At 46.1% G+C, this 72089-nt stretch overlaps 2 pseudogenes; both read left to right on the forward strand.

Moving 5' to 3' along the window:
- The first annotated feature begins 11603 nt into the window (after positions 1-11603).
- Positions 11604-39194, forward strand: LOC136525938 (desmethyl-deoxy-podophyllotoxin synthase-like; annotated as a pseudogene).
- Positions 39195-42101: 2907 nt separating this feature from the next.
- On the forward strand, positions 42102-44705 carry LOC136529691 (G-type lectin S-receptor-like serine/threonine-protein kinase At2g19130; annotated as a pseudogene).
- The last annotated feature ends 27384 nt before the right edge of the window (positions 44706-72089 follow it).

Below are 72089 nucleotides of genomic sequence, written 5' to 3' on the forward strand. Positions count from 1 at the left end.
ATACTCGCTGAAGAACTCACCGAGATCTACTCTACTCCTACTCCTAAGGGGTGGCTGGAGCCAAAAAAAAAGTAATTCTAGAAGCCTGTGAGTTCCCGCGCTCTTCTCCCAAATTTTGGTGTAAACACTAACCCTAACTTCGATCCTCATCCCAAATCGGTTGAATCCAAGCACCAAAAGAGAACCAAATCCAAAGGGGAAAGGGTGGCCTACCTTGCCGCTGCGCAGCGATACTGCCTCGTCGGTGTGCGGGGAAAAGAACGCTGAGCTAGGGCGCTGCTCGCCAGGCTCGGCCAAAGGGGCGTCGTGGCCAGGCTGCTCGACAGCGGCGCGCTCACCCGCTGGGAGCGCGCATGTCGGTGAGGGGGCTAGCGACGGTGCCATGGCTGCCCGCTCGCTCGCTGCATCTGCTCGGTCGCCGCTCGCCTCGCTATGGTGAGGAGAGAAGAGAGAGCGGTGAAGAAAGAGAGAGGTGAAAGCCGAATGGCGCTAGGGTTCAAGGGCGTCGTGGCGGTCGCTAGTTTTGATCCTGCGATGGGCGTGGACGACCGTCAGATCAGCGTGGACGACCAAGATTGATCGGGCCATTTCACAGCCCAGGCGGGCCCGCACGGCAGCACGACTTTGCCAGCCTAGGCCCAAGTTGCGGCCTAGGTGCGGCCTGCGCGCGTGGAGCTATGGGCCGAGCCGGCTTTTTTGCCGGTTTTGGGCCGAAACAGTAAAGAATGAGCCCGGTTTCACATTTTCTTTTTCTAGAAAATTGAAAAATAGAAATTGGCTCAAAAGAAAATAGAAAAAGTATTTTTCCCTGTGGGTAAAATTCAAGAAAATAAGTTCATTTATTCTGCTGCGTATTTAAAGATGTTATTTTCATTATTAAATTCGAACCAACGGGAGAATTTAATTTTGAAAAATTGATATGTTTTAATTGATCATAATATTGTTATTATTCTGACCAATGTTGATTAATGGCAATATTATGATGCATTGTCATGCATTAATTCTATTTCTGCCCAACGGTGATGTAAAATTAGTGTAGAGAACAATTATATATTTTAATTTTGACCAACGTTGAAACTAAGGCATGCAATTATTATTATTTATGTTCTCACACTATTTGAATTGTGTTTTTAGGCGGATACAACTTGATGAGTTGTATCAAAGAGATCCCCACTCTCAAAGGTGATAACTACATTGAGTGGAAGAAAAAGATCGATCTAGCATTCATCTTGGCTGAGGTGGACTGGGTAGTCACCACACCGTGTCCCACAGAGCCTGTGGCACCGGTGAGGAAGATAAATGAGGCTAATGCCGCTTAGGCAACTAGAGAGAGGGATTTTGCATCCCAAAGAATGTCCTATGACCTTGAACATAGGAAGTGGGTCACTGCCAACAAGAAGTGTTTGGCTGTGATAAAGAACACGATTGAGCCTGCAATTGTGGGATTAATCCCAGAATGTGACACCGTTGTCGAGTATCTCGAAAGAATAAAGAGTCAGTTCACTGGCTCTTCAAAGACATATGCTACCCAGCTGATAAAGCAGCTGGTGATAGAGAGGTACTCAGGTAATGGTGGTATAAGAGAGCACATACTAAGGATGAGCAATTTGACATCCAAGCTAAAACCAATGGATCTGGCTCTCAAGGATGAGTTCCTTATCCATCTGTTTTTTGCTTCCTTGCCAAAAGAGTTTGATACTTTTGTTGTCAACTACAACATACAGCCCGAGAAGTGGGACATGGAGAGGCTCATGGCTATGTGTGTTCAAGAGGAGGAGAGAATGAAAGCTGCCAATGGTGGCTCTATTAATTATTTAAAAGACAATAAAAAAAAGAATAATAATGCTAACTCCTCAAAGTCAAAGGGAAAGGGTCCCATGCTGTATCAGCCTCAGCAAAACAAGTTCACAGTAGAGAAAGATCAATGTCTCTACTGCAAGAAGATGGGACATTATAAGAAAGATTGTCCTAATTACCTAAAGATGATCATGGCAAAGAAAGGTGAGAACATTATTACATTCATAAATGAATCCCTATATGTACAGTATTCGAAATCTACTTAGTGGATTGACTCAGGTGCAACTATTCATGTTGCTAATTCTTTACAGGGATTCCATTCGACGAGGACTACGCAAAGAAGCGAAAGATATGTTAAAGTAGCAAATGGAGTCCAAGCAGAAGTTGAAGCCATTGGCGATCTTTCTCTAGAGCTTGCTGATGGTTTCAAACTTATACTTAGATATGTTCTTTATGTTCCCTCGTTACAGAGAAACTTAATTAGTGTTTCATGCTTGGACAATGATGGATATGATTGCCATTTTGGAAATGACAAATGTAAGATAACATTTAATAATGCACGTGTTGGTCATGCTATCTTACAAAATGAGCTTTATTTGTTATCACTACGTGATGATGTGAATGTTGTATGCGATAATGGGAACGTTGCGTGCGACAATGTGAATGTATCCTCGTTTGCGTATGTAAACAGAAAACGAAAGAGAGCTCACGATGCATTGTCGAAATTATGGCACTGTCGTTTAGGTCATATTTTGAGGGGGAGAATAGAAAGACTAGTTAAGAATGATATTCTTCCTCCATTAGAGCTCTTAGATTTAGAACAATGCAGAGAATGCATTAAAGGAAAGTATGTAAGGAAAATTAAGAAAGATGCTAAATGAAGTGCAGGAATTCTACAGATTATTCACACAGACATCTGTGGTCCGTTTCCTGTAAAGAGTGTGGATGGTTATGATTCATTCATAATATTCATAGATGATTACTCCCATTATGGCTATATTTATCCAATCAAAGAAAGAACAGAAGCATTGGATAAATTTAAGATATTTAAGGCAGAAGTTGAAAACCAACATAATTTAAAGATTAAGATAGTCAGGTCCGACTATGGGGGGGAGTACTACGGTCGGCATACCCCATATGGCCAAGTTCCTGGACCTTTTTCAAGGTTCTTATAGGAGAATGGCATGGTAGCCTAGTATTCTACACCGAGCGAACCTCAGCAGAATGGAGTAACTGAAAGGCGCAATCGTACCCTGATGGATATGGTGCCCAATATGATAAGTTACTCCACCTTACCGATGAGCTTGTGGATGGAGGCGTTAAAAACCACCATTCATATTCTTAATAGAGTACCAAGGAAGTCGGTGCCCAAAACACCATATGAGTTGTGGACAGGAAGAGTACCCTCACTAAACCACTTACGTGTGTGGGGGAGTCCTACTGAGGCTAAAGTATTTAACCCAAACATTGGGAAGCTAGATCCCAAAATAGTGAGTTGTCATTTCATTGGTTACCTAGAAAAGTCAAAAGGTTTTTGTTTCTACTGTCCAGACAGACATACAAAGTTTATGGAAATGTGACACGCTGTCTTCATAGAGGATGAAATGATGAGGGGAAGCATAGTAGCTCGAGAAATTGACCTTGAAGAGAAGCGGGTGTATGCGCCCACTCTGATGATTCATGAGTCATTTTTCTCACTACCTGCTGTCGTTGCACCGACAGTACAAGATACTGTGGTGCCAGCACCTGTTGTTATTCCGCCAGTGGCAACAATGAATAACGATGAGGAATCTATTCTTCAGGATCCTATAGAACCAATTGCCACACATGAGGGGGAGCAACAACAGCCTCAAACAAAAGATGTGCCAAATGTGGAGGCCCCTAGAAGGTCTCAAAGAGTTAGAAAATCAACTATTCCTGCTGACTGTGAAGTGTACAACACTGAGGAATTTCAAATGGAGGATGATCCCACCTCATTTGAAGAAGCCATGAGAAGTGATCATTCATCAAAGTGGTTTGAGGCCATGGAAGATGAAATGAGATCTATGAATGCCAATAAAGTTTGGGATTTAGAAATAATTCCTAAAGGAGCCAAAACACTAGGCTATAAATGAGTCTACAAAATAAAACTTGACTCTCAAGGGAATATAGAGAGATATAAATGGTGACTTGTGGCAAAAGGCTTTACGCAAAGAGAATGGATTGATTACAATGAGACATTTTCTCCAGTCCCATGTAAGGATTCCTTTAGAATCATAATGGCATTAGTGACACATTACGCTTTAGAATTACATCAGATGGATGTAAAGACGGCATTTCTCAACGGGGACTTGGAGGAAAATGTTTACATGGCACAACCAAAAGGTTTTGTCATAAAAAGAAAAGAACGAATGGGATGCCGTCTAAAGAAATCCATTTATTGATTAAAACAAGCTTTAAGACAATGGTACTTGAAGTTTGATCAGACAATAAGAAATTTTGGGTTTAAAGAGAATGTAGGGGACAATTATGTCTATACAAATTTTAAGAATGGGAAGTTCATCTTCCTTGTCCTGTATGTGGATGATATCTTACTTGCTAGTAGTGATGTCAGTCTATTACTGGAGACAAAGAAGTTTTTATCCTCAAAATTTGATATGAAAGATCTTGGTGAAGCTTCGTTCGTTCTAGGGATCGAGATTCACTGAGATAGAAGTAAAGATGTATTAGGACTGTCACAAAAGGCATACATAGAGAAAATTTTAAAGAAATTCAGTATGCACAAATGTAGTCCCTCACCTGCTCCTATAGTCAAGGGCGACAGATATGGAGATTTTTAATGCCCTAGGAACCAATATGAGATCGATCAAATGCGGTTCCATATGCTTCAGCTATCGGAAGCTTGCAATATGCTCAAGTATGCACGCGCCCTGACTTGGCATTTGTTACTGGGTTACTTGGCAGATTCCAGAGCAATCCTGGAATAGAACACTGGAAATTAGTAAAGAAAGTCTTGTGTTGTTTGCAAGGAACGAAAGGCCTCATGATGACGTATAGAAGATCTGATTCACTCCATATAGTGGGGTATTCAGATTCTGATTATGCGGGAGATAGATAGAAAATCCACGTCTGGATATGTATTCACTCTCGCAGGGGGAACTATTTCATGAAAAAGCTCAAAACAAACTGTCACTACATCGTCCACAATGTATGCCGAGTTTGTAGCGTGTTATGAGGCAACGGGGCATGTGAACTGGCTAAAGAAGTTCATACCTGGTTTGAAGGTGGTTGACTGACATCTATAGACCACTAAAGTTATACTGCGACAATAATCCGGCAGTACAGTATGCTCACAACAATAAGTCAAATGGTGCTGCCAAACACATTGACAGAAAGTATTATGTTGTGAAAGATAAAGTCCGGGATCAAGTCATAAGTCTTGAGCATATAAGTACAGTAAAAATGCTCGTGGATCCGCTTACAAAAGGCTTACCACCCAACGTGTTTCGAGAACATGTAGCTGGCGTGGGTTTAAGGGAAAGCCTATAATTCATTAAGAAAAGAAGGCACAAAGACAATTATCTATTTCAGAACAGAGTAGTGTGTTGTAGCTATTAAATCTATCGGCAATGGACTGTGACGATGAGACATGCTCTATGCGCTAATCTGTAATGGAATGAACAAAAGTAAATGATATGAAAGTGAAAGATGGAAAGAGATCAAGGGAGAGATTGTTAGATTGATCTCTAACCTAACTGGACCCAACGGCCCAGTTGGGCCTTTGATTCGCGCCCTGATCGGGGGCGTCCAGCCCACCATGGCTGGAGGGCCCTTGTCATCCTGCGCTATAAAAAGAGGGGGGGGGGGGGGGCGACGGCTCTTATCACGAGGTTTGCCTGAGCCGAGCTCCCCACCCACAAACCCTAAACCCGATCTAAGTGAGGGGCGCAGCCAGTGACGGGAGGTACCCCACCACAGCACTGCGCCGTCATCGATCTTCACCGCGGGCACCGCATCTCCGACACGTCTTCCCCGACCGTCGCTGCCCGTGCGCAGACTTCACCAACGAACCCGATGAAGGCCTCTGGATCTACCCCCTCCGCGGTGTCAGGTTCGTCAGACCTCATCCACCTCTCTCTGTCTCACTATCGTTGCACTAGAACGTGTTCTAGGTCTTTGTTTCATCAAGAACCCCGGCTATCTATGGTCCTAGCGATTCAACAGTTTTAACAGTACCCTGTTCTGGAGAGATACTTGGATCTATGACAAACCCCTCAGCTCTCTGTTTCCTGATCTATTTAAGATTTGTGAGCAACCAGACATATCTTTATATCATGTGAAACTTGATCCCAACCATGTAGCTTTTACCAGATGGTTGATAGATGATCTCTGGCGGAGAACATTCAGAAAGAAATTGCTAACATACCGTTGACAGATGGAAAAGACTGTGTTCTGGCGCTTTGGCAGTAATGGTCATTTCAGTGTTAAATCTACATATAAAGCCATGACTAGTAGTGACGCTGGGCCTTATCATAAGAAGATTTGGAAGGTGAGGGAAAGTTCCCTCCAAAATTAAAATCTTTTTATGGCTCATTATGCAAAGATAACTTGATCAAAAGAAGATGGTCTGGAACCCCCACCTGTTATTTCTGTAACAGTGATGAGAACATACAACATTTGTTTTTCAGTGTAGTACAGCGAAATCTATATGGGCAATTGTTGCCCATGCTATTGGTGCCAGAAATATCCCTAAATCATTTAATCAGTGTTGGAATTGGTGTGAGCTTTGGCTTCCTGCTGGTACAAAATTTCATACGCTGGGCATTGCATCTATTTGCTGGGCTATTTGGAAAACTTGTAACGCCATCTGCTTTGAAGGCAAATCTGTTACAAACCCTGCTGCGATTATTTGCTATGCATGTTCGCTCATGGGTTACTGGGCAAATCTTTTTCTGGAGAGTGACAAAGAAAGCTTGCTGGAGGGTGTAAACACTATGCTGGAGATTGCGATGAAGTTGGTGGTTGGTGGCCAAGAAGAAGAAACAAGGACATCTCCTGCTGAAGGACGGTCAAGATGAAGCCCAAGACTGATGGTTCAACCTGCTTGAAGTGCACTGATTCAGAATTGGCTATGCTTCTGTTACCAGTGCGATGGCCTCTTTTGCAAAGACTGTCTTTCCTTTTGCCTAGCTTTCTGTCTCTCATATGTCAGGTCCTCAAACTTATTTCTGTAAGTCTTCTGATGCAGACGAGTCGTGGGGGCAGGTTACGGTAGTTTTCTTAATCGCTCTTAACTGCTTTCTGTAAACTCTTGAATGCTGTATTTCCGTTGAATGCAATGGGAATGGGGAAGGTTCCTCACGTAAAAAAAAAATAATGTGAAAAACAACTCATTTAAATCTGTTAGGTTCTCAACTCCAGGAGTAAACGGAACAACTAAACCAAGGCAAGCTGTGCATATAAGAAATTTAGTAAATAACAACTAACTATTTACTAGTTTCTTATTCTATCGTCGGAGTTTGGGAAAAGAACATAATAGAACTTAGCCTGGCAGCCAGTTCTTGAAATTGCAATAAGCAGCAAAGTTGCTCAAAGTAGGGAATCTGGTGTTGGTTTCTTAGAGACAGGGTATCACCAATGGGGAAATCATGATTTTTTTTTTTTTTTGAGATTAGAAATCATGATGATTTAACGAGCACATATCACCTACAGAGATTCAACTGTAAAACTTGGCTATTGGCTAAAACTCTTTTTCCTTGTCTCTATCCATTCTTTTGATATCTTACATGCAGTTGGCATGTCAATTCCCTAATGCGGATGCCACAGAGTAGCATGGGTAGTAGTCCTAAGATTAGCAGATCACTAGGGAATGATTCCATGGCGTGGTGACAAGGCCTCCCATAAGCTATTTGAAGCAGAAGTGGCTCCAACAGATATGAGAAGCATTGTGAACCACAAACCCACCATAGAATGCACATGATCATTCAAAATTTAAATTAAGAAGAGGGCCAAGGAACTAAACAATTTCTGGAAGACTTACAATTGTTTTATGGAGTTATGGAGCACACAAAAAGGAAACTAAATGCTACATTGATTTAGCATCTAAAAAAAATTATAGCCAGTTGACAGGAGTAGGAAAAAAAGAAAGATGATAATAGCTTTAAGCCAAAGGATTGATTAGCGATAGCTATATAGAGTTTGTGTCTATGGCTGCAATGGAGTTGCATAGAGAAAGGACCGATGTAATCGAACAAAGAAACAATGCTACCAATAAAAATATTTTCATGTAAAAAATCTAAATGTTGTAATGAAAGCGGCTAACTATCCGAACTATTTGCACATGCCACCTTGTTAGTTTTCTTGTTACAAAACTACTATAACTTCTTTGTCCAGTGTTATATGATTTAATCTTATATTCACTAAGAGTACCAATAGATTTTTCCCATCTTAAGAGCAATATTCTACTGATATGATGTCCCTCCTAGTTTATCTTATACATGAATTTCGATCTAAATAATAAATTTTGCATACATAATAAACTTTTGGTGATTCTTAAATGCCTAATTAACTGAGATTATGGACTCTGAATGGTACACATAAGCTTATTGTTTTGCGGGAAAGCATTACATGGAATAAACTCAAAGATAAGTCTCTTGTTAAAAGTGTCCTACCAATGTGAACTATAAATGACAGACAACAACCGAACAATTTTTTTAACTTTTAAAAAGGATTTGTTGTGTACCTTAGTCTAGCGTATGGATTCTATGATAAATTATATAACGAATCTGTAAGAAAGTTATTTTTTTCTTTTGAGAATTTTCCAACAGGTGCGGACGCCGCCACAATCTCCTGCTGCCGCATCTTGGCTTTGCTTCAACAACATGGCTTTTGGCATCAATTTTTTTTAAGCGCATTGTAAGAAAGTTGTAAAAAAAATTTATGTTTACAACTACTGCGGGTGCCACCACAATCTCCTGCTGCCGCATCTTGGCTTCGGCTTCAACAACGTGGCTTTTGGCATCAAGTTTTTTAAGCATACTGTAAGAAAGTTGTCACTAATTTTTATATTTATTACAGCTGCGGGGGCAGCCTCTCTCTCCTGCTGCGGCATCTTGGCATGGGCTTCAACTACGTGGCTTTCGGCATCAAATTTACTTAAGCATAGTGACGCAATGTAACGTATCTAGCATCATTTATATCCTAATTATATCTTCTCATGCATTGTTGCATTCCTCAGAAGGTTAATTTTGGATAAAAAAGGGTCTATTTAATTCAGCTATGAGTTGTGAAAAAGTTTTTATGAGAAATGAAAAAAATATTGTGAGTTATGTGCTGTGAAAAAAACTTGTAGATTGTTTGGTAAAAACAACCATGAGACATAACCTCTCTTTTATCTCCCTCGAAAAAACGGTCATAAAATGTCTCATTATTTCCCCCATTTGAGATACACAGAAAGCTAAAAGTCAAAAGCAGAATTCAGATTCAAATGTCGGCCCTAAATTTGGCAGGTTGTCATTAGGTCCCCAGACTCTAAAATGCACATCCAAATCCTTGAATTTGGTACATGGTACGTTACAATCCTGTATCCGTATTTACCTTAGTGTCAATGTGGATATTCTTATTTGTATTAATATTCGATTTTATCTGGATACTAAGTGGATGTGTCCGTGTATGATTTCTTAATTTTTCTCTAGTAGATTCCACATTCATATTCCAAAAAATGTCAAATACCCAACATTATCCGTATCCGCAAATAATAAAGTAACCTGTAAAGTCATCTAAAACTTATATCTACAATTAATTAGTGTTGCGGGTTCAGAACCGCGGCAAGCATTGGTGTTCGAGTCGGTGTCATAGTATGTGTCTCCAGTGGCTCGGGTGGACTCAAGAACACAAGAATCACAGAGAGGACGCAATAGTTTATCCTGGTTCGGGCCAATCAATGCTCTACGTTCAACAACTGATGATCCTTATACTCAAGAGCACCCAAAATTGAGGGTTACAAGAGAGTGTATAGGAGGTAAAGAGAGATTTGGTAGGGGGTTAGCTCGGTGCTAATCCCGAGATTGCCTCGCCACCGGTGGAGCCATCCCCTCGTCGGAGAGGAGGAAGACGACGGGTGCGGTGGAGGAGCTCTCGGTTCTCCTCTCTAGGTTGCTCTGCTCTCGGTGCCGAGTAGTATCGGATCGATAAGGAATAGAATGATCTGTCTGGGATCGTCCTCCCTTCTCCCCTCTAGGATCAGGCCTCATCTCTTATATATCGAAATAGGTCAGGTACTTGACGGTTTATGGGTTGAGCCTATGGTCTACATGCACCGGAGTCTAGGAGGGTCTTGCAGCGGCGCTCTATGGACCGTGACGGTGTCGTGGAGCCGAAGAAGCCCTAGACGTCATCTGACTGGCCTGTTCTAACACGCTAAGTATCAGGCTATGTCGACTTGGACCGGCCTCCCTAGGCACACCTTCTAGAGTCTTCTTGGTTGCGAGGGAGGTCGGCTCGAGGGGCTGACGTGCGGGCCCAGAAGTCCCCGACCCCTAGAGGCCATGGAGAGCTTGTCTTCTTGTGTCACGCCCCGTGCACAACCCTATCGAGGGAGCGGCTGGCAGCGCCGTGCCCAAAGTGCAGCATCGGGGTGCCCTGAGCCTCGATGGCTCGAGGAGTGCCTTGTAGTGCCCGGGCAATGGCTGGCGTCGTAGGCCGGGCAGGAGCCAAAGATCGGGCTTAGGCTCCCCGTCGATCGGGAGCCTGAGGCTCGGGCGTGCCCCTAAGCCCTAAGCAGAGGCCACGGCGAGCTCGGGCTCGGCCGGGTTCCTTGGTCTGAGGGTGTGTGCAAGCATACCCGATGGGTATAGCTCCCGAGCCCCCGGGTGATCCTGGAGGGGTCAATCGGGAAGTCCCTTCAGTCAAGAACCATTGATCCCGAGGCTTAACATACCCATATGTTACGATCTTGTAAATAATATCAACTTCAATGTAACAAAAAAATATGCATCATTCAAACTATTTAAAACTTATCTCTTTATTATTAATGATATATAAAGTTTAGTTTTAATATGGCTAATCATATTAGTTTTATGTATTTTAAACCATCTATTGATAAATATTATTTGTAGTTTTATTGATTTTTGATATATTTAGTTATTGAATGTTTATTATACATGTTATTTTTTATATATTTTAAACTATATATCTTGATGTGTATTTTGAAAGTACAAGTTTAGGGACCTAGATAACACACTCTGCCAAGTTTAGAGGTTGATCTGGCATCGGTGCCAGCGTGGACCGCCATGTCAGTAAATGGGTCTAGTCCATGTGCCAAGTTCAAGGACTCGGCACTACTACGGAAAACTTTACCGAGCTGGGCAGATTCGATTTACCGAGGTGGGCATCGCTACCACTTCGGACGAAAGGTCACGGTAAATGGACCTTTTTCGAGGCAGTTCGATGCCCACCTCGGTAAATCGAAAAAAGGAAAAGACCGCAACCCAACCAGGCCTGGATCTGGGCCTCGCCGTCGACTCCCCTGCTTGTCGCCGCCATTAGGGGAGCTCAATTCGGAGGAGCCACTGCTGTGGATCCACGCAACTGCCACTGTCCAAGGCGGCCCCACACGTGCCCCATCGCTGGAGACCCACGCTGGCCGGATCCGCCACCGCCGGGATCAGATCTGGCTAGGGAAGGAGGGGAGTGCCTCGGATCTGGCCTGGGAAGGAGTGTCGTCGGGCCGAGGAGGGAGCGCCACCGTAGGAGAGCCCCACACGTCCATGGACACCGTCGGGAAATGACGCCCACCGCTAGGGCTGGACCAGTGCCCGCACGCTCGCATGCCGGGGCCGTCGTCGGGAGGGGAGGAGCACCGATGGGAGGGAAGAGTTGGAGGGCCGCCGGGCTGGGAGAGGAGGTGCGCCGATGGGAGGGGAGAGGTGGAGGGCTGCCGAGCTGGGAAAGGGAGTGGGAGGGGAGGGGAGGAGAGTGGTGGGGCGCCACCGGGGAGAGGTGGAGGGCCACTGAGCTAGGAGAGGGAGTGGGAGGGGAGGGGAGGAGAGATCATGTGGGCACTACCGAGGAGAGGGAAGCACGCCACATCGGGAGGAGAGGGGCGCTGCGCTGGGGCGCTGTGAAAGAGAGAGCTAGATTGAAGTGAAACCCTAAGTCCTCGTATTTATAGGAGCCCAAGAAGAACCCGATTTGGGCTTTTTCTGGGCCTCTAGAATATTAACCGAGGCGGGCCTTATTAGATGTCTGCTTCTAAAAATGGAGGCATTTTTGGAGGCCATTAATAGAGTTTAGGAGGCGGTTGCGTTAGGGCAACCGTTTCGGTTAATGTACGTTAGGTTGTCCGCCTCGGTTAATGATTTGAGGCTGTTGCTAGGCCGGCTACCTTGCCATGAATAACCGAGGCGGTCAACCGGCCTAACCGCCTCGGAGCCTATTTTGGAAATGGCTTGTAAAATTTTTTTGTGTAGTAGTGTGGATATGCATTTTAGGAGTTCGGAGTTTGGGGATCTAGATGATACCCTCTGCCAAGTTTACGGGCCACTAGTGCATTTTACTCCTGGATTTATGGTGCGGTGAAAATTATTTTGCATCAAGAATCCTAGACTATTTCCAAATCACCCTAACCACTTTTATACTTTCTTTCTCTCTTGTATATTTGCATTGAGAGTCCTATCCTCTTTATTTTTCACCAGATCCTTCCACCTCCAGATTGGTCTATAGATATGCGTGCGTATATTTCTACGTGATTAGGTTGATTTTTCCAAGTGCGGAAAGATTGGGAGTTAAGTAGAGAGTTGTTGGAGAGCACTTTTTCAATCTTGCCAAAAAATTAAGACTGGGAGTGGTTTTTTGAAACTCTTGGAAATGCTCTCTCACAACGCACGTATCCATCAGGCAATCCGAAGGTGAAAGGATATTAGGAAGAATAAGGAGTAGGGTAGGTTTGTAAAGTAAATGTACCAGAGATAAAGAAAGTATAAAAATCGTTAAAGTGATTTAGAAATAGCTCGTGATTCTTGATGCAAAGTTATCTTATTAGGGGTGAGATTTTAAAAACAGTTCCAATTATTTTTAGTCATTTGAAAAACTCATTAACTTACAGTGATTTATTTTAGAAACTATTGGAGACGCCCTTAGACACAGCATCTATTTCCTCCCGGTGTTACAACTCTATCCATAAATATACAGCCTGAGGCTGAATTTACACGTTCATTATATTAGCCCAGTTCCTCGTCTTGTTTACATCATTAACATCATAGTGGAGCAAAGCCATGGAGCTGTGCATATATATGATTATTAGCTCTAGTACTCCTCGATCTGCATTGTCTACCTTCTGCGCCAGGGACAAAGTTGCCGCCGGGACCGTGGCAGCTCCCAGTAATTGGCACACTCCATCACCTAATGACCATGGAAAATCCACGCCTCGTGCACCGTGCCTTGGCCGTCCTCGCCCGCCGCTGGGACGCCCCCGTCATGTACATCCGGCTAGGCGAGCTGCACGCCGTCGTCGTCTCGTCGGCCAACGCCGCACGCGAAGTCATCAGGGAGAACGACACCAACTTTGCCACCCGGACCATGACCGCGACCATCAGAACCACCATCGGAGACAAGGTGGGGCTCGTCCTGTCGCCCCACGGCGCCATGTGGCGGAGGCTCCGCAGGATCTGCACGACGGAGCTTCTGAGCGCAAGGCGCGTTCGATCCTTCCGCTCCATCCGGGAGGATGAGGCCGCGCACCTCGCCCGCGCCATCGCCACAGACGTGCGCTCCGGCGAGCGTCATCAGTCGTTGGTCAACGTCAGCGAGCTGGTATCCCTGTACGTGTCCGACACCGTTCTGCGCGCCATCATGGGCGAGCGGTTCAGGTGGCGGGACGAGTTCATGGCCACGCTGGCCTAAGGCCATGACGTGGGGCCCGAGGACCTGTTCCCGTCGTCGAGGCTCCTGCGAACCATTAACGACACGGTTGGGAATCGGAAGAACAGAATACAGATCGAAGAGCACAGCAAGTTCAGACGAAGTTCATAGAACAGAGGAGTGCTTAACAATATTACAAGTATTCTGCTGTTTGATGATGTCTCCCCTTCTCTCTCGGCTACTTAAGCTACTCTCTCACTCCAGCTTCAGCTGGGCTGGTCACGCCCACTCTGGGCCTTGGGTTCGAACACTTTGCTTCTTCATACGCATACCATGCCTTGGGCCCAGGATGACATATTCAGTTTGGGCGACGTCGCGTTCACGCTCCTGTGCGACATCGCTTGTCTTGCCGCCATGTTCAGAAGCTGAGGTAGAAGTGCCGCTGACATCCCCTCCCTGATAGGAAACAGCTTACCCCCAAGCTGGTGCGAGCGGAAAGCGTTGACGAAGGGCTTCAACATCCTCCCATGTTGCCAGTGCAGCGGGTAGCCCCGACCACTGAATCAAAGCTTGGAGATCAACACCTGAATTTGTGCTGGCGACTCGCTTCTGAAGAATACGCTCAGGAACCTGCAGGCCAGTGAATGAAACTGGTAATGGAGACTTGGAGAGGCAGGTAGAGCAACTAGGACATCACCTTTCAGCTGTGAAACATGAAACACCGGATGAATGGTGGATTCTCCGGGTAAAAGCAACTTGTAGGCGACAGAACCAATACGGTCCATAATCTGGTACGGCCCGAAGAAACGGTAAGCCAGCTTTTGGTTAGCGCGAGGCGCCACTGATGTTTGGACATAGGGCTGGAGCTTAGCATAGACCCAATAACCCACATTGAAGGACCGTTCTGTTCGTTTCTTGTCCGCCTGACTTTTCATGCGATTCTTGGCCCGAGCAAGGTGTTGCTGGATCAATGCTTGCATAGCAGACTTCTGCTGCATCACCTCAGCTAAAGAGTCCGGAGCACATGCAGCAGATGCATCAATACCCAACTGTCTAAGAGACTATCCATAGAGTGCCTGAAATGGTGACTGCTGTAAAGAGGAATGCCATGTGGTCTTGTACCAAAATTCTGCCAAATGTAGCCAGTCAAACCATTTAGAGGGTACTGCGTTTGCAAAACACCGGAGGAAGGTTCCATGCATTGGTTCACACGCTCAGTCTGTTCATCGGACTGAGGATGATATGTTGAACTCATTCTCAGCTCCACCCCGGAGAGACTGAACAGCTCACGCCACAGATGACTGGGGAAGATGCGGTCACGATCTGAGACGATCGCAGTTGGAAGACCATGGAGCCGGTAAATGTGAATCATGAAGAGCTTGGCCACCGAAAGGGCACTGAAGGGATGTTTCATGGCAACGAAATGGCTATATTTGGAGAAAAAGGTCAACAACTACTAGAATGCAGTTGAAGCCATGTGACTGGGGCAACCCTTCAACGAAGTCAAGTGATATCACCTGCTAGGCTGCTGAAGGTGTCTGGAGTGGCTGTAAGAGGCCTGGGTATTGAACTCGCTCAGGCTTGGCTTGCTAGCATGTAGGGCAGCTCTTCACAAAGTCATGAACATGTTTCTTGAGACTGGGCCAGGCAAAGAGGGCCTGCAGCCGCTTGACAGTGGCTGGAATTCCCGAATGACCGCCAATAGGAGAGCTATGTATCTGCGCAACAACTGTTGTTGCCCACCCACGGTCTGTCTTTATAATGTATGAGGCCATCCACCAAAGAGAAATTAGGAACTGAGTCGGCCTTCGCTGCCAATTTGGTCAGAGGAGTAGTGGCTTGATCATCAGACTGATAACCTTGGCGAATATCAGAGCACCATGCAGGTGTCACCACTGACAGAGCAAAAACAGGTTGGGAGTGGGTGCTGTCGCCTGGAAAGTGCATCGGCCGCACTGTTGTCAGACCCTTCTTTGTAAACGATCTTGTAACGAAGACCCAAAGGCTTTGTGAAAACCTTTTGCTGCCATACAGTGTGAAGCCTATGGTCGTTGAGGTGTACCAGTGCTTGTTGGTCAGTATGAATTTCAAATTCCGCGAGCTGCAAATAGGAACGCCATTTCTCCACTGCAACTAAAATGGCAAGATATTCCTTTTCATATGTGGATAGACCCTGAGTTTTGAGACCGAGCAGTTTGCTGACATAGGCCAAGGGATGCCCAGCTTGCAATAGAACAGCCCCAACACCATTGTGACAAGCATCAGTTTCAATTGCGAACAGTTTTGTGAAATCCGGAATAGCCAAAGCCGGGGCTGTACACAAAGCCTGCTGTAGTGCCTGAAATGTCGTCAGTCCAGACAAACAGAACAGGCTTCTTGAGTAAGTTTGTAAGAGGTCGAGCCAGAATTGCAAAGTGACGGACAAATTTGTGATAGAATCCTGCTAGCCCCAAAAACTCACGCAACTCCTTCACATTTGTCGGTTGAGGCCAATGTAAAACAGTAGCAACTTTATCTGGATCTGTATGGACTCCTTTAGCACTCAAGATGTGGCCCAAGTAGTGAATCTCTTGCTGAGCAAAGTGACACTTTTTGAGTTTAACGATCCATTAATCTTTGGCCAAAAGAATCAACACTGCTCTAAGATGACTGATGTGCTCCTCATAAGTATTACTATATACCAAGATATCGTCAAAAAATACTACAACACACTTTCGGAGAGTGGCCAGGTTGAGTTCATTGCTCCCTGAAACGTTCCCGGGGCGCCAGACAAGTCAAAGGGAACAACTATGAATTCATAGTGGCCTGCATGTGTGGAGAATGCCGCCTTGAACTCCTCACCAGACTGAAGGCGAATCTGGTGATACCCTGAGTGCAAATCCAGTATAGAGAACCACGAGGCTGAGCCCAACTCATCGACAAGCTGATCAAACACTAGTATGGGGTACACAGATTTGACAGTCAAGGCGTTCAGATATCGATAATTCACACAGAAACGCCAGGAGCCATCCTTTTTCCTCACCAAAAGCACCGGAGAAGAGAATGGAGATGAACTTGGTTGAATGAACCCCTTATCAAGCATGTCTCACTACTTGCCGCTCAATTTCATCCTTCGGTGTTGGTGGTATCAGTATGCTCGGATATTGACAGGTGAAGCTCCAATGACCAAAGGAATTGCATGATCACAAAACCTGACAGGAGGTAATGAAGATGGGGCAGTGAACACTGACGGAAACTCCTCCAGCAAGGCTACAATCTCTGGGGGCAATTGGAGAGAAGTGTCAGACGATTCAGGAGAGTCCTCCGAAATGAGCTGAAACACCATATCTCAGTTGCAGTAGACGTAGTGAAGCCTTGTAATAGAATTGTAGACCCTTGATAAGGCAATGAGATCCATTTGGACTTCCAATGAATATTCATGGGACTGTTGAAAGCCCTGGTTTGGTTTTGGATAGTTGATGAAACCTAAGCATGTCATGAGTGATGATATGACACTAGTAGAGAACAGACCTTTGATCCTCGGCCAAAATGGACTCTAGTCTTTTGGAATTTTTTTCCCCCGGGACTAGAAATACCTTTAGTCCCGGTTGGTGGCTCCAACCGGGACTAAAGGTCCCTACCCAACGGCTACTGCGCCAGACAGAGGTGGCAGGGACCTTTAGTCCCGATTGGAGCCACCAACCGGGACTAAAGGTATACTTTTACTCCCGGTTGGTGGATCCAACCGGGAGTAAAAGTCTACTCCCGGGCCGTGGCTGCGCCCGGGGTTGGAAAGTTACCTTTAGTCCCGGTATAAATCCACCAACCGGGACTAAATGTTCTCCCTTTATAAATCGGCCGTCTCCTTCTTCCTCCACGAGCCCGAGCTCAGCACATTTTTAAAGCTCACTGCACTAGTGTTCTTTCTTCCTCCCTCCCTCCATTGTTCCTCCATCCATTCTTTGATTTCTCCGTCGATTTCTTCGATTCCTCTGTCGATTCTTCAGTTGTAAAGGTTACCAATCTCATACTCTCATTTTTCACCATTTTCTTATGCCATTTTGTTCACTATATATATTTATGGTTCTTTATTGTGGTTTTTTTCATTTGTAAGCAATTTGAGCTCAAAATCACTTCAAGCTTGCATATTTACATGAAAGAAGGTTAAAGTATATATAAATATAAACTTAGAAAATAGTTAGAAAATTATAGCAAATCCGTACTAGTTGAACTTGCGGACCATGTTCAGCTCGGCGAGCATATTCTCTGCCGAGCGGTAACGGACGTCAAGGAGGAGCTTTGATTCTACGAGGGAGAGCGACAACGGTCGTGGAAGACCGTGTTCCCTTCCTCGTAGAATCGGAGCTCTTCCTTGACCAAGTACGGTGCCGTCCGGTGGAGAAATGCTCGCCGAGATGATCACGTAAGCAAGGTCAACTAGTACGGATGGTTATTTATTCACATGTCCCGATATCGTCGCAGTAGTCTGTCAATCACCGTACCTAAACGTAGTATATATAAATATAAACTTAGAAAATAGTTAGAAAATTATAGAAAATCCGTATTAGTTGAATTTGCGGACCGTGTTCATCTCGGCGATCATGTTCTCTGCCGAGCGGTAACGGATATCAAGGAGGAGCTTTGATTTTACGAGGGAGAGCGACAATGGTCGTGGAAGACCGTGTTCCCTTCCTCGTAGAATCGGAGCTCTTCCTTGACCAAGTACGGTGCCGTCCGGTGGAGAAATGCTCGCCAAGATGATCACGTAAGCAAGATCAACTAGTACGGATGGTTATTTATTAAAACATGTTTTTGAGCTATAATGTATTAAAAATGAGTATAGAGATATAGATAATTTTATAGTTTCTTAATTTTATTTGTTTATAAAAGGAGAAATTTATAGTGTATTAAAAAATGAGTATAGAGAGTAGATGGTAACTGCTTCCGGGTCCTCGGCCTCTCATAGGTTTCCAAAGCGACTTAGGCCGGGCCTTCCTCTCATTCCATGCGGCAAGTGTCGTGATGAGACGAAGATTGTGATGGAGTACCGAGTGAAGAAGGAGGGTCCCAGCAAGGATCGTATCTTCTACAAGTGTCCGGATCGTAATTTGAGTTATTTTATCGTATTTAATGATTATGGTTAGTTTATACCTATTTTTATGATGGTTGTGATTAAAGTTCTAATTTTTTGTTTTAATTTCAGTGGGATGGCAGTGGACGATGTTCAGGCTTCTACTGGGAGGAAGAGTATGTTGAACTCGTGCAAAAATATCTTGCACAACAGGCAGATACGGCGGCTAATGAGGCAGTGATCCAGCCGAAGAAGCCCAAAGATGTTGCACAATCGGGGGATCTGTCTGTTTTAGTTGAGATTGGTCGCGAAATCCTTGTGCTCCTGAAATGTATTTTAGCTTTAGTTCTTTTAGTGGTAGTTGGGATTGTCTACATTGTAGCGATGCTTTCATAAATTTGTATCTTTTATGGTGGCACGCATGTTGTATAAATAATTAATTATGATCTAGGTTTTAATATGATATTTATGTCATATAATGCAGATGAGCCGTCATTGGATGTATAATGCTGATCGTCGCTCCCAAGAGTTCATTGACGGCGTGCATTCTTTGTTACGTGCGACCGAGGCAAACAAATGCGACGGTTTCATGTGCTGCCCATGTGCCATATGTAAGAATACGGTGGAATATCCTTGCTCAAGGACTCTTCATTCACACTTGTTCAAGTCGGGTTTCATGCCAAACTATATTTGTTGGACAAAGCACGGAGAAACCGTTGTTGTAATGGAAGAAGGTGAAGAAGAACAATGGGACGACAATGATATTATTCCTGATGGTGCGTGCTTCAATGATACTGCAATAGGAGAAGCTGAAGAAGAGGTAGCCGCAGAAGATGAGCCAGCTGATGATCTTTCTCAGGTCATTCGTGACGCACAAAGAGAATGTGAAAGTGAAAAGGATAAGATCAAGTTTGAGCGGATGCTAGAAGATCATAAGAAATTGTTGTACCCAACTTGTGATGCAGGGCAGAAAAAGTTGGGAACCACACTAGAATTGCTGCAATGGAAGGCAAAGAATGGTGTATTTGACAAGGGATTTGGAGAGTTACTAAAAATCCAAAAGAAGATGCTTCCAAAGTACAATGAATTGCCCGCCACTACCTACAAAGCAAAACAAGTTGTCTGTCCTATGGGGCTAGAAATAGAGAAGATACATGCATGTCCTAATGACTGCATCCTGTACCATGGCAAAGAGTATGAGAAATTGGATGCATGCCCGGTATGCCATGCGTCGCGGTATAAGATCAGGCGAGATGACCCTAGTGATGTTGAGGGCGAACGTCCGCGTAAGAAAATCCCTGCCAAGGTTATGTGGTATGCTCCTATAATACCACGCTTGAAACGTCTGTTCAGAAACAAAGAACATGCAAAATTGTTACGATAGCACAAAGAAGACCGTAAGGTAGACAATATGTTGAGACACCCTGCTGATGAGTCCCAGTGGAGAGCAATCGACAGAGAATTCCCGGAGTTTGCAAATGACGCAAGAAACTTAAGGTTTGCTTTAAGTACAGATGGTATCAATCCTTTTGGAGAGCAGAACAGTAGTCATAGCACTTGGCCTATTACTCTAAGTATCTACAACATTCCTCCTTGGTTATGCATGAAGCGGAAGTTCATTATGATGCATGTGCTCATCCAAGGCCTGAAGCAACCTGGCAATGACATCGATGTGTACCTGAGACCACTTATTGACGAACTTCTCATTTTGTGGAATAAAGAAGGTGTACGTGTGTGGGATGAGTACAAATAGGAACACTTTGATCTGCGAGCATTGTTGTTCGTAACAATCAATGATTGGCCTGCTCTAAGTAATCTTTCAGGACAGTCAAACAAGGGATATAATGCATGCACACACTGCTTCGGTGATATTAGAGGTGTATTCTTGAAAAAATGTCGAAAGGTCATGTACCTTGGCCATCGTCGATTTCTTCCTGCAAATCACCCCGTAAGAAAGAAAGGCAAGCATTTTAAAGGGAAGGCAGACCACCTGACCAAGCCTCGCAACCGAACCGGTGAGGATGTACTCGATATGGTCAATGATGTGAAAGTCGTCTTTGGAAAAGGACATGGAAGCCAACCTATTCCAAAAGACGCTAACGGTCACGCACCCATGTGGAAGAAGAAGTCCATATTTTGGGACCTACCCTATTGGCAAGTCCTGGAGGTCCGTAGCTCGATCGATGTGATGCACCTGACGAAGAACCTTTGTGTAAACCTGCTAGGCTTTATGAGTGTGTATGGAAAGCCTAAGGACATATTTGAAGCACGACAGGACCTGCGTTGTTTGAGAGAAAGAGACAACCTGCATCCAGAGAAGACAGATGATGGACGCTATTACTTACGTCCTGCTAGCTACACTCTAAGCAAAGAGGAGAAGGAAATCATGTTTGAATGCTTAAACAACATCAAGGTACCATCTGGATTCTCCTCGAATATAAAGGGTATTATAAATGTGCCAGAGAAGAAATTTTGTAACTTAAAGTCCCATGACTGTCACGTTCTCATGACGCAATTACTTCCAGTTGCATTAAGAGGAATTCTACCTCCAAATGTACGTCTAGCCACCGTGAAGCTATGTGCATTCCTCAATGCAATTTCTCAGAAGGCAATTGATCCAACTGATCTAGCTAAACTACAGAATGATGTGGTTCAATGTCTCATCAGCTTTGAGTTGGTGTTCCCTCCTTCCTTCTTTGATATTATGACACACCTCCTAGTTCACCTAGTCAAGGAGATTTTCACTCTCGGTCCTATGTTCCTACACAACATGTTCCCCTTAGAGAGATTCATGGGAGTCCTGAAGAAATATGTTCGCAACCGTGCTCGCCCAGAAGGAAGCATCGCCAAGGGCTATGGAACAGAAGAGGTCATTGAGTTCTGTGTTGACTTTATTCCCGACCTTGACTCGATTGGTGTTCCTGAATCGAGACATGAGGGGAGACTAAGCGGAAAGGGGACACTAGGGAGGAAAACATATATTGGTACGGATGATGATGATTTCAATAAAGCGCACTACACAGTTCTACAGAACTCCTCTTTGGTAGATCCGTATATTGAGACACACAAGGATCTCTTATGATCCGAGTTTCCAGGGAAGACTAAAGCTTGGATTACACATAAGCACATGGAAACTTTCGGCGGTTGGTTGCGAAAAAAATGTCAAGGTGATGAGAGCATCCATGAGCAACTGTATTTATTGGCTATGCAACCATCATGGCATATCGTCACATACAAAGGGTATGAGATAAATGGGAACATATTCTACACAGTAGCCCAAGATAAAAGGAGTACCAACCAAAACAGTGGTGTCCGCATAGATGCCACAGACCCGAATAGGAATAAGCAGACATATTATGGACGCATAGATGAAATATGGGAACTAGAATATGCACCTACTTTGAAGATCCCATTGTTCAAGTGCCAATGGGTCAAGGTGACCGGAGGCGGGGTAACAGTAGACAATGAGTATGGAATGACAACAGTAGACCTTAGTAATATTGGGTACAAAGACGAACCATTCGTCCTTGCCAAGGATGTGAATCAGGTGTTCTATGTCAATGATATGTCTACCAAACCAAAAGGAGGGAAAAATGATAATGACTCAACCAAAGAGCTAAAGCGCCACATAGTTCTTTCAGGGAAAAGAGTCATCGTGGGAATTGAGGACAAGTCGGACATGTCAGAAGAATATGAAAAGGATGACCGAATTTCGCCCTTCAAAGTGAACAAAGACCCTAGCATCTTGGTAAATGATGAGGACACTCCATGGTTACGAAGCGATCATAACCAAGGGACATACGTAAAGAAGAAGTTCACTGCTGTGCCCACTTGATGATATAGTGATTTAATATAGTGTGTGTTTGAGATATTATGTAATAATTGTGAATTCAGATGTTTATTATGTCATGTTTCAAATTAAATCAATGTTTGATTTGGTGGGATTTCTCTCTCAAAAAGGTAAATTAGGATACCGAGTGATGAAAAATTAAAATATTAACGTTAAAATGATGTGAAAACAAATTTCCTGTCCAAAACCAATAGTTTTAATAATTTTAATTAAACACTACATTTTTGCATTAACGAAATAATAAATATTAGTTACATTATGTTTTATAATTCTAACAAAAAATAAAAAAAGTTAGGTTATAGATTTTTCCTATGTGCAATAAAGGAAAAGAAAATCCATATTTTTAACAAAATAATTTTATGCCTTTTATTTAATTTACTATGTATTTAACAAAAACTATTGCATTTCTATTGTATTTAATAAGACTATTGCTTAAAACAGGCGGGAAACGAAACTGTAGCGCACCTTTACTCCTGGGTGGGAAGCCCACCCGGGAGTAAAGGTGGGCTGCAGTTTCATGGCCCGCCAAAAAAACCCTTTACTCCCGGTGCGTGTTACCAACCGGGAGTAAAGGTCTTTACTCCCGGTTGGTAACACGCACCGGGAGTAAAGAGACCTTTACTCCCGGTTGGTAATACGAACCAGGAGTAAAGGGTTTTTACTCCCGGTTGGTGGCTGGCACCGGGAGTAATTCTCTCTGATATATAACCTCTAGCGCCTGGCGCAGATCGATCCACTCGTCTTCTTCCTCGTCGAACACCGCCGCCCTCTTCTTCCTCGTGCCGCCGTCCGTTCGCCTTCCGTGACACCACCACCCTCTTCTTCCTCGTGCGGCCTCCACCGCGCGCGCCCATGCCCCTCCTCCGCGCGTGCCCATGGCCCTCGTGCCCTCCTCCGCGCCCGAGGCCCTCCACCGCGCGCCCGTGGCCCTCCACTGCCGAGCTCGAGGTGATATGTTCGTCGATCTCTTTGTACATTCTCAGACGGTGGCCGGAAACTGAACATTGTTTCATGAATTTAGAACACTGCCTTTGCTTAATAGAAGAATTTTTTCTATCTTCATAGATCAATGTTTGTTAACGAAATTTTATCCAAATATATTCATGTAGGGTCTTTTTTTTGAAGGAATTATTGTAGGATATATAATGGTCAAATAGGAACTCAATTTGGATACCCAGTTTGTAAACTAAGCGCTTGTTAGTTTATAAAAAGTATCACATGTAATGATGTAAGCAGTTTTGGTTGGACTTGCATGCATGGCAACAGACAATGAAGGAAAACTTCAACGTTTCTTCATTTGTGAACTTTGAATATACAGATATAATATATTAATGTTGCTAAAGTAATATGAGCATTACATATTTTTTCCGGGAAGACTATCTTCAAACTTTATATCATAGCATCAGAGATCGCCTGTAGAAGAAGAAAATAAATTCTTATCATTTCGGAAATAGTAATGGTTATGTTAGCAATAAGACACATATACTTACATTTCATAATGACTTATACTTACATTATCAACATAGAATTTTCTCATATGATGAATGACTACATGGTTCACATGGTACATAGGATCACAACATCACGCACCGACACCGCCCCGGCCCGCCTCACGTCGTTGTCGTCGTCAACACGCCGGCCCGCCTCACGTCGTCGTCGTCAGCACATCGGCCACCGCGCCGACACGTATATATATGTCATTTGTATTCATATGCATGTATATATACGTCGCGGAGCATCGCCGCCCTCGTCATGCGTTTCTATGTATACGGCGGAGCACCGCCGCCCTCGTTCACCCATGTGTATAGACATATATATGGCGGAGTGAGCAGCGCCACTCTTGTCACACCGCCCTTTCTCGTGGCCTAGTTGATCAACATTCGTATTATCGTTATCGTTAATGCTAAACAATCACACTAGGGCGAACCGCGCTGTTGATGTCACCGACGTGGTTCGCCCTAGTCACCGACGCAATTTGCCCTCGGCCGTTTATGTATAGCCCTAATTCGCCCTAGTGTGGCTAATTGCGTTCGTGACCGAGGGGCAAGATTTAATAATGCATATTGTTCGTAGATTTTACGTATGTAAGCAAAGATTTGACGTACTATATATTGGTTTTGTTTTTTGAAGCTAGATGGCCGACCCGAGAAACATGGATGAGGAGGAGTTGATGATGAATTTGATCAACACTGGCACTCAAGTTGCCGGCGATGATGGTGCTAAAAATAACGTGCAAGAGGATGCAGATGACGGGAGTCAGTACTTAGCTCTTGAACAAAATGAGCAACAACATATTGGCCAAGTATATATTTTTTATTATTAGCTATATATATTATCATATGTCTTATGTGTGCTCATGACATTAAAAATAATGTTTATGTTTTGTAGCCCTCTGGATCTACATCAACAACTACAATGAAGAGTAAAAATGTTCGAGGTCCCAAAAAACCATTGGAGGGCCGCTTCATCGTCTCGGAGTTCAATGTGGATACAGGAGAACCAGGGGGGCCGAATAAATGAAATTTGTGCACCACTGTGGTTACCTTGTACGGGACTAGCTCCTGATTAGTACCCGTGAATGGAAGAAGAAGACCAATGCTCCTCATATCAGTTTTGTCTCTGATCGTGACAAGGCGTTAATTTGGAAAGATGTCTTGGTACATTTCACGCTCCAAACAGATGGTTATGATAATATAATAGATGGTGATGAATTGAAGGAGCAAGTTAGGGATTGGGCAATGAAGAAGATGGCCACCCTGTTTCAAACTTGGAAGAAACACCTATACACAACGTATGTCAAGAAGAACATAGCACCAGATTTTACTGTCCCAAGCCCGATCTCAAAGCAGAGGCCCTATTGGGATGAGTTTGTACAGTACAAGACTTCGGAAGAGGGTGTGAGTCGAGTGATAAAGAACCAACATAATGCCCAACAGAAGACATACCACCATACCTTGGGATCAGGTGGCTACCCGATTGCCATTAAGAAGTGGAACAAAATGGAAGCAGACCTTCTTGCCAAGGGTATCAGACCAAAATCACTCGAGTGGGGACAATGTGCAAAGAATTGGTTTTTCGCTCATGGGGGACCACTAGACCAGGAGATAGGGAAGTGCGTTTATGGCGTAAGACTGCAAGAAGCAGCAGAAAGATTGTTTTATGCTCAGAGAGCTACTGCTAGTGGTGCGTTCAGGCCCAACAGAGAGAAGGATGAGCTGACATACGCCATCAGGACTATTGAACATGGTGGCCGAACTAGAGGCAAAGGAAGTGTCTCGTGGGAGCATGGAGTCCCTCAGGACAGACCTTCCTACAGAAGTCGTCAGAGAAAGAAGGAAGAAGAGGCGCATCGGCTCCAGAAGTTGGAGGAAGCGGTGTGTGAAGCACAGGAGCGGAAAAAAAACCTTGAAGCGAGAATGCAGGAGGAAATCAGAAGGCAAGTGTAAATAGCAGTGAGTGCAAGCAAGCAGGCATCAGAGCCAGGAATCAACATTAGCTAATCTGTTCAGTTGAAAAGCAGCTGCGCTTCCATGGAGATACCAAATCAAGGGAACACAGGACTGCGCTTCCCTGTGGATGACATCACTGAACCTTATACAACGTGTGAGCTACACATTCCGAAGGAGAATTCCACAATCAAGGTGGCTATCGGTCTTGTTAATCCTATCGACCGAACCAAGACACCAAGGATTCATGGGAATATAATCCAAGAAGGATATGCTACCATCTCGGTAGATAAAGCTAAAAAAGGTTTTAGTGATTTGCCTCTTGACATTCCTGGAGGTGATGACGAGAAGACTCTAGGAGAAGCGGAGAAGACATTCATTCTATGGCGCAAGTGCTACATCATCATTCCAGGGATGTCGGCTCCACCTCCTCCTGAACTACCTCACCATAGGTACGTGCGGATGAAAACACTACATCATTAATTTGTATTGGCTTAAATAATTAATAATCTGCTCATAATAACATGTCATTCCTTTTTTTGTAGCAGATCCTCCCCCAACCTAAATCCAATTGTTCAATCGCCAGATCATCATAGTGCTCTGTACGATGACATTGTGTTGGAAGGCAAGGCTGCATCCACACCATCTCCAAGGAGGTCTCCAACGCCGCAGCCGCCACCTCCAAGGAGGTCTCCAACGCCGCTGTCAACACCTCCAAGGAGGTCTCCAACGCCTCCCCCGCCCTCGCCTACCAAGAAGCCTAGCAAGAGGCCAGCCCCTCAAACGAAGAACCAGTCCCCGCCTGCAAAGAAAGCCACCGTGAAACCAAGGGTTATTCCCAAAATAATATCTGAAGAGAAGGAAGAAGGAACTAATGCATATAAAAAAGACATGTCTAGATTCTATGACAAACTTAAAATGAATCAAGAAGCAAGGAGAAACCCAGAGAAACCGTACTTCTTGGTAGCTCTAGATATTCTAAGAAAAAAGGTGACTTCTTACCAACAACAACAGCGGGAATCTCGTAAGCCGTCCAAATCAACGTTATCGGACTATGACCGCACTCTCACCAAGTCAATTGAGGCGGCACAGAAAAAGAAGCAGGCAGGGAAAGGAGTTGCCCAACTCGGACAACAAGCGCACCAATCAATCCCCCCGCTAGTTGTTGGTAATGAATATGGTTCGAATTTAGGATTAATGCATCAGGCAAACATACCTCTGGATGTTGATTTGGATCACCTTGGTGAATTTCTTGATAAGACTGGTCTCGACCTTTACCAGATGTTTGGTGATGGAAACATTGAGAGTGCGGCGGAGGTTGATATTTGGAAGAAAAAATTTGTACTAGGCCAAAGTCTATACAACCCTTAAGCCTTATCTGATCTGGGGACGCAAATGTACCTGCTAAACAAGTGGTACATGCAGGCGTCTACCAGTGGAGACTTCTGTGTTGGTGTCAGAATTAGAGACAAACATTGGTTCCGTGGCGATGATGTTATGTATGTTGACTTTGTAGAATTTCATCAACTATGCCACCTGACCTCTCTGGACAAAGCTATCATTAGCTGCTATTGCCTGTAAGTAATAATTCTTTCGATCTATTATTAAACTCATCATATGTGTGTATATGCATATAAATTATCCTAACAAGTACTATATATATGCAGATTTACAATGACAGAGCTCAGAAAGGAAGGCTGCAATGAAATTGGTTTTGTTGATCCCCATATAGTATTCAAAGACCCAATTACTCTAAAGACTAATTGGAAGAATGAGCCAGAGAGTAACCTCATGAACTTCTTAGTGAACCAACGCCATAAGAAGGATATACTCTTTCCCTATAACTTCAAGTGAGTGTTAATCATGTCGATCATCCTTAATGGCTCATATGTTGATTCTAGTTAATTAATGAGTGTTATGCGTTATATCCTATAAACACATGCAACAATCACTGGATATTGATGGACATCGATCTCGTGAAAAGTCACTTGATAATCTATGACTCGATGAGAAAACCACAACAAGACTACCAAGATATGATAGATATTATCCAGAGGTAATTTTGGGATCTCTAGCAACTATATATACACACAAACATGATGATTAACTATATCTGATGATGTGGCAAATTTTTTATTGGGCAGTGTTTGGAAAACCTTTATTGAGAAGCAACACATGGAAAAATGCAAAGCACCACTGAATGTAATCCCTTTGAAAGTAAGTCCCCTGAATCGCATCATCTTTATTAATTAAACATATAGCTTTCACCGGATCACCAGATTGGATGACAAATCTTTTTCTCGTAAAGTGGTGTCTGAGGCAGGAACAGGGGAACAACTACTGTGGTTACTATGTTTGCAAGTTTATCAAGGTGCTCTCCCAAAGAACTCCTACAGAGAGACTCAAAGTACGTTAAAATACACTATATATTCATTTAATTATTATTATTGATTGTGTTACTATGTCTTTATATATATATGTACATATATTAATTTATTTTTCTTTAATTCAAACCTGTAGACTCGATGGTTGGAGGAAAAGGTCATATGGCAAGACCAAATCAAAGCAATTCAAGAGTCTATAGCCGGATTTTTAATGAGCAGGTCATCGATTCCAAGGGCGAGTTCTACTTCGACCCAACACTACCATTGAAGCCAAGCTAGAGGATGAGAGGAAACTTGTTATGTCACAACAACTGTAATACAATCTTTTGTAATATATGCACATGAAATAATATAATATAAAATACACATATGCATGCATGCATGTAAATATATATATGATGCATGCATGCATATATATATATATATATTTCTATGCTTGAATTGTGTGATTTAATACGTTCATTGTGCTTGAACCGAAACATACTATACGCGCGTATAAATGTATAATTAGCAGCATACAATATGACTTTGAAAACCTATTTTGAAAAGAAAACAAAAAATGAAAAGAAAAGAAAAAAGAAAAAAACCTTTAGTCCCGGTTCGTATTACCAACCGGGACTAAAGGTGCCGGCCATCGTGGCATGTTAGGAGGCACCTTTAGTCCCGGTTGGTGTTACCCACCGGGACTAAAGGTCCTCCTTTAGTCCCGGTTCCTGACCCAGGACTAAAGGACCCCCCTTTAGTCCCGGATGCTTGCTCTCGGGTGGGGAACCGGGACTAGAGGGGGTTCCCCACCGGGAGTAAAGCTCTGTTCTGTACCAGTGTGAGCTAGGTTGGTGCAATCCAAGTGAGGAGCATGGTGGCACTCAAATGGTGATGTTGATCACATGAAATGATGAGATGACCACATGTGATGATGATCAAGTGCTCAACTTAGAAAAGAAGAAAGAGAAAACAAAATCCTATGGAGATCGAGGCAAAGGTATAAATAGGGGTTTTGTTTCGGTGATCAAGACACTATAGAGAGTGTGATCACATTTAGAGTAGATGGGCGTACTATTAAGAGGGGTTCTTAACTAGACAATTCGGTCATCTAGTGCCACTAGGTGTTGGACTTCATGCATTGCATTTAGGCCTAGTGCACATCAAAGAGCAGGCGAAAATATTTATAGAAAATATTTTGAGAAATGCTAACTTGGATCTAACATGTTTTGGATAAAACACTTTGAGAGTTAGCATCGGTTGCAAAGTAGTGTTAGACTGCTTGTGGATCGAATCAAAAACAGCAGGTAACGGAGGTTTTTGCCTTAGGGTGGTCACTGCCATGGGTGAGGCGGTGCACCGCCCAGGCCTGTCTGGTCACCAGCTAGACATGGCCGAGAGCAGCTGGTTTAGGGTGGTCACCACCCTAGGTGCAGCAGTGCACTGCCCTAGCCTGTCCGATGATAGGCTAGATATGGCAGAGAGCAGCGCCGTTGTGGGGTGGTCACTGGACACGCAGTGTTCACTGCCATGGGCACGGTGGTGCACCGTCACTGCCTGTCCGGTGCCATCGCCCTATTTCACTCGAGGGTAGCGAGTTGGATTTACAACTGAGGGGGGCATCGCCATGGTCACCGCCATGGGTGTGGCGGTGCACCACCCTATTTATCCAGAGAGGAGGGAAAACGAGGGCTCAGGTCAGGGTGGCATCGCTACCCCCTGTCCGGTGCCACCGTCGCCCCTGTTCGGTGACCAACTAGCCATTGGTCGACCGTTGGGGCACCGTCACCCCCTGTCTGGTGACCATTCTGGTGATTGGATTGTCTTCATCTTGTGATTGGTTCATTCCTCGACTGCGGTGGTATAATCACCATACTCACTCTTTTACATTCCTCGCAAACTAGTTGTCAAGCTCTTTAGTGTAATTAGTTTTGAGAGCTTATCTTGCTTCCTATTTTAGTATCACCTAGTGGAGCTCTTTAGTGTAGACTTATTGAGAGCTCTTAATGAGTAGTGACTATAGCCATTGTTTGTGTCTAGTGATCATAGCAACTAGAATTGTCGAATAAGTGGCTTACAACTCTCGTAGAGCTAGAGCAAAATTGTATTTCACCATTTATGTTACTAACCAATTTATTCTAGTGCTTTATAGAAGTTTTAAATAGGCTATTCACCACCCCTCTAGCCATATTAGGACCTTTCAAGTGGTATCAGAGCCATGGTCACCATTTGATTGAAGGCTCAACAACCTCAGTGTGAAAAGATGGCTCAAATTGTATTCAACCATGTGAGGGGCTAAACCACCGTTCTTTGATGGTACATGCTATGACTATTGGAAGAGAAAGATGAATATGTACCTTGATTCAATCAATGACCAAGTGTGGGATATGACCGAGAGTGACTATGTGATTCTTGATCCATACAATCTCACAAACACTAACAAGGCCGACAAGCAATGTAATACAATGGCTCTCAACACCATCTACAATGCCATTGATTCCAAGGTGTTTGAGCAAATCAAGAATTGTGAGAAAGCTAGTGAAGTGTGGAAGAGATTAGAGGAGACCTATGAGGGCACACCATCGGTAAAGAGTGCCAAGCTATACATCCTCAATGACAAGTTGACAAGCTTCAAGATGAAGGATGATGAAAGCATTCCGGAGATGTTTCATAGATTGCAAGTAATTGTCAATGACTTGAAGGCTTTGAGAGAGAAGATCAATTATGATGATGTCTCTCATCGGTTCTTGATGTGCTTACCTCCTAGATTTGAGACATTGAGATTGATCATCATTAGAGGAGGATTGAAGCAACTCACCCCTAACCAAGTACTAGGTGATGTCATGACACAAGAAATATACCAGTGTGGAAAAGATAGGGGATTGACAAGGATGACAAGAAGGAAAATGAAGACAAGAAGAAGAAGAGTGTGGCATTTAAGAATAGCTCATCATCCAAGAACAAGGGCAAGTACAAGAAAGAAGAGTCAAGTGATGATGAAGATGCTAGTGACATTGATGATGAATTCATGGCTCTCTTTGTGAGCAAGTTTGAAGATTCATGAAGAAGAAGGGCTATGGTGCAAAAAACATAAGAGACAACAACAAGAGCAAGGAATATGTGAGGAGATGCTACAATTGCAAGAGCCCCAATCATATTGTAGTGAATTGTCCCTACAATAGTGATAATGATGAGGATAAGAAGAAGCACAAGAAGAACAAGAAAAAAAGAAGGAGAAGAAGGAGAAAAAGATGACCTTCCAAAAGAAGAAGGGTGAAGGCTATGTGGTCACTTAGGATAGTGATGGATCTTTGGATAGTGATGGTTCTAGTGATGATGGAAAGAAATCTATCAAGAAAGCACTAGCAAACATCGCCATCAACAACAAGCCTTCCATCTTCGACACTCCATCGACATGCCTCATGGCAAAGCCTACCAAGATAAAATATATTGTGAGTGATGATGATTGTGAAAGTGATGAGGAGGAGGAATACACTAAGGAAGATCTCATGGACATATGTGAGCAAGTGCACACTTGCTTTGAGATGAAGAGAAAGGAGTGCAAAGAATTACGGCAAGAAGATCAAATCTCTCGAGCAATCCTTTGATGAGCTAAATGCCTCTCATGAGAGTCTAAGGGAAGACCATGAGATGCTTGGCAAAGTGCACTCTAAGCTTGAAAAGGCTCACTCCTCTCTCCTCAAGCAAGTCAAGGAGGAAGAAGCCAAGAAGGAGCAAGTGATTGTGTCATGTGATGTGGGACTAACATATGATATTATTGATGAATCTTTTTATAAGCCCATTATTAGTTGCTCCCACTAAACCTTCTTGTAGCACTACTACTTTCACTTCACCTTTGAGTGATGGTTTCACTTGTGATGCTTCACTAATGGTGGAAAATGAGACCCTCAAGAAGGAGGTGAATAAGCTCACTCGTGCCTTAGGCAATGCCTATGGTAGGAGATGCCCGCTTATAAAGTGCTTGGATAGCCAAAGGTTTTCTCTAATAAAGAGGGATTAGGCTATACCCCCAAGAAAGGCAAGGACGACTTTTGTCACTCCCAAAGCTAGCTTTGTGAAGGGCAATGGTCGGTTTTGCAATAGATGCAAGCTAAGTTGGGCATATAGATCAATATTACAAGATTAATAAGAACAAGCAAGCTAATGTATCATCAATTAGATTTGATTCTTGTTATATGCTTGTCAAGGGTGTCAATGGTATGAAGGATAAGTTCATTGGTACACCAATTGTGGGCCCAAAGAAGAAGGTCATTTGGATATCCAAAGACCTTGGTAACTAACCTTTAAAGACCCAAGCAAGTTTAGGATACCTAAAAAGAATTGATATTCTTTTTGTAGGTCAATTGTAAAGCCAGAGGAATGCATTGGGTGCTTGATAGTGGGTGCACACAATACATGACCGGTGATTCAAGAATGTTCAATTCAATCAATGAGAATGAGAGCAATGGGATTGATAGTATCACTTTTGGTGACAATGGCAAAGACAAGGTCAAAGGTCTTGGTAAGATTGCAATATCCAATTACTTGAGCATCTCCAATATGCTACTAGTAGAGAGCTTGAATTTCAACCTATTATCGGTAGCTCAACTTTATGATCTTGGTTTCAAGTGCATATTTGGTGTAGGATGATGTCGAGATCATAAGTGTAGATGACTCTAACTTGATATTCAAAGAATTTAGATATGAGAATCTATACTTGGTTGATTTCAATGCTAGTAGAAGCTCAATTGTCAACATGTTTGCTCACTAAGTCTAGCATGGGTTGGTTATGACATAGAAGGCTTAGTCATGTTGGACTAAAACAATTAAACAAGTTGACTAAGCATGATCTAGTTAGAGGCTTGAAAAATGTGACATTTGAGAAGGATAAGCTTTGTAGTGCATGTCAAGCTAGAAAGCAAGTTGGTAACACACATCCTAAGAAGAGCATGACGAGCACATCCAAAGTATTTTGAGTTGTTGCACATGGATTTATTTGAACCAACCACATACACTAGTATTGGTGGAAACAAATATGGATTTACGATTGTAGATGATTTCACTAGATATATATGGTTGTTCTTTTTTGTTGACAAGAGTGATGTGTTTGCAACCTTCAAAACATAACATTTATCAAGAGAATTCACAATAAGTTTGAAACAACCATCAAGAAAGTGAGAAGTGACAATAGAAGTGAATTCAAGAACACAAGAGTGGATGGTTCATGTGATGAGTTTGGAATTAGGCATCAATTCTCGGTCAAGTACACTCCTCAATCAAATGGCCGAGTTGAGAGGAAGAATAGAACCTTGATTGACATGACAAGATCAATGTTAAGTGTGTACAATGTTAGTTATTCATTTTGGGCCCAAAGCAATCAACACGGCTTGCTACTATAGCCAATCGACTCTATTGTCCCCCCATGATAGAGAAGACACCTTATCAGCTCTTGAATGGAAGAAAGCCCAATATTGCATATTTTCGGGTTTTTGGTTGCAAATGCTACATATTGAAGAAAGGCACTAGATTGAGCAAGTTTTAGAAGAAATGCGATGAAAGTTTTTGCTTGGTTACTTAATTACTAGCAAGGCTTATTAGTGTTTAAAATTTGGCTAGTGGTTCACTTGAGGAGTGAAGAATATAGATATTGGTGATATAAGGACTAGAGAGGTGATTGAAGTTGAAGATGACAAAGATCAAGTGCTCTCTAACTCAAATGTGTAAGTTGATATAAGTCAAGCTAGTTCATCATCGCAAGTGCACCGCCCTGTCCAGTGCCCTCGTGGAAAGCAGCTCCAAAGGGGTAATGGCTCTATTTGCTTGTGTGGCTATAAAGAGATGGTGTGGCCGGCCTTGGCCACTCTCTTGGCACCTCATATACTTGTGCACACCCTTTGAAAGCTGAGCAACACACTCCACTCACTTGTTCACTTGATTTCATCATCTTGGGTGAGATTGAAGAGCCTCTAGTGCATTACATTGAGTTGCATCATCTTGTGGCACTAGTTGGGGGATTTGGGATGGTTGTGAGCTTGTTACTCTTAGTGTTTGTCGACACCTAGACGGCCCGGATGATTGGAGGAATCGTTAAGCGGAGTTGGTGATTGTCTCTGGCCTCGATCGGTTGCTTGTGAGGGGTCTTGTGCCTTCTCCGATGGAGCGCCAAAGGCAACTCTAGTAAATTGCTCGTGTCATTGAGCTATCTCACTTATGGGTAGGTTCTTTGCGGCGCCTCTTGTGGTGGGCTAGGTGTGTGATACTTATTAGCCGCCGAACCACTAAGTGTTGGTCGACACAACGGGGACTAGCAGTGCCGGTAAGTATGTGAACATCGGAGAAAAATCATGTGTCTCTTGTATGATTGGATTTCTTCTGGTGATTAGATTGTCTTCATCCTGTGATTGGTTCATTCCTCAACGCGGCGTATAATCACCATACTCACTCTTTTATATTCCTTGCAAACTAGTTGTCAAGCTCTTTAGTGTAATTAGTTTTGAGACTTGTCTTGCTTCCTATTTTAGTATCACCTAGTGGAACTCTTTAGTGTAGACTTGTTGAGAGCTCTTAGTGAGTAATGACATAGTTATTGTTTGTGCCTAGTGGTCATAGCAACTAGAATTGTCGAATAGGCGGCTTGCAACCCTCGTAGAGCTAGAGCAAAATTGTATTTTGCCATTTGTGTTACTAAACAATTTGCTCTAGTGCTTTGTAGAAGTTTTAAATAGGCTATTCACCCCCCCCTCTAGCCATATTAGAACCTTTTAACTGTACAATTCGAGCCAATCCAAACCTAAAATCAAATCATAAGAGTCTAGGTGCAAAATCCTGAGGTTATGCTGAAATTGATGCCCCTCAATAATGAATTGATAATTCTGAATAGCAGAAGTGCAGCGCAGAAGCTGGCCATTAGCTGTCTTCACTGATAAGCGACCGAAGTGGCTAGAAAAGAGGCAGAGCTACCCGAATCAACAAGCACGACAACTGGTTTACCATGAATAGTGCCTTGAAACTTAATAGTCCGATGACTTTGTGAACCCATCTGTGCATCATGAGATAAAGCTAGCAGTAATTGCTCAGTTGGTTCCTCAGATGAATCTGACAACTCCTCAAGAGCAAGCAAGTCCCACAATTCTTGCATGGCATGAAGCTGAATAGTGGGAGGACACTTATGACCCCGGAACCATTTCTCTGCACAACGGTCACACAAACCTTGGGCACGCCTGTACTGTTGAAGTTTCGACAGCTTATTACTCCATGCGTTGCCGGTGTAGCCATTGCAGCCGTAGGGAGCTGGTTCAGGAGCCTTGTCAGCTTGAGGCGGTCGAGGTAGAGGCAGCGCGTTACTGAGATTGTTCTTGTATCCCATGTTAGCACCGTGCTTGGGATATTCACTCTTCACGGGTTCCGCCACCTCTTCCTGTAACAATACCAAAGAATATGCAGTATCGAGGTTTGGAGGACGTTGCATAGTGACAACAACACGAATGTCAGGTCAGGACGAAGACCGTCGATAAAACGGGTGGTAAATGTGTGCATGTCAGGATAGTTGGTGTAGGCTTTAAGTTGATCAACTATGCTGGAAAACCTCTCTACATAATCTATGACTGTAGAAGTTTGCTGGATGTGAAACATTTGGCGAAGCAAGGTTTCGTGCTGATCACGAGCAAAACGATCGAGTAGCAGTTTGCAAAATTCAGTCCAAGGAATGAGTTGGCTAGGGCGTTCTAATGACTGAATCCAGCGTTTGGCCGCCCCATTGAAATGCATGCCCGTGACCTTAACCCAAAGATGAGATGGAACACCATACATATCAAAGTAATTCTCAGCTTGGGTAATCCACAGTTTGGTAGTTTCGCCATCATAGGTTGGAGAATTGAATTTAGGTAGGCGATGGGTATTTGGGTAGGGTATCATCCGGAATGGTGGTGCGAGAATGGATTTCATGAATATAACCATGGGGAATAGGATTTGCCATAGGAATTGTGGGTGTGACATGCGTACCATTGGCCGAGGATTGGTTTGGGGAAAATTTTCCCCCAGTACCATTCAACCCGTGTAGTCAGGAAGAACGCCGTGCTCGCTGGGCCGAGCAACCGATGGTCCCGCAGATGAGTGCGCGGCGGTCTGCTCCACAGTTGGTGGTATGGATGGTGATCAATCAGGTCGACGCAGGAGGGTTGTCGAGGACGGAGCGATCATACTACTTGGTGAGCTTGCTCATCTTCAGTTTGAGGTCATCCACGGCGCCTTCAGATTTCTGACGCTAGGACTCTAGGGAACCCGTGGACTGAACGACGGAGTCGATGCGGGAGTCATGACGCTGCTCGACAGCTGTGAGGAGGGCGGATTGACGAACTTGGGAGTCCGTGATGCGCCGCTCCCAGTTGAGATCGGAGTCAGCTAATCGCTTGGTGAGGGAATCGTCGACCTCGGTGAAGCGCTTGGTGATGGAGTCATCGATCTCGACAAAGCGCTGCTCAAGGCGTTTCTCGCTGTTGACGAGGCGGGCATCCCACTTCCGATCCGCATCGGCGAAGCGTGAATCCCACTTGCGGTCCGACTTGGTGAAGAGGCGATGCATCTCGTCCAGGAGAAGCTTCGACTCAGGATTCATGGCTCTGCGACGGCGAGCGAATCTCGTGTAGTGGGGATGTGGCGGCGGCGACGAGGTGGTGGGGTGCACGTGGTCGATTGCTCCAGTTCACGGCTCACGAGTCGAATCAACGCTTGCTAGGAATTACGGAGATCGAAGATTGAATCGATCGATCCAAGCTCTCAACCCGGAGCGGCTGCAAAGATCAACGATTCGGAGAAGAGAAGAGCGGAAGGGATCTGTTGTCTCTGATACCAGATGGAAGCATAGGAATTGGAAGAACAGAATACAGATCGAAGAGCACAGCAAGGGGATAGTTCAGACGAAGTTCATAGAACAGAGGAGTGCTTAACAATATTACAAGTATTTTGTTGTTTGATGATCTCTCCCCTTCTCTCTCTCTCGGCTACTTTAAGCTACTCTCTCACGCCATCTTCAGCTGGGCCTTTGGTTCGAACACTGGGCTTCTTCATACGCATACCACGCCTTGGGCCTAGGATGACATATTCAGTTTGGGCGACGTCGCGTTCACGCTCCTTAGCGACGTCGTTTGTCTTGCCGCCGTGTTCAGAAGCTGACGTAGAAGTGCCGCTGACAGGTGAGTCAGTCCAAAGCGCTCAACGCCAAGCTGTTCGAGCTGGTGGATCGCTCCATCGACCAGCGCCGCGAGAGGAAGGCTGGAGCAGCTGCCGAAGACGACGGCGCCAACGATGCACGCGACTTGCTCGATGTGCTTCTGAGGCTGCAGGAGCACGACGATGATCTTGGACTGCCCTCTCACCATGGCCACCATGAAAGCTGTCATCCTTGCATATAGTACTACTATCAACATTTTTTTTTGAGGAAACAGGAGGGGTTTGACCCCCTACTGAAATTTTATTAAAAATAAAAGTCCAAAGAGCAGTACAAGTGTTCAGGAGACAAAAAAAAGTCAAGAAAAAAATGAGCAAGATTACACATAAGTTCCTAGCCATTGGTCTATATGTGGGTGGAGCTTAGCTTTCGCTCTTAGAAGATGAGCTTACAGTTCTGAACTGAGGGTGGAACACCGTTGAAAATGGCATCGTTTCTTACCGACCAGATGGGCCAACACAGAGTGACAATCACCTCCATGAAGACAGGAAGGTGCAACTGAATCTTGAGAGCTTCCAGAACTTGATCAAACTCCGAACAATTGGGGACCAAAAGTTGAAGAGTATTCCAGCAAGCCCCCGCAAAAGGGCAATGGAAAAACAAGTGAAACAAATCCTCTTCAACAGCGTGGGATCAAAAAACACAATTGTAGCTGTCTAAAACCATGCCTCTTCGTCGAAGAATCTGTCTGGTATTAAGCCTATCAACCATTAGCAGCCAGAAGAAGAATTTTCGTTTAGTCTGACAAGAAGAACGCCAGAGCCAAAGAAAGCCTCGATGAATCTGTCGACTGCCAACTAGGTGCTTATATGCTCGGGCTGAAACATAAGCCCCGGTACCCCATGAGTATGACCAGACATCAGGTGACGATTGGAGGTGAAGGTTCTGGAGGATAGCCACAAGCTGAACAGATTCAGTGGATAAATGGCAACATGAGGGGAGATTTATTATTTTTTATATGACCTCATGAATCGTTACGCGACACATCTCTGCAGGACATGTTTGGGACTGGAAGCAGGTACAACATCGACGACGATCCAATGGGCCATGTTAGAGCTGATGAAGAACCCAAAACTGATGCGGAAAGCACAACAAGAGATACGCCATGTCCTGGGATGCAAGTCGCGGGTAACAGAGGACGACCTGACCAACCTGAAGTACCTAAAGCTTGTGATCAAAGAAACACTACGGTTGCACCCAGGAACATGCGTGCTCTTCCCAAAAGCGAGTCAGGAATCTTGCAAGATCCTTGGGTATGATGTGCCCAAAGGCATGCTCATGATCACGAATGTCTGGGCGATTAACAGGGACCCAAAATACTGGGATGATGCCGAGGTTTTCAAGCCAGAGCGTTTCGAAGGAACTACCGTTGATTTTCATGGCACGGACTACCAATTCTTACCGTTTTAGTGGAGGAAGAAGGATGTGCCCGGGCATAATGCTGGCGCATGCCAACATTGAGTTGGGACTCGCGACACTCCTGGACCACTTCAACTGGCAGCTCCCACCGGGGGTCACACCCGATGAGGTAGACGTGGCTGAGAAGTTTGGTGTCGATGTTCGCCCAACGAGGGATGTTTACTTCTGCCCAGTCCTAGTTCTGCCACTGAAAATAGAGTAGTCCTAGTATCTAGCTTGCTCTCTGCAAAATGTAGCATCAGACGCTAACGACATGATCCGATAAGATTGTGCGTTTCTTGCTTTCCTGTGCACCTGTGTAACACGTTATTACAATCTCAAAATGTTTATGTGCAGACCCAAAATTCCTTAAGCTACCAGCCATCTTAATTAAGGCTCACTAGGTACTACTAGCTAGTCCCACTTTTCTTAGCGCAAATGTTGAGGCTAGGGCGTCTATCCGTCTGGACGCTAAAAAAATTCTCTCCACTGAGCTTTGCCTCCACCGCGCCGCTCGCCTTCCATACTCCGCCTCCACCATGTCGCCTACCTTCCCCACTCCGTATCCACCGCGCCGCCCCGCCTATACCGCGGCGTCCGCCCGCCACGGCCGCTCCACCGAACCGGCGAGCCTCCATGACGGATGCTCCAACAAACAGGCCAGGGGAGGAGTTTCGTGTAACACCACCCCGCCGGCGAGTTGCCCGTGCGGCTATCGCACCGGTGAGCTCCGCACCGCCACGAGCTCCATGTGCCGGTATCGAGTTCTACAACGACGAGCCTCCATTCGTCCAAGCAGCAGGGTGACATTGCACTAAAAACGCATATTGTAAGCATATGTTTCAAATGGTTCAGATGTTATAGAGGTATGTTGCAAGTATTTTATATCGATGTTGCAAAATTAGAACATGATGTTGCACATGTTGCAATGGCTATACACGTATGTTTCAAGCGTATGTTCCAAATGTTTCATCTATTTCAGACGTATGTTGTAAGTGTTTCATTTGGATATTGCAATAGATCTGGATGTTGCACACACACACACACACACACACACACACACACACACACACACACACACACACACAAGTGTTTCAGGTGTTTTCATACGCATGTTGCAAGTATTTTATATTGATGTTTGCGTATGTTTGTAATGGCTACACACATGTTTTCAAGTTTTTTCCTGGTCTTTTGCAAGTGTTTCAGACATATGTTGCAAGTGTTTTATCTAGATGTTGAAAAAGTAGAATAGATGTTGCACATAGTTGCAATAGGGACCCACCTACTGGAGTCATCTACTGCAGTTGCTAGGGCACTACCGAGCGAGCGTAAACAATCCACGCGTGTGGTGGGGCGGTGCGGGCGACGTTCGGACGGCACGGGCCTCGCGTGGCATGAGAAACGGAGTGCACGTGCGGGAAATGGGGTGCAGGCACGGGCGTCCATCCAAACGTCCTAGCACTAGCAATCCCATTTTCTTAGCTACGTCTGAGGAGAAATTATGTGGATCATTAATTGTAAGTATTGCCATAAATGTGTATAAATTAAATATGAAACATATCAGGCCCTTGTCCTTTCTTATACTAATGTGGATTCCATAACCACCATTGAGAAATAAAACATGTGTAGATATCAAGACAATTTATCATGTTTTCTATAGGAACAAGTTTGTTTTTTTTTTGCCCCTTAACTCTTACGTTTGTCTAATTTTAACCCCCAAACTATAAAACCTGATAAATTTGACAGCTCAACTATCGGTACCAATCCTTTAACCCCTTGGTCTTCTTTTGGTGTTTTTCAAGTATAGCTTGGGCCTCCCTGTCATATGCTTCATCTCTCCCGATACCTTGACACCTCCCTCCTCTCCATTACCACCTTCCAATAGCTATGTCTAGCATATACTAGCTTTTGTGCGACTTCTACTGCTCACTCGCCTCTGCTATGTGCGAACCACCAAGCCGGCTTGTGTCAATAATCTGCAGTTTTGGCTTCCTTATTAACACTATCGGTTGACACCAAGAGCCGACAGTGTTGTCTCAACAGAACACTGCCGGCTCGTGTAACGAACCGACAGTGAAGATTGTGATCGCCGGCACTGACGTGAACCCTCCGTCACTGCTGATTTGGTTGTCCGGTTCAAAACCGGTAGTGATGTGCCGATTTAGGGTAGCGAGAGTCGGTTGTGTGGACACGATTGACTGTGCAAGTGTAATTTCACGGTTGATTTGAGGCAAGAAACTGACTGAAAAAATGTTTTCACGGTCAGTGAACTAACTGCGAAAAAATATTTTCAAAGTTGTTAGGATGGAAGACCGACTGTGACAATGCTTTCACAGACGGTCGCTGGGCTGTCTGTGTAAATACTGATTTTCATAGCCGCCACCGTGTTTGATCAACATACGAAGTAGGAGTAGCTTCCAAGAGGAGCCAGCGCTGGCATTAAAAATGACTCAGATACGGCTCGTGATGTTTTCCACACCTGCTATCAGCAGACCTTTATTTATTGTGGTTTGAGCACCATGCAGTCCAGCTAGTCACCAAATCAAATTGAAGCGCTCCTGCGTGCCGATCCTTCCATCACAAAATGAATAAACAAACATGGGTGAGTGTGTGAGTGTCGCACGTTTCAACGCGAGGGAGTGCAGTAAAAGCTTCCCGTCGTTCATTCTGCCCGCATAAGAAAGCGAGAAAGTGACTCCAAGGGACCAAATCAGCAGCGGGCTGCTTCAGTGCTTCTCCGAAAGTCGTTTTGAAAACAACTTAACTGCTATTTTTTTTGCTATAAAATATTTACAAAATATAGTTAAAAAATATTTTTATGAAACTATATTTCGAGAAGTACCTACATCACTTTTATATTTCTAAACTTAACAATAAACAAAATTATTTATAGTCTAAATTTAAAACGTTTGGCTTAAAGCAACCTCCAAACAACTTGCTCTGAGGAACCTGTGGGAGTAAATAAATCCAACTGGACGTGTAAATAATTTGGATTCCAGTGTGAGCAGGTGACCACGGACGGAAGCGCCCGCCCAGGTCGGAGGCACGAGACAGTAGTCCCCGTTCCCGTTCTCACTACCTTAGCGCATGACGGCATGAGGACTGAGGGCGGTGGCAGCTGCTTGAAAACCACGTCCTCATCAGAGAACACCCTGCAACCAAGCATGTCACTTACTTCCGTTGCCACCGCTCTCGCCGTTGTTCTCGCGTGTTGCATCACGGCAGGACTTCCCGGTGCGGTGGCGTCGGGGGACACCGTCTCGGCGCGGCGGCCGCTGCGGGGCATCGACACGGTGGTCTCGGCGCAGGGCAAGTTCGAGCTCGGCCTCTTCAGCCCCGGCGGCTCCGGCCGGTTCTACCTCGGCATCTGGTACAAGAACGTGCCAGTGCAGACCGTCATCTGGGTCGGCAATCGTGTAAATCCCCTGTCCGGTTCCGGTGTTGCCTCCACCTGAGCTCCGGGTGTCCTCCTCCGACGGGAACCTTGAGCTCGTCGGGCTCAGCCCATCCTCTGCCACGCCAGGCGTCCTGTGGTCGTCGAACCTGTCGTCGTCTTCGTCGGTGTCGTCCTCGCCGGGGTCGAACGTTGCGGTGATGCGTGACAACGGCAACCTGGTCCTACTCGACTAGCGGCAACTCCTCCAACGTGCTGTGGCAGAGCTTCGACCACCCGACGGACACGCTGGTGCCCGAGGCGTGGCTCGGCGAGGACAAGCACACTGGCGAGTACCAGACGCTGACGTCGTGGCGCAACGCCGAGGACCCCGCGCCGGGGATGTTCACGAGCACGGTGGACCGCAACGGCAGCAGCGAGTTCTTCTACCTCTGGAACGGCTCCCGCACCTACTGGCGCAGCGGCGTCTGGACGGGGCGCGTGTTCGCCAACATGCCGGAGGCCGTCAACAACGTGCTCTTCAACCAGACGTACGTCGAGACGCCGGCGTACCGGCGCGTCACCAGCGTGCTCTACGACAACGCGACCGTCACGCGCATGGTGCTGGACCTCACCGGCCAGACGAAGCAGTTCATCTGGGTCCCAGGCAGCCAGAGCTGGCAGTTCTTCTGGGCCGCGCCCACCGTCCAGTGCGACGTCTACGCGCTCTGCGGTGCCTTCGGCGTCTGCAACCAGAGGAGCCAGCCGCCGTGCCAATGCCCGCCCGGGTTCGCTCCGGCGGCGGACCGGGACTGGGGCCTCAGCGACTGGAGCGCCGGGTGCCACCGGAGCCTGCCGCTGCAGTGCGGGGGCAACGGGTCAACGGATGCCTTCCTGGAGCTGCCGGGCATGAAGCTCCCTGACGATTCGCTCTCCGTGGCGGGCCCCCAGAGCAAAGCAGAGTGCGAGTTGGCTTGTCTAAACAACTGCTCCTGCCAGGCCTACACGTTCTCTGGCGGTGGCTGCGCCGTCTGGCACGACGGATTCCGCAACCTTCAGCAACTGCTTCCAGATGCCGGGGGCGGGGGTTCGTCGTCGTCGAGCCTGTACCTCCGGCTGTCGGAATCTGAATTGCAGCAGCGTATGCGCGGCGCCAAGGGGAAGAACAGGCGGAGGCTGTGGCTCGCCCTTGGCATCGTTTTGGCTTGCATTGCCGCACTGGGCCGTGGCGGCAGTAGCAGCGTGGATCCTTGTGTCCAGGAGGAGACGACGGGCTGAAATGGCGAATCAGAAGAGCTCCTCCCTTGCAGTGTACAGCTACGGCGACCTCCGCTCGGCCACGAGCAACTTCTCGGAGCGGCTGGGCGGCGGAAGCTTCGGCTCGGTGTACCGCGGCGTGCTGAACGGAGACGGACACACCCAAGTGGAAGTGGCCGTCAAGAAGATGGAGGGCCTTGGGCAGGGCGACAAGCAGTTCCGGACGGAGGTGAACACGCTGGGCCTCATCCAGCACGTCAACCTCGTCCGGCTCCTCGGCTTCTGCTCGTCCGGGGACGAGAAGCTGCTCGTGTACGAGTACATGCCCAACGGCTCCCTGGACTCGTACCTCTTCGGAACCGGTTCCGTCATGCCCAAGCTGGCGCGACCGCTACGGCGTCATGGTCGGCATCGCCAGGGGGCTGGCCTACCTGCACGAGGGCTGCCGCGAGCGCATCATACACTGTGACATCAAGCCGGAGAACATACTTCTGGACAGGGATTTTCACGCCCAAGATCGCAGACTTTGGGATGGCGAAGCTGGTGGGGAGGGACTTCAGCCGGGCCCTGACCACGATGCGGGGCACCATCGGGTACCTCGCGCCGGAGTGGATCTCCGGGCTGCCGATCAGCGCCAAGGCCGACGTGTACAGCTTCGGAATGGTGCTCTTCGAGATCATCTCCGGGCGGCGCAACGTCGAGGGGCACGGCGCCTCATGGGACGACAGGGACGGCGGCGACCGAGAGTCTACGTTCTTCCCGGTCTGGGCAGCGGTCAGAGTGGCGGAAGGGGACACGGCCGCCGTGGCGGACGCACGGCTGCGCGGCGACGTGAGCGAGGACGAGCTGGAGCGCGCCTGCCGGGTGGCGTGCTGGTGCATCCAGGACCAGGAGGCACACCGGCCGCCCATGGCGCAGGTCGTGCAGGCGCTGGAGGGCGTCGTCGACGTCGACATGCCGCCGGTGCCGCGGGCGCTGCAGCACCTCGCGACGCTGACATAATCGTCTGTGCTCTCCAGTCTTGACACAGAAGCCGCCATGCTTTGTCAGTTAGTGTGTACCTTTTTCTTTCTTTCTTTCTTTTTCCAAGCAAACAGGATATTAGGCCAGCCCCATCGCTCCGGCTTGGGCCGGTTCGGCTGGCTGATATTAAAATCGATTAATAAGTTGGCTGTTGCTATTTTATTGTGAGAAAAAAAATTATAAATTCTAGCTGATAAGTTTAAAAGACTATAGCCCGTCCAGGTTCCACGTCGACGCCCAGCGTCTAAATCACCGGTATTGATGGCTTCGCAGGTTCAGAGGTGCCTGCAGAAGTGACTAGTGCCTTAGCCAACAAAAGGTTAAAGAACCTGTTAAAACAAGCGTTGTGGAGGAAATTGCTGGTGCCTCATCCCACGGAATGGTAAAAAGGTCTGACAAATGGTTCTGACTAAAGGCATCAGCCCATGCTGCCTGTGTTGCTGTGATATGCGTCCCCGCGTCTTCCTGCGTGCGTGGCCTGTATAATTTATCTGGGGAATACGACTCTGTTAGCCCGCGTTGAGCGTGCCCTTATTGTGATGGCTTCACTCCACTGGCCCTTGTATTCCACTTCCTTTTATGCTCTCCGGTCTCCACATCTAATAATGGAGCAATTTGGAACAACAAGAGGTGATGTCCAATGCTTCTACGCTCACCAATTATATATTTGATTAATCTGTTTACAATATGCGTCACTAGGTTATCACTCATCGTCGATAAGCCACTTATCTAAGCATTCCATAAATGACATGTTTGGTAGAAATCCAGATTCTTAGATAAACGTTTCGGATCTAGATTCTATCTAGGAACAGTTTGTTAGGAGAAACAAAATCACCTGCTAAAACCGTTTGGTTGACTGTTTGGATTTAGATTTCATAAAGAGAAGAATGTGGTGGAATTGACTGATGTACCCTTTCCCATATGATACTTTTCTTGAATATGGAGAAATAAAATGTTTGAAAAATATGAGTAGTGTTAATTAATCAATCCATTGACACATTATTGGACCACACAAAATCTCAGTGGCACAGAGTGTGACACCTTGTGTCACTACAAACATGTTATGCACAAACTCATGTCAGCATTCATCTCATATAATGCGCATTAATGTTGCAAAAATGCTGAAAAACAAAAAATTATGTGGATTTGTTTGAATTGTGCAAGTTGTGGTCATTTTGGGTTATTTGCAAAGCTAGATCCTTATAAGAACTTAATAACAACTCTTCAAAAAAAACTAATGTTTGAAGTACGAACTTAGGTCTAATTACTAGAATGGGAATGGATGTCAAAGTTCAGCTGTCAAGTATTTTCCCACAACTATGAAAAACTATAAATGAAAATCAGATTCTGAGCTGTCACTTAATTGCTGACTACTAGTTTTCAACTCAAAATTTAAATACAACTTCAAAGGCAACTTTTCATAGATGTGGTATGACTAGCTTCACCAGATCATCTTATAGATGTTTACAAATTTTGAAATCATTGGACATTATTTGCTATTTTTCATAGAGGAGGTCTGTAGGCCTCGCCAACTTCTTGATTGGCCCAAATCTCAGCTTCGTGCAAATGTTCCTTCCCGGCCTTTTCCCACATACCATCGGTGGACAAGTTCGTCTGGGCGAGGGAATACCTCTTAACAAGGTACTTGTTGCACTTGTTAAATGAGAACTCAATGATGCCCGACACTCGTAGGCTTCGAACTCCCCTGAAAACTTTGTTTAAAGACTCAGAAGTGTTCGTGGTCATGATGCCGTACCTAAAGCCACCCTCATCATATGCTAGTGCCCACTTAGACTTGTGCTGCATCTGCTCCTCCAACCAGTGTTTAGTAATTTGTCAATTTCTTTCTTTCTCTCCTCAAACTGATGTTCTCAACGTGCACAACATAGGGTCTTTACCTTGTCTACAACCTCCTTCTTCCTTTGATGGTGCCAGAAATTAGCGCCGAAATGTCTCATGCACCATCTGTGCTCATGTAACACCCTCGGTGTTACACTGTAAATCGTTTACTAAAGCACTGCATGAGCATTGTGTTTATGTGTAAATGCATGTAATATAGAGTGTGGATTAATCTCTGTAACTTAAAACGACCAACGGAAATGCATAACAAAAAGTTGTTGGCGACTTATGAAATTATCAAGTAAGGATGTTCATGAATTTTTATTGAACGAAAACACTATAGAATGTATATACGAAACTTTAATAAAGTTAGAAGTACAAACTTTGTAGATGACGATGAAATACCTGCGGTCGAATAATGAATTCACTAGCTAACCGGTCTAATAGCTTGGAAATCGAATTTGATGCGAATCCGATCAAGACTTAGTCGATTTCGTAAGTCTGAAAAATGGTTTGACGAAGCTAGGTTTGGTAATTTTTGTAGAAGAATTGGGTTAAGAAGTGATGTGGTATTAGGGTTTGTTTTAGTAGCCTCACATGCCCTCTCAAGTATAGCATAGGTGGTTTCGCGATTGAATCAACGGTTTGGATTTTTAGGACGCTTTAAAAACCATGCACACACTCATGTCTCGGCTACCTGTCTCCGGGTGCGTGGTCACGTTGTGCCCGTGCTCGCCGCGGTCATCCCGGCCATGCCACGAGCACGTGGTCATGTTAATGGTGTTAGGGTCGTCCACGGCCTGGCCACGGCTGGCTTGTGGCTTGGCCGATCCTAGCTACTGTCGTGCGGTTTCGCAGCTGCTCGCCATCACGTTGTGCTGCATCCACGATCACGCTGTGCTCCGACCGCCGCTGTCGTAAAGCCACTGCTGCTGCTAACCTTTCATGTCTACACGCACGTGGGCTTGCCCTACCTACCCATTGCCATCACAACCGCGCTCATTGCAATGCTGCACTACTGCCTTCCCCCAGTCCTATGCCAGCCACTGCGGCGCATATGGCTGAGCCGCCGTCGGCTTGTTATTTATGGCAATGCGGCCAACCGCTCTAGAGTGTGTTTCGCTGATCCCCCAATAGCCTGTAGCATGTGCGCGCATGAACTACGAGTTGCCAACCATGTCCTGCCACGGCAACGATGAGCCAAACCATGCCTGCTCTTTCCCCTGTTTCCTCTGTCACCATGGTCGCCGGACCTGCACCTTCAATTTAGCATGGTGGAGTCACCTCGGTCCAATTAGGCTTGCTCATGGCTTTGCTGTGAAGTTAGCTAGCCATCAGACCCCATCTCACATTGATCCGTGTCGTGCCATGCTCTAGTTTGGAGTTTTCGTCCCGCCGGGTCGATAAGACCGTATCGGCATGCGTCGGCGACAGAACCCCCACTCCAGAGCCACTTGCGTTCAATCTATTGCACCGCTAGCCTCGCCTCCACCTACCCATCACCCGACGCACCTTTGCCGAGTTGCTACCACCTCCTAGATGCCCCTAACGTGGTATTGCCGCCGCGGTGCACCACCGCACCGTCCGTGTGCACGTGGCCAGCTTGGCTTAGTCCGCCTCCGGCCAAACCACCACCTTAGCTGGGTCCGTGGTGAGTTCCTTGAGCACACACGCTACCCCTACTGCTTCGACGTCGTTGTGGCTTACCAGAACATCATCGCTTTGCCGCAGGAGCTCCGCCACCGTGGTCATGCTTTACTATGGCGTCCCGGCTCACATTTTCATCGCCCACTGTTTCGCGTTCACGCCTAGGCAAGTATCGGCTCCTTAGCTAGGGCTGGGAGGGTCCCCGTGGGGGTATTAACCCCTATACCCTTACGGCTAGGCCTGGGCTGGCCCAGACCAGAGGGCCTGGCCCGTTAGAAGCCGACGTGCGGTCCAGCCAATCTGTTCGAAGTCCCGCGCAAGGAATCAAGGTAGATTTGGAGATCAAGCAAGATCCTGGTCGGTTAGAATAGGAATCCTTATGCGACCACCTATGGCAATTGTAACTGGTTAGGATTAGTTTCTAGATTTGTAACCCTGCCCCCCGGATTATATAAGGCGGGCAAAGGGACCCCTCTAAAAAGACATCTCTCATTGACATACAATAATACAATCAGACGTAGGACGTAGGTATTACGCGTTTACGGCGGTCAAACCTGGATAAAATCTTGTGTCTATCTTGCGTCACCATCTTGTTTGTAGCTTGTGCATCTGTCTGCCGATAATCTACTACCTTGGGCATACCCCTAGGTAGACTGCTGACCATATTTCGTTGACAGTGGTGCGCTAGGTAGGGGGTATGCGTACTGCTCTCCAGGTGAACAAGATGGTCATCATCCCCGGTTCTGTGGCTACACCGAGCGGCCTCACGTTCACCATTGGCCAGATCACCTGGACAACTGGCTCCGACGACTTCATCGCCATGACCCCGGAGGAGGCGTGGGTTCAATTTGCGTTGACCACTGCTTCACCTACATCGGCTACGGCTCCGACCACGGTGGATCTGGCTTTGACCACGCTAGCATCATCTTCAGCCACGCCGACAACCCGTTGTCCGCTTCCTTGCTACAAAGGGAGGCAGATCGACAACACCAACCTGCTCGACTCCATCGATCGGGTCGGTACCAAACTTGCCGAAACCCTAGCTCTGGTAAGTTTGATTCAAAGTCAACCTAATGAGCAGGTAACTACTACCCACAACAGATCTACCGACCAGCTCAGGCCAGTCGTCCTGCACGACTCGGTACGGATCTTGTGGTCACATCTACTCCTGAAGGGCGCTCCGTTCGTCGCCGGCCAGCCCCTGCGATGGGTCTCTCGGCTCTCCGAAGTATGAAGCCTCGATGGAGAACCACCAGGCCCAGCCCTATGGCCTGCGCAATTTCATCAACATGGTCCGGATTGAGGATTATCAAGAAGGATCGGTCCACACAGTTCAAGAGGGTGGCTCAAGCTCTTCGTCCGGCATCGCATCTAATGCCTCCTGTTCACACCGAGCTCTAGCATCATGACGATGAAGGCATTGAATACGATCTAGATATCCCAGACCATGCCCTCAGGATACCCACGATTCCCATCCTTCCCACCAAGGCGAGGAGACTTGATCAATGTTGTCAGTAATGACGAACCAACGACAGTCGGTGAAACAGAACAAGAAAGGCTAGCACGCGAAGCACGCAATATTGACCGGTTTAATCGCCGACAAATCGAAGCTGAGGCAGAAGAGGAGGCCCGACGCATAAGGGTCCAGCCACGCGACCTTAACAATGCCTTTGATAGGGTGGGGGACAAGCAGATCTTCAGGACTCCAAGCGCCAACATAGCTGTTGCTATGGCGACAATGCAACGACTACCCAACACCTCAGAAACATAGGTAGTTCAGTGATGATATACAAGCTTACCTGACGGCTGCTATGGCCCAGACCGCAGAAGATTGTAAATCAAGCCTGGGCTCCATCCGTCTCAGTCGAATCAAGCCACAGCCGCCAGTACTCAAGTCGCTCACAGCCACCCAACCAACGTGGCTCAGCGCAACAACGACCCATCAGACAACCATCAAGGCGGAAATGGTGGCCATGATGGTGGTCGGGACGACAACCGCCGTCGGGATGACAACCGTCGTGACTTCTAGGGACGACAACCACCGAGACAACCACGATAATCGCCGTGATAACCACGGTCAGCAGGGTTAATCAGGGTGGCAACCGAGATCGCCGTGATGGCAATAACGATCTCCGCCATTACCTCGGAGAACGTGATCTAGCGTGATCGCATCAACCAAAGAGCCAACGATCGTGCATCCTACGAAAGCTATCGCCGTATGGAATATGATACTGCCCACGGCCCTCTGGGTTTGAAGCAGTTTACTCCGCACCTTCGCCAAGTCATATGGCCCAAGAACTTCAAGCTCGAAAAACTTTAGAAGTACGACGGCAAGGAGAACCCTGAATTATGGGTCATGCTCTACGAAACCACGTGTAGATCAGCCATGGCTGATGAGCACGTCATGTCTAACTACTTCCTAGTCGCTGTCGGCCATGCAGGTCACCAATGGCTAGTCAGCTTGCCGGCGAACTACTTTGATTCTTGGCAAGAGCTCAAGCAAGCTTTCATCGACAACTTCATTGCCACTTGCGAGCAACCCGGCAACAAATATGATCTGCAGCAGATTCGAGACCGAAAGATGAGCCACTAAGCGAGTACGTCCAGTGTTTCTCGGAGATGCGCATCAAGGTCCCGTCAATCTCTGACAACGAGGCAATCGAGGCTTTCATCACTGGTCTCCGCTTCCACGATGCCCTACGGGACAAGCTCCTCCACAAGAGACCTGAATCAGTCATAGCGCTCCTGGCCACTGCCAAGAAATATGCGGATGCCGATGATGCTAAAAAGATAATCATCGAAGAAGCAGCAAGGGTTCCACTGCTCCGACCACCCCCCACACCGCGATGACTACCGCGGCAACCGTGGTTGGAACGACAATTTTGATCGCCGCAACCAGCGCAACGACCCCCGTGACCACCGCGACCAGCGTAATCAGCGGCATAATCGCCGTGACGATTATAGGGGCAAGCGTGCTCGAGAAGACTGATGGCGAGGTCAACACCGTTAAGAAAGGTGGCGGACGTCGCAACTACGAAGAAGACTACGCCAAAGCATTGAAAGGACCCTTGCCAGCTCCACCCCAAGTCAAACCATACCATGGAGAATTGACCGCTGTTCTCAAGTCTATCTACACGCGTCAACAGGCTCCGGATACGTCCGACAAGCCTAACGACGCAGGGGAACAGCAGCAACGAGGACAACGATGATGAAGACGTAGATCCCCGTCACAAGTACGTCAAGCCAACCGATCGCGTCCACACCATCATTGGAGGCAAAGTGTCCATCGAGACCAAACGAGAACGCAAGCTGCTCGCCCGTGCCTGCTTGAACGTGGCCAACACCGACAACCTCATCGCCGATCCACTGGCTCCCTCCTTGGTCTCACTACGAGATCTCCTTCAGCAGAAAGGACCAATGGGCCGCAATACCTGAGCCAGGATGTTTTCCTCTGGTCCTCGATCCTTGTATCAACAGGGTCCAGTTCGACAGAGTGCTGATTGATGGCGGCAGCTCCATTGATATACTGTTCAAGAACAGTTTGCCAGCTCTGAAGATAACCCAGGCTGATCTCAAGCCATACGAGGCATAGTTCTGGGGTGTTCTCCCCGGACTAGAGCTCTACTCCTCTCGGGCAGATCACGCTACCTGTGCAATTTGGTACCCCAGACCACTTCCTGCACCGACTACGTCAACTTCGTGGTCGCCGACTTCGAAGGCACCTACCATGCTATCCTTGGTCAACCAGTGCTCACCAAGTTCATGGCCATACCTCACTACAGGTATTTGGTGCTCAAGATGCCTACTGAGAAGGGGTTCTAACTCTCAAGGGCAACGTGTACGCAGCTTACACCTGCGAGGATGATAGCTTCAAAATAGCAGAGGCTCACGACCTCTCTATTCGCATGGCCGAGACCACGCTCGATGCCAAGAAGACCCCAGCCGACCACCTGGAGATCCTAGAGCTCGAGGCCCCACGCAAGAATGTCAAGTCCAAAGAGCACAAAGCGATCTAGCTGGTCGACGGTGATCCCAGCAAAACAGCCCTTATCGGGGCCAACCTGGATCCTAAATAGGAAGACGCGCTCGTCAGGTTCTTGAGGAGCAACGTGAGCGTGTTCGCATGGAAACCTGCTGACATGCCCGGTGTACCTCAGAACTTGATCGAGCACTCCTTAAATGTCGACGGCAAGGCCAAACCTATCAAGCAGAAGCTATGACGGTTCGCTCGCGACAAAAAGGAGGCGATTAGGGTAGAAGTTACATGGCTTTTGGCAGCCGTATTTATTAAAGAAGTGTATCATCTGGAGTGGTTAGCCAACCCGGTTCTTGTACGCAAAAAGAATAATGAATGGAGAATGTGCGTTGATTACACTGATCTCAACAAACTACTGCCCTAAAGACCCCTTCGGCTTACCTCACATAGACGAGGTCATAGATTCAACTGCCGGTTGTGAGCTGCTTTCCTTTCTCTGATTGCTACTCTAGTTATCACCAGATCGCTCTCAAAAAGGATGACCAGATCAAGACATCGTTCATCACGCCTTTCGGCGCTTACTGCTACACAACCATGTCGTTCGGGCTCAAGAATGCCGGGGCTACCTACCAACGTGCCATATAGGCCTGCCTCAAAAATGAGATAAAAGACGACCTTGTCGAGGCATATGTTGATGACGTAGTTGTCAAAACCAAGGAAGCATGTACCCTTGTTGACAACCTCGAACGCACCTTTGCAGCCCTTAATACATTCCAATGGAAATTAAACCCAAAGAAGTGCATCTTTGGTGTTCCTTCTGGTATACTACTTGGCAACGTCGTCAGTCACGATGGCATACGCCCTAACCCAGAGAAAGTCAAAGCTGTCTTGGACATGAAGCCACCCAAAAAGGTGAAGGATGTTCAGAAGCTTACCAGATGCATGGCCACTCTCAGTCGTTTCATATCAAGATTAGGCAAAAAAGGATTACCTGTTTTTTAAGCTGCTCAAAGCATCCGAGAAGTTTGAGTGGTCAGAGGAAGCAGACGCTGCCTTCACATAGCTGAAACAATACCTTACGTCACCTCCGGTCCTCACTGCTCCTAGAGAAGACGAAACCCTCCTGCTTTACATTGCGGCAACTAATAGAGTGGTCTCCACTGCCATGGTGGTCGAGCATGACGAGCCCGGCCATGTCTACAAGGTACAATGACCAATCTATTTCATCAGTGAGGTACTCAATGAATCCAAGACCAGGTACCCACAGATTCAGAAATTGATCTACGCCATACTGATAACATCCTAAAGTTGAAACATTACTTCAACGGATACCGTGTGGTGGTCATGACTGAGTACCCTCTGGGAGACATCATTCACAACAAGGATGCGAATGGGCGCATCGTCAAATGGGCAATGGAGCTATGCCCTTTCTCCTTGGAATTTGCAAGCCGTACTACAATCAAGTCTCAGGCACTTGTCGATTCATCGTTGAGTGGACAGACTTAAGCACACCTGCCTCTCAGGGGCCCGATGAGTATTGGAAGATGTACCTCGATGGCTCTCTCAACATTGACGGCGTAGGAGTAGGAGTCCTTTTTCCTATCACCATCCAAGGAGCAGCTCCGATACATCCTCAGGATTTATTTCCTGGCGTCTAATAACGCCGCCGAGTACGAAGCATGCCTGCATGGTCTGCGCATTGCGGTCGAGCTCGGTATCAAATGTCTCTATGTCTATGGGGACTCGGCTCTAGTCATCAATCAACTCAACAAGGACTAGGATACGACTAGCGAAAAGATGGATGCATACTGCAAATCGATCAGAAAGCTGGAAGGCAAGTTCTATGGCATTGAGTACACACATGTGGTCCGGGACAAAAATCAAGCAGCAGATGCGCTGTCAAAGTTAGGATCATCCCGAGCTAAAGTCCCACATGGCGTATTTGTTCAAGACCTACTCACGCCTTCCATCGAAGAGGAAGATCCCACGGTCGACAAGCCTCCAGACCAGCTTTTGGTGGCTACGGTTCCGGCGTCAAACACCATCGAACCACCTCCGACCACTAAGAAGCCTGACTGGAGAGTACCTTTCATCAAGTACCTGACAGATGGTAGCGGTTACACCGATCGGACAGAAAACGAACGCCTGATGCGTCGTAGTAAGTAGTATCTGCTCGTCGATGGCAAATTGTGGCGCAAGAATGCAAAGGAGGAAATCTTGATGAAGTGTATAACCCTAGGAGGATGGCGAACATCTCCTGGACCAAATCCACTCTGGCTCCTGTGGCAACCACGCGACCTCGAGAACAGCTGGTTGGCAAGGCTTTCCGAGCAGGGTTCTATTGGCCGTCAGCTGTAGCCGATGCAGAGAAGCTAGTCCGCCATTGTGAGGGTTGTCAGTTCTTCGCCAAGAGAATCCATGTACCAGCACACATGATTTAGACAATACCAGCCTCTTGGCCCTTCGCATGCTGGGGACTGGATATGATTGGGCCCTTCAAGCCGGCTCCTAGGAAATTTACATGTGTCTTTGTGCTGATCGATAAATTTTCTAAGTGGATAGAGTACATGCCTCTGGTACAGGCATCTTCAGAAAAAGCCATCACATTCATCGACCAGGTCATCCACCGCTTCGGCATACCCAACAGCATCATCACTGATCTAGGTACTCAGTTCACCGAGAACGCTTTTTGGGACTTCTGCGATGAAAGGAGCATAGTAGTAAAATACATCTCGGTGGCGCACCCTAGAGCTAATGGACAGGTCGAGCGGGCAAATGGTATGATCTTGGACGCACTTAAGAAGAGGATGTACAGAGAAAATGACAAAGCTCCTAGAAGATGGCTCAAAGAGTTACCAGCCGTGGTCTGGGGCCTCAGAACCCAGCCTCAGTCGCAATACCAGCGTATCACCATACTTTATGGTTTACGGTGCTGAGGCAGTGCTCCCAGGCAGATATAGCCTTCAGATCAGCACGGGTAGAGAACTTCGACGAAGACAAGGCCAATGAAGTGCGGGAGCTAGAAGTGAATAGTGCAGAAGAGAAGCGGCTCGATTCTTGCGTACATACAGCCAAATACCTTGCTGTTTTGCGCAGGTACTACAACAAGAATGTTAAGGAGCGGTCCTTCGTGGTTGGGACCTGGTCCTGAAGTGGAAGATGAATCAGGCTGGTGTCCACAAACTCATCAACTCCATGGGAAGGGCCCTTCATGATCAAGGAGGTTACACGACCAATGTCTTATAGGTTAGCTCACCTAGATGGTACAGACGTACCCAATTCATGGCACATCGACAAGCTTAGGTGTTTCTATGCTTAACTACTAAGATATGTACTCCTCTTGTACTTTCAATTTAATTCAATAAAGCCATTATGATTTCTCCGACCACTCTAATGTGTCACTTCGAAGTCTATTGTTATTCTAACTCAACCAGTTCAAAACCGACCACCATTCCTTCCTGGGTTTTCGGAGCAGGCCCTGTCTCCGGTTCCTCCCAACATGTGCATGGGATCTGCTCTCTACTGCTATGGGTGATCGGTAGGTCCCCTCTGGTTTGACTTGTGTGCGTCTACAGTGTGCATAGGCTACGCACCTCACACTCCGACCACAGGACAAACCAGGGCCATACAAACCTGTCAGGGTGACGTGTCTGACTAAACTGGTACAAGCTAAATAGAACGCTAACATGTTCTCACTTAGTTACACCAACACGAGATCCTAAGCTTAAATACGTTTTCTACAAAACAAACAAGCTTATGCTGATATACAGTTACGTTATTACAAGCTTGCCTGAAAAGGTCTAAGTTTACAATAACACAACTACATCTTCTTCTACAGCTATAGCCTATCCTATTGGCTAGTCGGGGCACGCGGCACCTACTGCTCGCTAGGCCTGGCATCATGCTCGAGTCTCAGGGACTCTTGTACTGGTCGAGCTGAAGAAGATGGCCCCACCGATGCCTGGCTGGTCGAGACCGCAGGCTTCACCGGTTGGCTCAAAACTGATGGTGTTTCCAGCTAACTTATTGATGGTGTACCCTATACAGGTGCTGTCCCGCCTCCACACATGTTAATGTCGCCAATTATTTTTGCCGACAAGTCTAGCTGGGTCATCCGAAGCTCCTCAGCCTTGTCTAGATCTACCTCCTTCGGGTATCCAGCCTCCAAGCGCTTGAGATCGATCAAGGGGTAGTGAGCACGCACCATGCTTAGCACATGTGCGCTTGTGTACTCACCTGCTTTCTTCACGAACTCCTGGAACCATCCCCATGCCTTTCGGCATCTATCGACCAGTCCGAGCTACGGTGTCCTTGGCATGTCCTCTATAAGCGCTGGATCGATAAGGTTGAGCATCGGCAAAATGCCCGTTGCCACTTCCTAGCACCGGTTCTTCCATGTGTCCTGATCCTTGGTGATCTCTTGGCACCGCGCCTTCCAGCCACCGCGATCTTTTATCATAGCCTCCAGATGCTTCTTGGCATTAACTTTCACAACTACAAACCACACAAGCTATTACAACGTCATACCATGACAAGATAAGGCAGGAAACAAAAGTGAGCAAAGGGGTTTGGAAAACTTACTTTTTAGTTCCTCTTTCATCTTGGCCATGTGGTCCCAAAGATGCGCCTGGTCGTGCGCCAGTTTTCTGTTGTCCTCCTTCAGGCGATCACGCTCTATGACCTGAACGACTGGTCTCCTCTCGGAGACGAACCACTTTGGCTTCTAAGCCTGCACTACAGCTGTTACTACCAACAACGCAACAACACTTGTCATGCACTTGTTGTGATAACATGACTACTTACTTGTTCTTTCCTGCTCTTTGTTACTGAGCTAGGTGACTAGGTTCTGCTTCTGGGACTCTTGCTCTGTCCTCTCATGGTTGGTGGCTTCAAGTAGGTGGTGCAAGCGTTCCACTTCCACCATCAGCTCTTTATTGCTTGCTGTGATCCCCTCGATCTGGTTGAAGCACTTCTTATGGTACCTTGCGGTCTTCATTAAGTCCTATGTGCAAAAAGCTAAGTAAGAAAGTTTGACTAGACAGCAAGATCAAGTGGCGAAGCAAAGCATACCTGGACCTCCGTCACCAGTGGTTTTGCCGCTCGTTCAAATTTTTTAGTCTCTTCGACCTCTGGGATTTCCTCGTGAATGACCCATTGGTCATTCCGCCAACGCGACACATACATTTGTTGTCGCTTGTCCTATGGACAGCCCAGGACCTCCTCCACTTCGTCCTCTTCAGGCACATCTTCGGGTGTTGGTGCCGATCCGGTGTTAGCAGCTTCCACGATCACCAAAGCCTTCCCACGGTCTTCAACGTCAGTGAATGTGGGCTGTGCTCTCACCTCCGGTTGTTGCTCCTCGGTTTGCTCCATCACCCTCGATGTTGAAGTATTGCCTTCAGCAGGTTGAGTGCTCGGAGCACTCATGCCCGGTTCAATCGGTACCTCGACCACCTGCTCGGGGACTATTGTATGACTGCTCCCTTGCTGAGGTAACGACGGATCCTCTGATATGGCTTCCTCGGTGACTGGCTGCTAGGAAACTTTCTGAATTTATTGGTGGAGCCACGAAACTTTCGGCCAGCTGGTCCGGATTTTCGGTGGACGCTGAACTAGTACATCCGAGATAAGTTCAGAAGGTCACCACAATCAATACAAATTGCAAGCTTACATCAAAGTTACAAATACTTACATGTTGGAAGCAAAGAATGATGTGGCAAAGGCACATCTCTTCGGCCGTGCTTGCTCCATGTGCCGTGTGGGTGACACCTGGTCTCCCTCTACATCCAACACTGATGCTTGGCCTTGGTGCTCGACCCCTCCACTGCTTGTCCTTCGCGCTGCAGTGGTCGGCGATGTGGGTCCCGCTGGCACAGAGGAGCCACCTTGCTCCATTGACTCCTATTGCCTCCTCCTCTTTCGAGGGACGAGTCAAAAGATGTTTGCATCCTCTTCCTCCTCTGCATCATCGTTCGATAGAGTAAAAACCGCCTGACGACGCTTGCTGGCCGCTGGCCGCTTACCAGCAGCTTTGGCCGCTTACCAGCAGCTTTGGCCGCTGCTTCCTCTCCAACTCCGAGCATGGCCCAGTCGACGTCTTTGACCCCGACGCTGGTTTGGGCGGTTGGGTCGGCAACTTGTGGCCAATCTATGCTAGGGGGTGGCGACATAAACACGGTTGCTCTATCCTGACCATTAATCTGGGAAACAAATAGGAGATAACACAGTAAGTCCCTATTACAATATAAGACTACGGGTACAAGGCAAGATGAGTTACCTTTGGGGGAGGTCGGGCGAGCTTGAAAGCGTGCTCGATGTCGCTCAATCTAACATAATTTGGATCAGTTAAGTTAAATAGCTCTCCAATTCTGGCCCTGACTTTGATCTTATCAAGCACCTCCTGTCTCGTCCTCGTCGGGTCTGCGCTACCTTGGTACTCGTAGCCAGGATGTACCCTCCTCTGGCAGGGCTGGATCCGTCAGCTGATGAAGCTCCCGACCATGCTCAGACCATCCAGTTTCTTCCATGGGATCATCCCAAGTATTTCTGAAATCTATTCTAGGTGCTCGGGCTTCTCTGACCAGCTTGTCCTCTTCTCTGGAATGAACCCCATGTCACATAGTGTGATCATGTTTGGCTCTTCGCGGATGCAGAACCACTTCTTGTACCAGTCGTCAAGCGACGTGTTCCAAGGGTAGTGCAGGTACTAGGCCTTCATTCCATCATGGAGGTTGAGGTACACACCTTCAGCTATCTTCAAGCCGCTGCTTCCTTTCTTCCACAAACAGAAAAGATGGCGAAAGAAGTCAAAATGGGGCTGGAAGCCGCCATACGCTTCGCAAAGATGAATGAAGGTGGAGACAAGGAGAATCGAGTTGGGATGCAGATTGCAAATCCCAATCTCGTAGTATAGACAGAGACCCTAAAGGAAAGGATGTACTGGAACCCCAAAACCCTGCTTAAAGAAGTCTTCGAACACCACGATCTCACCTGGTTGTGGATCAGGGTACCCTTCGCCCTTCGACGCATGCCATCCTATGAGCTCCTTGTTGTGGAGTACTCCCATGGCGATGAGGTCTTCAATAGTCTGCTCGTTGCTTCTTGATTTCCACCACTCCTTCGCCATGACTCCTGATTTCTTCTGTGCGTCACTTTTCGCCATGAATCTGGCCTTGCTGATGAACGAGGAAACTATGGAGGACTGATTGGTGGTGATTTCAGGGGTATTAGGGTTGGCAAGAGGAAGAAGAAGGCTGCGGCTGCGAATGGTAATGGGGTTCAGTAAAAAGTAACTTCCAATTCTATACTGTATTTAACCAAGAGACCTCGTCGTTTCATCTGCCTAAGATTCTTGGGAGACGTGCGCACGCGCCGTAGATGGTTGTTTTCATAGTCCTTGAGATCTACGCTAATATATGCGCCTCTTCATTATCAGTGTATGCGTCTCTTCGTTACCAGTGTGAGAGGGCCCACGCTGACGCACCTACTTACAGGTGCCAAGCAACTGTTTGCTTGAAAAGACAAGAAGGCAGTATGACGTGCTATACCCGTCTACTTTTTTTACCAGACATGTTATATTGGACTTGACAGGGCGAGTAATTACATAAATATAAAAGATAATAGCACAAGTGGCATATGGTTTTTCGCCGCACTTCTCGTGCTTGGGGACTGCCCAGACCACATCGTGCTCGGGGACTACCAGACCACATCTGCTCGGGGACTGCCCAGACCATCATCGTGCTCGGGGATTGTTTGACTACTCTCATGCTCAGGGACTGTCCAGACCACTATCGTGCTCGGGGACTACCCCGACCACTCTCCGAACATTGCTTGGAGACCGTTTTCCTCGGCTACATGTGATTTATACTCACGTACAGTTGAGAGGCATTTATTTAGACCTTGCTACAAGGCTCATACCTCGCCTTCCAGCAAGCTCGGGACTACATCGGTACGATGCACCTGCCGATGCATCTCGTCTCGCATGTACAACGATTGGATTCTCAATTTAACTAGGAATTCTTTTTAGACCCTGACACCATGTGCCTACGTCACCTACTACAAGGCTCGGGGACTAAGTGGGCACACTTCACCTTGTGGTGAATGTGTTTATTTTATCGACCCCTACACTCTGACTGTTGGCTAGAACTACTATTGTCCAAGGGTCACTTACATTTCATTTCAGAAATACAAGTGGGCACACTTGATAAGGAAAGAAATCTTTTTCTTTTTTTCTTTAGAGCACCATGCATTCTTTGGACAACCAGAATCTTTGGCTACAATCGTGGTCTACTACTCTCTATTCTGACCAGAGTACTGGCACATTCGATTGGTCAATGTTTCAACCAGTTGAAGATGACATGAAGATGGATTGCATTAGCTGAAGGAGATCGAACGGTGTGTCGCAGCTTAATACATGGCGCTCGAGGACTAGCTGTGGGGGTATTAACCCCTATACCCTTATGGCTAGGCCTGGGCCAACCCAGACTAGAGGGCCTAGCCCGTTAGAAGCCGATGCGCGGTCCAACCAATCTGTTCGGAGTCCCGCACAAGGAATCAAGGCAGATTTGGAGATCAAGCAAGATCCTAGTCAGTTAGAATAGGAATCCTTATCCGGCCACCTATGACAATTGTAACTAGTTAGGATTAGTTTCTAGATCTGTAACCCTGCCCTCCGGATTATATAAGGCGGGCAGGGGACCCCTCTAAAAAGACATCTCTCATTGACATACAGCAATACAATCAGACGCAGGACGTAGGTATTACGCCTTTACGGTGGCCGAACCTGGATAAAATCTTATGTCTGTCTTGCGTCACCATCTTGTTTGTAGCTTGCGCATCTGTCTACCGACAATCTACTACCTTGGGCATACCCCTAGGTAGACTGCCGACCATATTTTGTCGACAGTCCCGGTTGCCCGATGAGGGTTGTCGGTGCCATCGGCTGTCGCGCTAGCGTGCGTGGCCAGGTCAGGGATGCCCCCCCTCATTATGTGAAGACAGATTTTTGCAAGGGCCATTTTGCGTAGTCGCTGACTGAAGGAATAGTGCGTTTAGTGCTCGCGCTATTATCGGGTAGCTCAAGGGTGTTTTTGTAAGTTTGCCAGCGCATGTGTGGCTTCCCCGCATGGGCTGTCTCGCGTACGTGGGCCGTGTAGTGTTGGGCTATGCTAGGCCAGTTTGCCCTTTCCTTTTTCATAAGAAATAGCAATAGTTTTGTATTTTTCTAATCTGAGCAAAACTTTGATAATTAATATTAATTCTTCTAGGTGTCCAAAAATTGTGAGACCAATTTTGTTAGGTCCCTAAATTCATGACCTATTTGATAGTGTGATTTTTTTATACATAACTATGGTGATGCTGAGGTCCATTAAATCAATTGAAAATGCTTAATATTATTGGGATAAATCTTGTAGGAATTTTTGTGGTAAATCTATGATAACTTTAGGCATGAGATTTTTACAGTAGGTTCATTAGATTATTTTGTGCTCACTATAATTTTTGTAGCATTAGAATAGATTGGTAAATATGGTAGCTAGTACACCTTGTTTTATTATATATATAGTAAATCAGTATTAAGAGTAAGAATGCCTTTAGTTACTAAGATAATACATGCAACGTTTCACACCTGTTTAGTGGTAATAATAGGTAACTTAGCGTCTTGGTCGGTAGAAGTAGCATAGTAGCTTGATAGATGCATTCTTATTTTAACAGTTTCTGTTGTCGTATTATTATGTGTTGCATCATCATTTCATGCATGTAGATAACAAGTTGGTAGAGTTCATGTCTACGGGCAAGCAGGAGTATGAGGAGATCATCGATGGGTACGAGGAGGAGATTCTCGTATAAGAGGGAGCCCTAGAGCCATCAGTTGCTGACTTTGTTGACACCCCGCCTGCCCAAGGCAAGCCCCGGTGCATAACCCTTATTTTGAATGATCACTGAATATATATATATGATGTGCATTTACGTTATAGGCATTTTATGGAAACTACATACATAGATATACCTACCAATGAGTCCTACTAGCATAGGTCGAATAGCTGCTATGCTTAGGATTTTTGGTAGCGTGAGTAACCTACCGTTACTCACAATAGGTGATTATTATGATAACTCATGATAAAATGGTGGAAGAAAAAATAGACTGGGTAGGAATATGGTTTGGGTATTAGTGAGTGTAAGAGGTTGTGTCCTGCGACCGATAGGGCATAGCTTGGTTACACTATTTCCCTGTCTGTATCGGTTAAGGACCGACTGTTATATTGGGTTCTAGGCAAGTCACATACTTATTATCCGAAGCACATACTTGTGTATGGGCGCAGAGAAGGCTTATTTCTCTCTTATCATGGTTTTGGCTCTTTTCGGACTGACTGATTGGAGGTGGGGATGGTAGACGTCTAAGCACTGCATTGAGTCCGGAACTCAGGAGCGAGGGCTTGGAGTCCAAGTTTAGACGGGGACCTAGACCCCGTGACAGGAGAGTGGTGGGTTGGTCCTGCTTGTTCCTGGGGTACAAGCGAGGCATGTGTTTCGGGGTACCCAGCTGGACACATTGATTCATGAATCGCCGGCGATCTGGTATGGCTTGTCTACAGTCTAGCACCGTAGTAAGAACTGAAAGATGAAAGGTGGTGAAATGGAACTGTTTGCTCAACTCTTGTTTGAAAGTAGAATAGGTGCTTACATAGAATGGTTAGATAATAAACTAATCATGACTGCTAATAATTAATATATATAAGGATTCACTATTAGTATTGCTTTTCGCAAAAGGAACCTAGCAAACCATAAAACTTATCATATCCCTTAGAGTCGGAAAATTATTCCCACTACTCGGATAAGTCTTACGAGTACATTGTGTACTCAGGGTTTATTTACCCCTATTGCTGGTATAGCTTGAGGAGTAGCCATTATGTGAAGGATTCTTCTGGTGAGCACAAACGGATCCTTGTATATTATCGATAGATGTTTCTTTTCATTCCGCTGTTTAATTTCCGCACTCTGAATTTGGTCCTGTAATAATGTATTTTTAAGAACTCTAGATGTATGAAATGGACTAAGTAATGTAAACTCGTTCTCAGTATTGGACCCTGAGGGGAAAATGTGGATTATTCAGGCTCTCCCTTAGGTGTGCTCGATGGAATGCGCCTGATGTAGCTCGCTCTCGGGGTGCATAGTGTCTAGTGGAAGGCAAGCACCTTCGTAAGTGTGTTATTTTAGGCGGTTCTATCACAGTTGGTACCAGAGCCAATAATGAGTCTACGAGTTTCATCACTCTTTTTTAAAACCTAAAATTTGACCAACAAAAGTTTTGCGAAAAGTAGGATATGATAAAATTATGTAAATAAGTATTAGTCCTAGCAAGATGGTGTATCTAGGATAGCGGCACTGGTTTTATCTAATTAGTTTTCTATAGGTACACTAACTTATGCTGCATAAGAATCGTTTAGCATACGGAAAGCAAGTGTGTGATGTGCAGATTTTTTTTGCGAATGTCGCTATATTCCGTCTTGAGTGAACGTATAGGCCGATGCATGCATCATGATAAGAGAATCTTGCTTAAACTAAACTTTCCCTACATGTATAATTTGGATTAGTGCATTGATAGGTTAAACTAAAAGAATGCTTTAATAAATTTATTATCATTTTCTCTAATCTCTTGTTCCTGATCTGGAGGGTTGTCCTAAATGGTTGCTTCCTATCTGTTTTCAGATGAAGTTGAGATTCTATTGTGGGAGCACCAGTGCCAGAGCAGGCCATGGTCTTGGTGAAGGCCAAGGTGAAAGTGGTCGGGGCAATGAGCACGACAACGGGGGTAGCCTTGAGGCCCCACTTGTGGCTCCTCCTCCTCCACCACCGCCACCTCCGATGACTCATGTGGAGATGATGGTGGAGATGTTGGCTGCTCATCGCGAGTAAGCCCATGCCATGGAGCTGTTAGCATAGGCTATCGGTGGCTTCGCCCATGGAGGCCATAGAGTAAATGGTGGGAACGGGGGTGGTGCCCGCAGTCTCGAGGGACCCTGCTCTTATCAGGATTTCTTGAAGATGCACCCACCCACGTTCACGCCGACTGCTGAGCCTCTGGATGCGGAGCATTGGCTTCGTGTTCTGGAGCAAAAGTTTCTGCTACTCACCGTAACTAAGGAGCAGAAGGTGCGCTTTGCAGTGCAATAGCTATTGGGATCTGCTAGTGCATGGTGGGACACATTCAATGCCATGCAGCCGGTGGATCACTAGGTGACCTGGTAGGAGTTTACTGTGGCCTTCAGAGAGTATTACATTCCTGCTGGAGTTCTAAACAGGAAGTTGACAGAGTTTCTGGACCTAAGGCGAGGAAGCATGTCTGTGATGGACTATGTCAACAAGTTCAACCACTTGTCACAGTATGCTAGGACTCACATTGATACGGATGACAAGAAGAGGGACCATTTCTATCGTGGCCTTTCTTGTAGCCTGCGGAAGGAGTTATATACTAGGAACTACCAAACCTTTGGGGCTATGATGAATGCTGTTATTGCCATGGAGGGATTGCAGCATGACTCTTAGGCAGAATGGAAGCGCAAGTGGGTGGCTACTAGGTCTTCTAGTCACCCAGACGCAGAAGGTACAGGTTGTCAGGCGGGTGCCCTATCAGTCTTCGGATGGGCATTTGTTTTGATAGCCTCAGTAGACCTTTCAGGCACCTTCCACTCAGTATCATGCACCTACTCAGCAGGTGCAACATCAGTAGCCCCAAGGATAGTAGGTCCCACCTCATCAAGGATAGGGGAATAAGCCCGGTGCTTGTTTCAAGTGTGGCAAGGAAGGCCACTATGCCCAAGAGTGTCCGCAAAACTAGCCTGCCCAGTCTGCTCAAGCTTCAGCTAACTCCTGCCTGATCAAGTGAACAATTATCAAGAAGGGGCAGTGAGCCATTCTAGACAGGTTAATTTCATAGAGGCTGAGGAAATATTACAAAATGAACCAGTGATGGCTGGTATGTTCATCATTGATTTCCATCCAGGTTATGTGTTGTTTGATTCTAGTGCATCACATTCATTCATGAGCATAGGATTTGTACATAGACACAATATACCCCTTATGGCTATACCTTTTGCCTATAGAATCAGTACTCCGGGTGCGCAGTTGTGCGTTAATACTTGGATGGACATAGTGGGGCTAGTGCTAGCCACTCACACTTACCGTCTCTAGTTCATGGTGCTGCCTAGGCAAGACATTGATGCAATTTTGAGAATGAACTGGTTGCGTGTATATGGGGTAGTCTTGGATCTGAAGCAGAGAGTTGTTGAGCTACAGCTTCCTTCTTTTGAGGATAGGATGTCTCTTCTTATGCCCTTAGATCTAGCCTTACCTGTTGTTGCTCATGCTAAAGCTTCTCCTAATCTTACCTCTATTCCTATAGTCTATGAGTTCCTGGATGCCTTTCCTAAAGATCTACCTAGGTTGCCACCGGATAGAGATGTGGAGTTCTCCATTGAGTTAGAGCCTAGCACTTCTCCTATCTCTCGGCGCCCGTACCGCATGACCCCGAAGGAATTGGCTAAAATGAAGAAGCAGTTAGAAGAGTTGTTGGAAAAGGGATTCATCCATCCTAGCTCTTCGCCATGGGGTTGTCCAGCCATTTTTGTGAAGAAGAAGGATGGCACTCTTTGGATGTGTGTTGATTACCGCCCTCTCAATGCGGTAACCATTAAGAACAAGTATCCTTTACCTTGTATTGATACTTTGTTCGATCAACTAGTTGGTGCCAAGGTGTTCTCTAAGATTGATCTCCATTTAGGCTATCATCAAATCAAGATTAGACCACAAGATACACCAAAGACAACTTTTTCTTCTAGGTATGGGTTGTATGAATACCTAGTCATGTCTTTTGGTCTCACCAATGCTTCTGCATTCTTCATGTATCTCATGAATTTAGTCTTTAGGCCAGAGTTGGACAAGTTTGTGGTGGTATTCATTGATGATATCTTGATATATTCTAAGAACAAGGAAGAGCATGCCCAACAACTTCGGATAGTACTGACTCGATTGAAGGAACACAAGCTATATGCTAAATTCAGCATGTGTGAATTTTGGCTAGATCAAGTGCAGTTTTTGGGACATGTTCTGACACCTGAAGGTATATCTGTAGACCCAAGCAAGGTGCAAGATGTGCTAAATCGGAAGTCTCCCAAGTTAATGCACCAGATTAGTCTGTTCCTTGGTCTTGCTTGATACTATCGGTGTTTCATTCCTGACTTCTCCAAAATAGCCCAGCCGATGACCAAGCTGCTCTAGAAAGATGCCAAGTTTGTTTGGAGCCCGGCTTGTGAAGAAGCCTTCCAAGCTTTGAAGAAATTTCTTACTACTACTCCTGTTCTGGCCCAACCAGATATTGACAGACCTTTTGATGTATATTGTGATGCCTCGAAGATGGGGTTGGGGTGTCTGCTAATGTAGGATGGGCGTGTGATAGCTTATGCTTCATGTCAGCTGAAAAAGCACGTGGTGAATTACCCCACCCATGATTTAGAGCTAGCTGCTGTGGTGCATGCTCTGAAAATTTGGAGGCATTATCTATTGGGAAATAAAGTATACATTTTTACGGACCACAAGAGCCTCAAATATATTTTCACTCAGTCCTGAGTTAAATATGAGGCAAAGGAGATGGATAGAATTGATCAAGGATTATAACTTGGAGGTACATTACCACCCCGGAAAAGCTAATGTGGTAGCTGATGCTTTGAGCTGGAAGTCATACTAGGTTAAAGAAGCACCTTTGTCTCTCAACCATGCTAAGGTGCTAGCTCACATTGCCTTAGTCTCATATTTACTTGAGCAGATTATTATGGAGCAAAGGCAAGACACTTTAGAAATTCCTCACATCAAGAAATTAATTGCCAAAGGGTGTGGTCCTTAGTTTAGTGTTGATGAGCAAGGGGTTGTAAGGTATAAGAATAGATTGGTGGTTCCATCAAATGAGGAGATTAGAAGGAAGATTTTGAATGAAGCTCATCATTCCAAGTTATCTATCCATCCTGGTAGTAACAAGATAGTACCATGATTTGCGTCACTTGTATTGGCAGTCTAATATGAAGCAGGATATCACCAAGTACAGTCATAGAGTGCGACACTTGTGGGAGAGTTAAGATAGACCATATGCATACCCCTAGGATATTTGCAAGCCCTTGCCCATTCTTGTTTGGAAATGGGAAGATATTTCCATGGATTTCATTGTGGGTTTACCCCACACGTCCAAGTGGTTATAACTCTATTTGGGTCATTGTGGATTGCCTTACCAAGTCAGCTCATTTTCTCCTGGTGGATACTAGATATTTCAGCTAGAAAGTATGCCAAGCTATATTTTGACCGGATTGTGACCCTACATGGAGTTCCCCTTACTATCATCTCTGATAGAGGGTCAGTCTTTATCTCTCGCTTTTGGGAGCAACTCTAGGAGTGTCTTGGTACTAGCTTCCTCCGCAGTTCAGCCTATCATCCATAGACTGATGGCCAAATAGAAAGGGTAAACCAGGTACTTGAAGATATGATGAGAGCTTGTGTCATTTCTTTTCCTAAGAAGTGGGACGAATGCTTGAACTTAGCTAAGTTTTCCTACAATAATAGCTATCAAGAAAGCATTCGTATGGCACCCTTTGAAGCTCTGTATGGAAAGAAATATAGGACACCACTTAACTATGTTGAAGTGGGAGACCTGTGGATACTTTGGGCCTGACTTCATCAAAGAAGCTCGAGAGTAAGTCAGTATTATTTAGAGTCATTTGAAGGCAGCTCAAAGTCGACAGAAAGCTTATGTGGACAAGCGAAGAAGGCCTTTGCAGTTTGTAGTTGGGGATCATGTGTACCTCAAGGTGTCTCCTATGAGAGGGATGCATCGATTTGGTGTCTATGGCAAGCTAGCCCCTCGATATGTGGGTCCTTACAAGGTTTTGGAGCAGTGTGGCCCAGTTGCTTATCGTCTCCAACTTCTAGATATTTTATCGGCGGTACACGATGTGTTCCACGTATCTCAGCTGAAGAAATGTTTGTGGGTACCTGATGAAGCTATGGAAATTGAAGGACTTCCCCTCCAACCTGACTTGGCATATATTGAGCATCGTGTAAAGATCTTAGATGAGAAAGAAAGAGTGATTAGAAACAATGTGGTAAAGGTCTACAAAGTTCAGTGGCAAAATCACTCAGAAGATGAAGCAACGTGGGAGCAAGAAAGTTACATCCTGGAGAATTATCCCCACCTTCTTTTTGGTCATTGAGGTAGTTGTTTAACTCAAAATATATTCCTTCTCTTTTCCCACACTAGGCACACGAAATCTCGGGAGGAGATTTTGTATATGGGGGTAGATTTGTAACACCCTCGTTGTTACACTGTAAATCATTTACTAAAGCACTGCATGACCATCGTGTTTATGTGTAAATGCATGTAATATAGAGTGTGGATTAATTTCCATAACTTAAAACAACCAAGAGAAATGCATAACGAAAGGTTGTTCGTCACTTATGAAATTATCAAGTAAGGATGTTCGCAAATTTTTATTAAACAAAAACACTATAGAATGTATATATGGAACTTTAATAAAGTTAGAAGTACAAACTTTGTAGATGACGATGAAATACCTATGGTCGAATAATGAATTCACTAGCTAACTAGTCTAATAGCTTGGAAATTGAATTTGATGCGAATCCGATCAGGACTTAGTCGATTTCGTAAGTCTGAAAAATGGTTTGATGAAGCTAGGTTTGGTAATTTTTGTAGAAGAATTGGGTTAAGAAGTGATGTGGTATTAGGGTTTGTTTTAGTAGCCTCACATGCCCTCTTAAGTATAGCATAGGTGGTTTGGCGATTCAATCGATGGTTTGGATTTTTAGGACACTTTAAAAACTGTGCACACACTCATGTCTTGGCCGCCTATCTCTGAGTGCATGGTCATGTTGTGCCCGTGCTCGCTGTGGTTTTCCCAGCCATGCCACGAGCGCGTGGTCACATTAATAGTGTCAGGGCCGTCCTCGGCCTGGCCATGGCTGGCCTGCGGCTTGGTCGATCCTGGCTGCTGCCGCGTGGTGCCGCCGCTGCTCGCCGTCGCACTGTGCTGCATCCACGGTCATGCTGTGCTTCGACCGCCGTTGTCGCACAGCCACTGCTGCTGCTGACCTTTCACGTCTACATGCATGTGGGCTTGCCCCGCCTACCCATTGCCATCACATCCGCGCTCGCTACGATGCTGCACTACTGCCTTCCCCCAGTCCGGTGCCAGCCACTGCGGCGCACATGGCCGAGCTACCATCGGCTTGTTATTTATGGCAATGCGGCCAACCACTCCAGAGCGCATTTGCTGATCCCCCAACAGCATGTAGCACTTGCGCGCTTGAACTACGAGTTGCTAGCCACGTCCTGCCACGACAACGATGAACCAAACCATGCCTGCTCTTTTCCCTGTTTCCTCTGTCGCCATGGTCGCCAAACCCGCACCTCCAATTCGGCATGGTGGAGTCACCTTGGTCCAATTAATCTTGCTCACGGCTTCACTGTGAAGTCAGCCAGCCACCAGACCCCATCTCGCATTGATCCGTGCTGTGCCATGCTCTAGTTTGGAGTTTTTGTCCCGCCGGGTCGATAAGACCGTATCGGCATGCGTCGGTGGTAGAACCCCCACTCCAGAGCCATTTGCGTTCAATTCGTTGCACCGCCAGCCTCGTCTCCACCATCCCATCACTCAGCGCACCTTTGCCGACTTGCTACCACCTCCTAGATGCCCCTGACGCGGTCTTGCCACCGCGGTGCACCACCGCACCGTCCGTGCACACGTGGCTAGCTTGGCTTGGGCTACCTTTGGCCGAACCACCACCTCGGCTGGGTCCATGGTGAGTTCCTTGAGCTCACGCGCTACCCCTATTGCTCTGGCGTCGTTGTGGCTCACTAGAACATCACCGCTTTGCCACAGGAGCTCTATCGCCATGGTCAGGCTTTACTTCAGCGTCCCGGCTCATGTTTTCATCGCCCAGCATTTCGCGTTCACGCCTAGGCAAGTATCGGCTCCTTAGCTAGGGCTGGGAGGGTCCCAGTTGCCCAGTGGGGGTCGTCGGTGCCATTGGCTGCCGCGCCGGTGTGCGCGGCCAGGTCAGGGACCCCCCGATGTGAAGATAGATTTTTGCAAGGGCCGTTTTGCGTAGTCGCTGACTGAAGGAATAGTGCGTTTAGTGCTCATGCAATTACTGGGTAGCTCAAGGGCGTTTTTTAAAGTTTGCCAGTGTGCGTGCAGCTTCCCCGCGTGGGTTGTCTCACGTGCGTGGGCCGCGCAGTGTTGGGTTGCGCTGGGCCAGTTTGCCCTTTCCTTTTTCGTAAGAAATAGCAATAGTTTTGTATTTTTCTAATCTGAGCAGAACTTTGATAATTAATTTCAATTCTTCTAGGTGTCCAAAAATTGTGAGACCAATTTTGTTAGGTCCCTAAATTCATGACCTATTTGATAGTGTGATTTGTTTATACATATCTGTGGTAATGCTGAGGTCCATTAAATCAATTGAAAATGCTTAATATTATTGGGATAAATCTTGTAGGAATTTTTGTGGCAAATCTGTGATAACTTTAGCCATGAAATTTTTACAGTAGGTTAATTAGATTATTATGTGCTCACTGTAATTTTTGTAGCATTAGAATATGTTGATAAATATGGTAGCTAGTACTCCTTGTTTTATTATATATATAGTAAATCAGTATTAAGAGTAAGAATGCCTTTAGTTACTAAGATAATACATGCAATGTTTCACACCTGTTTAGTGGTAATAATAGGTAACTTAGCGTCTTGGTCGGTAGAACTAGCTTAGTAGCTTGATAGGTGTATTCTTATTTTAAGAGTTTTTGTTGCCGTATTATTAAGTGTTGCATCATCATTTCATACATGTAGATAATGAGTTGGTAGAGTTCGTGCCAGCGGGCGAGCAGGAGTATGAGGAGATCATCGATGGGTATGAGAAGGAGATTCTCGTACAGGAGGGAGCCCCAGAGCCATCAGTTGCTGACTTTGTTGATAGCCCGCCTGCCCTAAGGCAAGCCCCGATGCATAACCCTTATTTTGAGTGATCACTGAATATATATATGATGTGCATTTACGTTACAGGCATTTTATAGAAACTACATGCATAGATATACCTACCTATGAGTCCTACTAGCATAGATCGAATAGCTGCTATGCTTAGGATTTTTGGTAGCATGAGTAACCTGCTGTTACTCACAATAGGTGATTATTATGATCATTCATGATAAAATGGTGGAAGGAAAAATAGAAGACCGGAGTAGGGATATGATTTGGGTTTTGGTGGGTGTAAGAGGTTGTGTACTACTGGCCAACAGGGCATAGCTTAGTTACACTATTTCCCTATCTGTGTCGGTTAAGGACCGGCCGTTGCATTGGGTTCTAGGCAAGTCACAGACTTATTATCCCGAGCACTATACTTATGTATGGGTGCAGAGAAGGCTTGTTGCTCTCTTGTCGTGGGTTCTGGACTCTTTCTAGACCGACTGATTGGAGGCAGGAATGGTGGAGGTCTAAGCACTGCACTGAGTCTGGGACTCAGGAGCGGGGGCTTGGAGTCCAAGTTTGGATAGGGATTTGGACCTCATGACAGGAAAGTGGTGGGTTGGTCCTACTTGTGCCTAGGGTACAAGCGGGGCATATGTTTTAGGGTACCCAGCTGGGCACATTGATTCGTGAATCACCGGTGATCCGGTATGGCATGTCTATAGTCTAGCACCGTAGTAAGAACTGAAAGATGAAAGGTGGTGAAATGGAACTATTTGCTCAACTCTTGCTTGAAAGTAGAACAGGTTCTTACATAGAATGGTTAGATAATAAACTAATCTTGAATGCTAATAATTAACATACATAAGGATTCACTATTAGTATTGCTTTCCACAAAAGGAACCCAGCAAACCATAAAGCTTATCATATCCCTTGGAGTCGGGAAATTATTCCCACTAGTCGGATAAGTCTTGCTAGTACATTGTGTAC

This window comes from Miscanthus floridulus, chromosome 19, assembly GCF_019320115.1.
Source record: "Miscanthus floridulus cultivar M001 chromosome 19, ASM1932011v1, whole genome shotgun sequence".
Classification (NCBI taxonomy): Eukaryota; Viridiplantae; Streptophyta; class Magnoliopsida; order Poales; family Poaceae; genus Miscanthus; species Miscanthus floridulus.